Source organism: Microtus oregoni, unplaced genomic scaffold, assembly GCF_018167655.1.
Source record: "Microtus oregoni isolate MIOR12 unplaced genomic scaffold, Mior012 000002F_ref0000024, whole genome shotgun sequence".
In the NCBI taxonomy this organism is placed as follows: Eukaryota; Metazoa; Chordata; class Mammalia; order Rodentia; family Cricetidae; genus Microtus; species Microtus oregoni.
Genome location: NW_024543061.1, coordinates 64,073,452 through 64,138,459, shown reverse-complemented (window position 1 = coordinate 64,138,459; position 65,008 = coordinate 64,073,452). Strand labels below are relative to the sequence as shown.

Here is a 65,008-nt window from a genome sequence, read left to right as displayed (position 1 = left end):
TTCACACGGAACTGGTAGGATAGCAGATTGTGGGTTTGTCCACAATCTTTGGGGCCACTGGTTCTCTCTGTCCCTGCTGCTGCAGACACTGCTGTCCCCACCGCTGCGGACACTGTCCCTCCTGTACTGTCCCCGCTGCTGCAGACATTGTCCCTCCTGTACTGTCCCCGCTCCTGCAGACACCGTCCCTCCTGCACTGTCCCCACTGCTGCGGACACTGTCCCTCCTGCACTGTCCCCGCTGCTGCAGACACTGTCCCTCCTGTACTATCCCCCCCCTGCACTGTCCCCGCTGCTGCGGACACTGTCCCTCCTGTACTGTCCCCGCTCCTGCAGACACCGTCCCTCCTGTACTATTCCTGCCCTAGGCAATATTAGGGAACCACACTGTCGTTCCTTTCTGAAGAGCCTGAGAGCGATCTAGAGCATTATCCTTTCCCTAGTTCTACATGGTCCTTTGTAGCATCATGGGGTAGAGCTAGAATTTTCTCACCTACTGATGCTTCATTCTCCGTTCCGCTTCTACCAGGTGCCCTGGGCCTAGCTCACAATACCAGCCCTCAGCTATATGTGGATGACTCCATGTGTATGTCTCTCACCCAGGCCCTTTTCCTCTCTTGTGTTCCCATCTATCTATTGGTATGAATGCCTGGCATCTTCTGCCTCAAACTTGGCCTTTGCCCAAACTGCAGTCATGGTTACCTCTCCCTAGCCTTCCCTGGCAGTGTCCTGATCCAGAAAGCTGGCACACAGTCTAGATTCCTTTTTCTCACCCATCCCCGTGTCCACAGAGTGACACAACCTGTCGTTGCTTCTTCATGCTGCTGCTATTGCCATGCTGACTGGTGCTCTTCACCTCTGACCTGGTCGGTCCCAAGAGCCTCCTTCCTGCCCCACCCCTCTGTCTTGCTCCACTACAGTCCACCTTTAATGCTGGGCCTTAGCGGCCTTTCTAGCACACAGTTCTGCCTGTGTCATTCCCTTCTTTGGAATCTTCCTTTCTGTCACGGGTTGAGTCAACCCCAGATGCCCTGGCAGCCTCTTCGCCCCTCTCCCTCTCTGGCTTCTTTGCCACCACCACCCCTGCACTCCTGAATGCTGGGCACACACAGCACTGGCACTTCCTAGAGCTACACTGCTCTTTCTTGCCTCTGTGTTCTTGCATGAATTGCTCCTTCTGCCTAGCATGTCTTTCTCCCTTTCCTGCCTGACAGCCCTGCTCATTATCAAAGAGTCCATTCAAATGTTGCCTCCTCTAAGACTCTTCTGTGTTCGGATACGCTGTGGTCACAACTCCATGACAGCATGTCCTCTGAGGCTGTTGCACGTGTATTCCCTGTATCCTCTACAGCTCGGGTAGGGCCAGGTGCACACCAGGGGCTCGGAAAATGATGCACAAAATGGTGGGTGGTCCTCAGACTCAGAGAAGGCTCACTGGGGTGATGGGGGAGAACTGCTCTTGTGACCCATTGGCCTGGGAAGCCAGGGGCTGGAAGGTGGACCAGAAGGTGCCCTGAAGTGTTGTTAGGACCTGTGACAGCACCATGGGAAACAGACTTCCAGCTGCTCCTGCCACCCATCAGAAGGCCAAGGTGAAGGCCAGAGGCTGGAGAGAACTGAAAGCTCTAAACTCTCCAAAGAGTACAGGAGTCTGAGTCCATGGTCCCGACTTAGTGCACCCAACTTCCTGCTCGTCAACCTCCTGGTCCTCACTCACCCTGGATTTTAGAGACTGAGGCTTCCCATGCAGAAGGGCAGAAGCCAGGCCTTACCATTATTTTTATTTGCTTTGGAGTCCCTCATGCTGTGACTTGGGCCTTGGAACTGTTATTTTCAGTCATTCTTTGTAAATTCTGTACCATTACATATCCTGATTCTTGTTCCTGATCTCTTGATTGTCTTCTTACCTAACTTCTCTAGGGCTCCCCACCCCCTCTCTCTTTCGTGTGCTCCCTCCCTTCTCGTGTGTGTGTGTGTGTGTGTGTGTGTGTGTGTGTGTGTGTGTGTGAGAGAGAGAGAGAGAGAGAGAGAGAGAGAGAGAGAGAGAGAGAGAGAATAGAATTAGACAAGATGCCAGCTTCATGATCCAGGGAAAAAGGGAAAAGGCATCAGGCAAGAGTCCAAGTGGGTCTTTATTTCTTGCTCAAGCTCTCCTGGAACATTCCCTAACCTCCCTAACCTCCCTTAAAGAATCTGGCAAAGCCCCAGGATTTCAGGTTTGGCTGGGCAAGTTTACCTAGTTCCAATTTAATTAGAAACAGCAAGCACATTTTCCTTGGCTGCACTCAAATTTTCCTCTTGCAGTGGGAGGCTCTTTCCTTCCTAAGTTCACTCATGACTGTGAAAATTAATTAGCTTACTCCATGATGAAGCTCCGAGTTCTTGGGAAGTCGCACTGTAGAGGCAGGTGCGTTAACCACTAGTTCAAGAGCAAACTGTGTCTTTCTTCGCGTTACCAAACCAGAGCCCTGGAAACTTGCCTTGGTGTCTTCAGGGCGTGAGGATGCAAGTTCAGTGGAGGCGTGCCTTTGATTCACACTGCACTTTGGGGCTTATCGGAACCCTTGAGCTTCTCAGCCAATCAGCCCTCACCTGGGGGGCTTTGTTGGGAAGGGTTAAGAATAAGTTGGCTCCTCCTCTTCAAGGAGCTGTGGAAGATCTCAGATTCCTTCCAGATTTCAGTTTTTCAGGGACTCTGAAGTAGGTTTATTAAAACTTCCAAACCAGTCAAAATATGGATTTCCTCTGAGCTGTGTGAGGATCCCTTAGATCTCTCTCTCTCTCTCTCTCTCTCTCTCTCTCTCTCTCTCTCTCTCTCTCCAGCTGCCTACTAAGAGGGAGGAAGGCATGGGGAAGGGAGGGTAGGTGTGAGGGTGATGGGTAAGCCCTTGGCAGGCGGCAAGGAGGAGCTGTTTTATCTGCCTCCATGGTGCTAGAGTTATCGCCTCTCTTGCGACATCATCCAGAGAGTGCTTAAAATACCCTCATGCTACAAGAAGAGGACCGACAAAGCTCTAAATTTAGAGACAGTGGGTAGAAGGAGGGGGATGGAGACTCTGGAGTATACCGGAGCTGGCTCTGTCAAAGAAATAGGAAGAAGCCTGTGTCTGCAGGCTGTGCTTTCTAGTCCACAAGGATGAGGGAACCTCTCTTTCAATTTTCAGGCTCTAAGACATGACCCCCATTCCTCCAGCTCCTCCTATTTCCTTCATCAGTTGGTATTTTCCTTCCTTTTCCGTGGTAGGTTGCAATGTGGCTGGCTTGGAGGAGAGGCTGTTAACAGGTCTGATAGCCAATCGGAGAATACCTCGATTTGTTGCTAGGCCACGGCGAAGCATCTCCTCTCCTTCCACTGCACTCTGGAGAGGGAAAGTCAGTCCAAAAGAAGGCACGGCAGCGACAGCTTTTAGACAACAGTGCGACTGTACTTCCAGAGTGCCAAGCCCAAGGTGGACCTGAGCTGTTCACGCCACCTGTCCCTGTGGAGCTGGCTCTGCCTAAATTACTGGCCCAATGGTCCTTACCGACTAAGCTTCCTTGGTCCCACCCTTTCTCCTTCAAGAGATTATCTCAGGCATTTGCTAAGGTCTGTTGATAAGTCAATAGAGTCTGGTGTGGATGAGCAAAATGCTAAGGGCATGCAAGCCTATTATGGGAGGGAAGTCTGCTGAGTTCTGCAGAGTGTGGTGTCAGCCCCCCTCCCAAGACCAGAGAAAGCAAAAGATGCCCAGCTGGCATGAGTCGTGAAATACTCATCCAGAGGACAGCAGTGACAATTCCTCCAGAAGAAAGTTCTAAGAAGTCACCAATAAGAATGCCCCATCAGTGTGTAGCCCTGAGCTTTGCTATGCAGATGCCCAGTCTGACAAGTGGGTTTTCTAGCACCGAGCTGGAGCTAGGATGTTGAATGTCTCTACGGCCTCTGGATAGAAGCTTTGCCTCCAGAGTGAGAAGTCATGGGAGTTTAAGGAGCTGGAGCCTGATTAGTGAGAGACTAGGTGGGAGGTTCGTAGGTCTCTAGGGTCTTACGGTCATGGGGGATTGTGGGTCTGGTCCATTTCCTTTTCCTGTTTGTTTCCTGGCCGTGAGGTGGGCAGTTTGCTTTGCCTTGTGCTCCCTGTCATTGCCATGTGAGGTGGGCAGTTTGCTTTGCCTTGTGCTCCCTGTCATTGCCCCCTAGCCTACAAACTATGGTTCTGTCATGTCATGTTTTGGAAGCAAAGACTCTTTTATTTACTTATTTATTTTTTCATTTTATATTCCAACCCCAGTTTCCCCTCCCTTCCTTTCTCCTGCGCCCCCACCACCTCGCCCCTTCCCACCCAAGGTTAGGCCTCTCTTGGAGAGTCAACAAAGTCTGGTAAACCAAGTTGAGGCAGGACCTGGCTTCCTGTATTAAAACTGAGCAAGGTATCCCACCATAGGGAATGGGCTCCAAAAAGCCAGTTCATGCACCCCGGATAAGTCCTGGTCCCACTGCCAGGCTTCCAACTCCACAACGTGTCAAGCCTCATAACTGTCACACAGAGGATCTAATTCAGTCCTATGCAGGTTCCCCAGCTGTCAGTCCAGAGCCCCTAAGCTTCCACTAGCTCGGGTCAGCAGTCTCTGTGGTTTTTCTTATGATGATCTTGATCCCTGCCCCTCTTTTCGCTCATGCGATCCCGCCTCCCTCCGTTCAGCTGAACTCCAGGAGCTCAGCCCAGGGCTTGGCTGTAGGTCGCTGCCCCTGGAAGCAAAAGTCCTTTATAATTACCTCAGGTATTCTAAGTCAACAGAAAGCAGACACTTGGGCTGGGCTGTTACAACAGAGTACCACGGACTGAAAGACTTATAAAGTAAGCATTTATTGGTCACAGTTTGGAAGGCTAGGTTGTCTAAGATCCAGCACCGGTAGATCCAGTGTCTGGTGAGGGCTCTCTTCCTGGTTTATAGCTAGTTCATTCCTTTGTTCTCACATGCAAAGGAGCAGCAAGAGTCAGGGCAAGCAGCCGTATCATTTCCCAGAGGTGTATAGCTTCAGTTCCTTTCCCTTATGGCTGTGGGGAAATGCCCTGACAAAGGCGACTGAGAGAGAAATTGTTTACTTGGCTCTCGATTTTCGGTTACATCCCATCACGGCAGGTTAGTTACAGCAGCGGGAACTTGTGGGGCTAGACTTCTTGTTCTCACAGGCAGGAGCAAAGGGCAGTAAACCAACGCCCAAGTGCTGATCCTCCGCTGCATTGCTCCATTTACGCAATCCAGAAAACCCTAGCCAAACGGTCTTGTCCACACCGAGATGGGTCTTCCCACATCAGTTGTAATAAAGACGATTCTCCACAGATGAGCCTAGAGGCCTCCCCCCCCACGTGATTCTAGGGTTTTCTACACTGACAATGAACTCTGACCATCATTGGCATTGATCCCATTCATGAAGTCGCAATACCATGATCTAATCACTTCTCCAAGACTCCAGTTACTTATATATATTATCTGACTGGATTTTCAGTGTATGAATGCATAGACAGTGTTTCTATCTGTGGTGTTAGAGAGAAAACCCAGAGCCTGTGTGTGCTGGGTGAGTACTCTGCCACTGAGCTCCAGGCCTTCCAGTTTCCTCCCCTGCTAACGTTTATTTTCTTATATATTTATTTTTTTAATGAACAGTAATTTTAGGCTGGAAATAAGCATCTGACCATTATATAGCTATGTAAAACCATATATTATACATATATAACATATACATAGCCACACTGGTATGAACACGCACGAGGGCTTTGAGGAGTTGTCCCTTTTTCTGCTCCTGCCAGTTGAACAAGGTCGTTCTTGGGCTTGCCTGACTAGAACATTCTTTTCTCATTCTTATTTCTCACAGTTTGCCGCCACGCCTCCATTATTTTTCTATTTCTCTCCAAGGGTTTGGCACCTGTCTCCCTCCTACTTCTTAAAAGTCATTCTTGTCATTATTCAGGGTTTGTCAGGCTCTCATCAAGGCCGCGTCTCGCTCTTCACTACCGTCCTGCTCCACAGTGATCTTCAGGTCGCTCCACCGAGCTGCTGACTTGTACAACTCACATGATTCTTCGTCTATAATAGTTCTTTATTTGCACCTTCAGCTCCAGAATCTCAGCCTGGGATCTATCAATTCTTTTGTTTACCACACCTAGCCCTTAGCCAGAAGCAAATATCTGAATATTACTTGGTTTTCAGTGTCTATAGTATCAAAGAAAATTCCAGACCTGACTAGTGTCCTGTAACTCTCCAGCCCGAGCTGTCCTTTCTCATGTGGATTGATATGATTTTGGAACGCTGGGAAGATGGAGAAGCCAGAGGATTGTAAAGTAGCAGGGCCTAGGGACTGTTACTAAATCATTGTGTTTCTGGACCCATTGCATTGTGAGAAAAAGAAAGATTCTTGCTGTTTAAGCCACTTTCGGGAGGAGGACGTTCTGGCAGGTAGAGTTTGTCATGAGACTCCAACCTTCCCCTCTGTCTGAAAGCCTCTTGACTCATGGCAAGGGTGTCTGTGGTATGTTTTCCAAGCACAAATCTATGTATTGAAGTGGTCTCACCTTAGAATCTTGCCACATTATCCTTATAGGGTATTTCCATCTTCTTTAGTAAGATAAATATAATGGTTCCCTTAAAAAGGTGTTTTTCTTTAATTTATAGAACTATATTTGTTATTAAAGCTTAAATGAGGCAATTACCTGTTGGAACAGAAGACCACAGACTGAGGATAAACAATAGAATTTTACTGTACTCACAGTTCTGGAGGCTGGGAAGTCCAAGAACATGGTACTAGCACCTAGAGAAAGCCATTGTGCTGAATCATAATGTAAATTAATTATTTATATTGAAGACAAATGATTAAAAAATTAAGCCCGTTGACCTATATTTATGGCTGACCTGATAAGCAAAGGTCAAAGGTCAACAACAGCTTAGTCACTTCCCTGCTAACTTCTAAACTGAATGGTAGATTTCTAGCTTTTGAGCATTCCCCATACTCCTTTCCACAGTGGCTGCACCGGTTTGCCATTCTGCCAACAGGACTTAGGGTTCCTTTTCCCCACACCTCCCCCAGCACTTGTCTGCCAGTTGCTTTGATGACCTTAGCCATTCCGACTGGGGTGAGACGAAATCTCAAGGTTGTTTCAATTTGCTGAAGATTGTGAATATTTTTGAAGTATTTTTAGCTATGTTTTTCTTCTTTTGAGAACTCTGTCCAGATCGACAGCCCGTTTTCAGTTGGGCTATTTGTTTCTGGATTATTTGTATTGAGTTCTTCATATATTTTGCATTTTCATTCTCTCTCAGATGTAGAGCTAACTGTAAAAACCCATGGTCCTGTAGCGCCTGCCCCACAGGACCAGTTAGGCGAGCCGGGAACTGGCCTGGAGACTTAAAATCACATGCACACACAGACAGAGACACGAGGACACAGGTCATCCCTGATACACGAATGCCAAGTTTATTATGCTCAGGGGCAGCTTATACAGGGCTCTGGCCACGCCCCAGCTCTCGGGATCTTTCAGCTGCAGATCCATAGCCTGTCAGTCAAGGTCTCGTGCTCAGAGCAGCTGCAGGCTGCTCAGAGCGGAGAAAAACAAGTTGTTTTGCTCAGAGCAGCTGCAAGCATAGGAAAAACAAGCCACTCACAGGGAATTCAGGTTCGGGGGTCCAGAGCCCCCAATAGCTCCCAACAGCTGACAATGATCCTCTTCCACCCTGTGGGTTTCTCCTCACTCAACTCACTGCCTTCTTAGCTGTACAGAGCTTTTTAGTTTTATGAGGCCCCACCTGACAATTTTGGGCCTTAATTCCTGAGCAAATGGAGTCCTGCTCAGAGAGGCATTTCCTACACTCATGTGTTCTTCTAGTAGTTTTAGCGTTTCTTGTTTCGCTATGAGGCCTTTGATCCACTTATGGTTAATTTGTGTGTGTGTGTATGCAAGAAATTGACACAGGTGTAGTTTTATTCTTCTGTGTGTGGACATCCAGTTTTTCAAGAACCGTTTGTTCACTCTTGGGAATATACCCAAGAGAGGCCCTATCATACAACAAAAGTATATGCTCAACTATGTTCATAGCAGCATTGTTTGTAATAGCCAGAACCTGGAAACAACCTAGATGCCCTTCAATGGAAGAATGGATGAAGAAAGTATGGAATATATACATATTAGAGTACTACTCACCAGTAAAAAACAAGGACTTCTGGAATTTTGCATACAAATGAATGGAAATAGAAAGCACTATCCTGAGTGAGGTAAGCCAGACCCAAAAAGAGGAACATGGGATGTACTCATATTTGGTTTCTAGCCATAAATAAAGGACATTGAGCCTATAATTCGTGATCCTAGAGAAGCTAAATAAGGTTAACCCATAGAAAAACATATAGGCATCCTCCTGAATATTAACCTTCATCAGGCGATGAAAGGAGACAGAGACAGAGACCCACATTGGAGCACCGAACTGAAATCTCAAGGTTCAAATCAGGAGCAGAAGGAGAGGGAGCACGAGCAAGGAACTCAGGACCGCGAGGGATGCACCCACACACTGAGACAATGGGGATGTTCTATCGGGAACTCACCAAGGCCAGCTGGCCTGGGTCTGAAAAAGCATGGGATAAAACTGGACTTGCTGAACATAGTGGACAATGAGGACTACTGAGAACTCAAGAACAATGGCAATGGGTTTTTGATCCTACTGCACGTACTGGCTTTGGGGGAGCCTAGGCAGTTTGGATGCTCACCTTACTAAACCTGGATGGAGGTGGGTGGTCCTTGGACTTCCCACAGGTCAGGGAACCCTGATTGCTCTTCAGGCTGATGAGGGAGGGGGACTTGATCAGGGGAGGGGGAGGGAAATGGGAGGCGGTGGCGGGGAGGAAAGAACCGTTTGTTGTAGCTGCTGTCTTTTCTTCAGCATGCTTTTGCTTCTTTGCCAACTATCAGGTGGCTGTTGTTATGTGTGCCCACGTTTGGGCCTGTTGTTTCGTCTCATTGTTACAAATGTCTTTTCTTGTGCCAGTGTTATGGTTCTATTTCTCAAGCTCTATAATATATTTTGAAATATGGAATGGTAATCCATCCATTGTTCCTTTTGCTCAGGGTTACTTTGACCATCTGGGATTTTTTTTTATAGTTTCATCTGAACTTAGGGTGTTTTAAAAATTATTTCAGTAGGGAGTATTATCGGTATTTTAATTAGGGTTTTATTGAATCTGAAAATTGCTCCTTTTTTGATGATGGGGAAGCTCAACCAATCACATCTGGTTAGGGTGTGGCCGCCTGGAGCCCAGGTAGGAAAAGCTGGGGTAGGTAGGTGTGCGCTCTCTACATGGTGCCCGCCGGACCATTTTGAATTTCAGACCTCCCACTCTTGTAGCGTGAGTTCCCTCCCTTTTCAATTATTAAATTATATCTGTTGTTCTTGAGCTGGTCTGGTTATTTATCATATCGACCAAATACATCAACACTTGGTGCCCACAGAAAGCTTGAGAAAGCTTGGGAAAGAATAGAGTAAAGCATGTTTTTTTGGTAGCAACAATTTCTTGGGTCTTCTCTGCTTGCTAGAGGCAAGCAAGTGCTTTTATCTAAGAGAGGCTTCCTGACTCAACTTTAGCTGCAAAACCTTGCAGCTCTTTTAAGAGGTCCTGCCAACAAACACTTAAATAGTGTTGATAAAAAGCTGACTACATGCTTTTCAGTTTTCAGCCATAGCAGGAAAAAAGCTGCGCCATTTTAAAATGCCGGCTTTCTGGGCTGTCCTGCCAGGGCAAACTCTGACTCTTTCAGGCAGGCAATCTAATTACGGAGCATTTGAATGTGATCTGTGAGCAGAATGTGGCAGCTTGCTTGCTGGCAGGGACCTTGGAATGCCATTGAATTGTGGCTACAGCTGGTACCTCCACAGTGAGGCTAGAATCACAGAAAGCTAAGGAATAGGCTGGATCTATCTGTCAAAGCCATGGCTTTAATCCTACCTATATTGCTTGGTAAATTAAAGACTCACATGGTCACAAAAAAGAGAGATACACAGTAAAAGAAAGATTCAAAGTCAAAGAAAACCTCTAAATGGTTTACAGTGTGTTAACAATATATACAGACTAAAGGTTAAAGATCTTAAAGTAAAAAAGAGAGAGTAGTTGAGTGTGGTGGCACACACCTTTAATCCCAACACTTGGGAGGCAGAGGTAGATTGACCTCTGTGACTTCAAGGGCCAGAAGTAGATTAACCTCTGTGACTTCCAGGTGTGGTAACACACACCTTTAATCCCAATGCCTGAGAGGCAGAGACAGAAAGATCTCTGTGAGTTCAAGGCGTGGTAGCACACACCTTTAATCCCAGCACTGGGGAGGCAGAGACAGGCAGATCTCTATGAGTTCAAGGGCAGCCTGGTCTACAGAGTTACTCCAGGACGAAGATATACAGAGAACTTGTCTCAAAAAATAAAAGTAAAAATAAAAGAAATAGAAGATAAAGGAAAGCCACATAAATATGGAAAATATACAGAGAATTTTGGTACTGTATGTTATTATGCTCTCTTTGAATTGTTTTAGTGCTTAGGAAGGAGCAACAACTGCTAAAAGATACTTGCTTATAAATGTTGCTGAATTAATCCAAGATAGGTATTTTGAAAATATCTTGACTTCAAAATTGAAGTCAAAAGGTATGTTACTTTGGAGAAGAGATTTTGCTTTTGTTTCCACAGGAAACAAGAAGCTGTGGATTGATTCTGAGTTAAGAAAAATCAGGTTTGGCCGGGCGATGGTGGCGCACGCCTTTAATCCCAGCACTCGGGAGGCAGAGGCAGGCGGATCTCTGTGAGTTCGAGACCAGCCTGGTCTACAGAGTGAGTTCCAGGATAGGCTCCAAAGCCACAGAGAAACCCTGTCTTGAAAAACAAAACAAACAAAAAAAAAAAAACAAAACAAAAAAAAAAGAAAGAAAGAAAGAAAGAAAGATCAGGTTTGGTCAAGGAAGACCACCTGAGAAATTTCTGGTAGGAACAGATGGCCCAGATGTCTGAATGCTATATCCAGAACAGACTCAAAATGCTGCCTGAGATGATCAAGACTCACAGAATACTCCAGTCAGGACTTGATCATAATTCTAAATTTTCTTTAGGTCCTCATAAGATTATCAGTGCCCCCAACCATCCAGAAGTAGCCTGGAATACTATGCCCACATTCCCAAAAAATGGACTATGGGTATTTTCCTTTGTTTAAAAAAAAAGAGGGGGAAGTGGTGTGGGAGAATTGTCTGTATTTTGTCAATCATGTTTTGAATAAACGCTGATTGGTCAGACAGGAAGTATAGGCTGGTCAACCAGACAGGAAGTAGAGGTGGGCGATGAGAACAGAATTCTGGGAAGGGGGAAGCCCATTCCCCCCATTCCTGCCCAAACCACTGAAGAAGCAGGATGTGAGCTTCCCACTGAGAAAGGTACCCAAGCCATGTGGCTAACATAGACTAGAATAATGTGCTATATAGGTTATAAGAGCTAATACGAAGCCTGAGCTAAGGGCCAATCAGTTTATAACCTATGTAGACCTGTGTGTGATTTTCTTTGGGACTTGCCAGCTGTGGGATACTGGGCGGGACAGAAACCCTAACAAGCAGGCCCCTCATGTTACATTTTGAGACAAGTTCTCACCATGTTACTGTAGTTGGTTTTGAACTCACAGATATCCACCTGCCTCTGCCTCTGTTTGAGTCCTGGGATCCCAAGCATGCACCATTGTGCCTGACTGAGTTCTGTATTTTTAACTGGAAATATGTTTTAGCTTTAGGTTAATTTTTAGCTGAAAGCAATTTGGTGCTGTCCAAGGTACTAAATAGTATTCTAGCTATTTGAATGAGAACGGCCCCCACAGGCTCATATTTTTGAGTTTTTAGTCCCAAGTTGGTGGAGATGTGGCCTTGTTGAAAGAAGTGTGTCACAGGGGGTGGTTTTGAGGTTTCAAAAGACTTATGTACCATCCATACTACTATGTGTACTATGGTACTACGCCTGTAGTGTGGAGCCTGCACTACAGAGCCATTCTCAAGCCGGGCAAGGGCCTGGAGATTTAAACACACAAAGACACGCAGACAGAGACACAGGCCATCCTTGAAACAAGAATGCCCACTTTATTGTGTACCAGAGCTGCTTATATATGGTTCCTTAACTGATAGCCACTCCCCAGCCAAACCCACCAGAAACCACTCCCCTGCCATCAGGAACTCCTGAGGGTCTCATGCTCAGAGTAGCTGCAAACACAGGAAAACAAGTTGTTTTTCTCAGAGCAGCTGCAAGCATGACAAATTGTTTACAGGAAATTCAGGGTCTGAGTCCACAGCCCTCAACAGACTGACACCATTCCCAGTGCGCGTACCTCCTGCTTATGGGTCAGGATGTGAGTTCTCAGCTGTTGCTGCTGCCATCATGGATCCTAACCCTCTGCAACTGGAAGCCAAACCGTAACTTTCCTTGACTATGTTTTGTTACAGCAAATAGAAAAGTAACAAAGACTAATGACATTTAATGAAATAAAAAAACCTTTAAACGTTTTCTACATTTTTTTCTATTTATGTTGTGTGCATGCATACATGTGTGCACGTGTGTGTGTGTGTGTGTGTGTGTACATGCACGACAACTGATGTGTGAGTAGAGGCCAGTGAACAGTTTACAGGACTTGATTCTTTCTGTCCAACTTGTGGGTCCTGTGGCTGAACTTAGATTGTCAGCTGTGGCAGCAAGCATCACACTCGTGAATATGGTCTAAAGCAGTTATGGAAGTTTTGCCCAGCTTGTAAGTGGGAATGCCATGATTTACACACAAACTCTCACCAGCTGGTGGTGCTGTTTTGGGACCTTTAAGGGTGGAGTTAAGGATTATAGGCTGTCTCTGCTCAGGTCTGGGCCCTCTGCTCCCCAACATGCTTGGATGTGATAAACTGCACTGCAAACTCCGGCCACCAAAGACGAAGTCCCGGCAGCATCCCCTGCCCGCATGAACTCTGTCATGTTTTCTCCACCATTTCAGCTGTCCCCTTCAAAACCATGAGCCCAAATAAATCCTTTTCCCTTAGTGCCCCTGTCAGTGTTGTCATGGCAATGAGAGAGGTAATAAACACGAGGTTCGTGGGTAAAGGGATCACACCTGTTCAAAGTGAACTAAACCGCAACCAAAGAATGTAGCATCCGTGCTACTACATGTACTAGAGTACTACGCCTGTAGCATACTGCCTGCACTACTGGATGGTTCACGAGCTGGGCAAGGGGCTGGAGATTGAAGCGTGCAAGCATGCACACGCACACACAGGGACACGGGTCATTCTTGAAACAAGACCGCCAAGAATGTCCCCTTGAATCAAGAATGTCAACTTTATTTGTGTTCCAGGGCAGCTTTCATAGGGTCTCCTTGACCAAGGGCCACGCCCCAACTCTTAGCTGCAAGCCCACCAGAAACCACTCCCTTGTCTCACGCTCAGAGGAGCTGTAAGCATAGGAAAACAAGTTGTTTTGCTCAGAGCAGCTGCAAGCATAGAAAAACAAGCTGTTTACAGGAAATTCAGGGTCTGGGGGTCCACAGTCCCCAACAAAAGAAGAAGCAGAAGGGATTTGAAAGCATGATATTTAGTACAATTATACAGAGAATAGCAAGGTTGAATTTAGAGGCTTAAGTGAAATCAGATTATCTACTTACAATTTCAGTAAGTTAATTATTCATTTAAAATCTAGTTAACCAGAAATAAGTCTTTTCCACACATAATGCACATTAACATATTCATAATTATGTGTGTGTGTGTGTGTGTGTGTGTAAAAGCATGTGTCAGCTATTGCATGAGAAAATGTAAGGGATCCAAGAAAATCTCAGAGTCGGAGAAGAGCTGATTCAGAGATACATCTGAAGTCCAGCACATCATTTTGAGACGGTCCCTCAGAGGTGCTGTAGAGTCCATGGCAGAGCAAGTGTATGTCTGTGTCCTCTGACCAGGACATGACCATTGCCATTATGAAGCCAAGGGCTGTGGTGACCAACAGGTGACCTTGTCAATGACATAAAGTTAAACACAAATAGCCAGGTCTACGATAATGCATTTTTTTCTTGAGAGTTTCTCATGTAGTATTGGCTTTAATTCACTGTGTATAGGGAATGACCTTGAACCCTTGGTCCTCTTGCTTCCACCTCCTGAACTCTGGGACTGCAGGCACACATCATGTTTCTAACTGATGGAGGTGTTAAGGTTCTGAATTGGAAAGGAGAATCAGCAGATTCTCCCATAAGAGTCCTGTCATCACTACCAGCCGGAATAATCTAAATTATGTAAAATGTTCAAGACTGACTGGAGGGGTCTCCTCCCAGGGCAGCTGCCATGTTCCTCACGCTCCTGTGGCCTCTTCACACTCATTATTCACCAAGCAGGGCTGGGTGGAATCTTTCTTTTTTCTTTTTCTTTTTCTTTTTTTTTTTTTTTTTGGTTTTTTCGAGGCAGGGTTTCTCTGTAGCTTTGGAGCCTGTCCTGGAACTAGCTCTTGTAGACCAGGCTGGCCTCGAACTCACAAAGATCCACCTGCCTCTGCTTCCCGAGTGCTGGGGATTAAAGGCGTGCGCCACCACCGCCCGGCCCTGGAATCTTTCTTTGATCCGTTTGCTTTCTCCCTCTTGGAAGTGAATAGGCATTTATTATGTCTCCCCAGACACAGCAACTGGAAAGTGGAAGACTAAAAGCCACACTGAGATCTTGGCGGGATAATCCTTTCATTGGAGTTCAGTTCTATGGTCACTGTCTATTGTGTGGGGAGACATAAACAAATGTCCAGTCACCCCAATAGAGCACCGGCCACAGACAGAAGAAACAACTTTGCTGATGTCTCCAGCGGTGGGTGATCCGGCGAGTCTACTGGCTTTCTTCCAGGAGTGAGTTTGTTAGAAGTTCCTTTACGATGACTCAAGGCAGCTGCAGGCCCCAAAAAGCCCACACCAGCAGGATGAGGCTCATAAAGGCTGTGTTCCTGGAGCTCCCCGCACAACCTATCAGCCTTTCAAACAGCAAGGGTCTGTCTCCAGCGGTTGTACTCCTCATCTAACCTGGGGCCCGGCCTGTGAATTAACGTCTGAGCTTCCAGATCCTGGTGAGACATGTGGGCTCCTTTCCTCTCCTCCTGTCAGAAGGGAATGTTTCCACTCAGAGGGAATGGCTGCAGCACTGGGGGGCCTGATCCTAGGAACCAGAAGGGCAGACTGTTGGAGAGACTGCCAGTGATGTTAGCACAGAACTGAGCTACGTCTCCTCACCCCGCTGCCATTCATAAACGGGTGGGCTTGTGAACACCCAGCCACACCAACCTCTGAGAATTCTCCTGGTCGAGTTTAGTCTCAAAGTCGCCAGCACGTCCCAACACCCTGTCAAGATTTTCCTCCGTTCTCCCAGCTTGGTTGTGGGCTTTGACTCTATATACTACATGAGGCCTTTTACTTGCAACTTGGAAGTCCACAGAGCTCTGGAAACCAAAGTCAGATATGTTTCAAGCAAACACTTATTAAACATGTTGTCGATTTTGATGCCAAAATTTATGTGTGTTAACGTCTTCCCTGAACCGCTCTTGAGGCCGTTTGTCATGGTGAGACCAACCTCAGAGTAATGATCACACATGTTGCTGAAGAAACATTAGCATGTTTGGTTTTAGGGCGCTGCTCCAAACCTCCCTGGGGATGATACATGACTAATATACACTCAGATAACACATACACTGTATTACCTTATTGAAGTTCCCTGATTCCTGAATACTAAATTACACTTGGTCCAAGAGTTTCAGATAAGGGACTTTAGACATGAGAAAATGTGGTTTAGGTTGTGGCAAGCCTCTGGGGACACCACTGTGTTTGGGGTGATCGATTTTGAATTAAAGAGCCCATTGTTGCTCTTAATCCGAGGCTTCCAAAGGTTGCTGTACAAGAACGGTTGCGTCAAATTGGGAAGGACTAGAGTTGGAGGATGGATGGCACTTGGGAGGATTACAAAAGGAAGGCCTGGGAGAGCATTTACCATTCTTCTTATGGCTCACTAGCTAATACTAATACTATGGGCATTTTAACAGTAGGGCTGGGAAACGTAGTTCTGTCTCTTGACTATAGTGAGGAATGGGGGGGGGGGGGATGTTGAGCAATCAGCCGGCTGTTTCGCTAACAGTCGATCCCTTTAGTCAGCAAATACCGCTTCTGGTCTGCTTGCTGTAGAGACAGACAGACAGTACCTCTTCAGGACTGACACCCAGCTCAACCTTCCTAGTTTCTGCTTGCAGTGTTCTACATGTGGCCCCTGTGGTGACCTATGGCCTGGAGACAGGTGATCTGAATGCTGTCCGTCCCCACAGCCTTTGCAGCTATTTCCGTCAGTGGAGCTTCTCTTCGTCCAACCTTCTCTTGTCTGCCTGGGAGATGTTTGTCCTGAAGCATTTGCTGATGACATCAGAGTGCTTTGCCCAGGCTCCTCTATCCTGGGCTACAGAGTTGAGCCGAGTATGACATCTCATATGTAAAAACAGAGGCTTTTTAAAAATTTTTCTGTGATAATTTTCTCTTTTTCATGCTATAACCCCTTTCTCTTGCCAGGTCTTTGTTGTTTGTTTGCTTTGTTTTTGAGACAGTCCTAACTGTCCTGGAACTCACTCTGTAGGTCAGACTGGCCTCGAACTCAAGAGATCTTCCTGCCTCTGCCTCTTTAGTTAGTGCTGGGATTAGTATGCTACCACTGCCCTGCATGACTAAGTTTTTTCTTAATGGTTTATTATTTTCTTCAATGATCATACTTTTGATATGCCTATTTATTTTCACTGTACACCAATTTCAAAGCCAAGTATACTTAATGTTGTTAGTTTGGTCTTTTTTTGTGTGTGTGTGGCAAGGTCTTACTTTGTAGTCCAATCTGGTTTGAGATTTAAAATCCTCCTATCTCAGCCTTCTGAGTTCTAGGGTTACAGACACACACTGTGAACCTTCTTTATTATTTTTTCCTCTGTAAATGAGGTTCTATTTTAACTATCTATCTATCTATCTATCTATCTATCTATCTATCTATCTATCTATCTTCTATTATTTATAGTATGTGTTGTATGCCTAGATGTTCAAGTTTATGTGTACGTTTGCATTTGGGTGCACACATATGTGTATGCACATGTGTGTATATGTGTGTGCATATGAGTGTAGAGGCAATCTCATCAGTTTGGCTCCTGGCTGACCAGCAAGCGCCAGGGTCTTCCTGTCTCTGCCTCCCCGATTCTGGGTCTGCAGGTGGACAGTCATGCCCAGCTTTCTGCACGGTGCTGGTGATCTAAAGTCAAGTACTCATGCTTGTGTGGCAAACACTTTATAAACTGATTACACATGAGTATTTATTTATTTAAAAAAATCTGGCTGGGGAGATAGCTCAGGACTTAGGAGCTCTTCTAGAGGACCCAGGTTTGATTCCTAATACCCACACGGTGCCTCACAACCACCTGTAACTGCAGTTCCAGGGGACCTCATGCTCTCCTCTAGTGTCTGTGGGCACAAGGCATGCACAGATATACATGTAGATGAATCACATATACTCATAAACCCAAATAAATAAAATATAAACTATAAAAAATTCACATATACTGAACAAATTCTGCCATAGTGCCTTCACTTCCATTGTCTGCTCCTCTCCTCTCCTGTTTGTCTCTAGACATTTTCACTTCTAATTTCTTTTTATATAAACACACAAACTCACAAAGACACACATGATTTTATTTGACTATATAAAATAAGACATCTGTGTCTTTGTTGTGAGACTGGCTTCATTTGCTTTAACGTGACTGTCTTGGCCACATCCATTTTCCTGCAAACAGCCTAGCTTCGTTCTAGTTCATGGCTGAGACAGTTTGATGGTGTCCTTTGTAGTGAGCCGGACAGGATCGCCATTACAAGATGGCGCCAACATCCTCTCTTGTTGGAAATAAACAACTCCATATTTGGCTATGCCTTTGAGAGCTGCGCATCCCTCGCTTCCCACATGCGCGGTGGATGAGGATCCTTGAGCCTATCCCGATGCGGTCTGGTGTCAGCTGTTGGTGGCAGCCAATCACAGGGCGACCCATGTGCCAATTCCCTATTTAAGCAGCTGCCTAAGAGCCCTTCATCCCTTCGCTTCATGCTGTCTCTCCCCTTAGCTCCCTGCCCTTTCGCTCCCTGCCCCTTCACTTCCTACCCTTCCCTTCCTGCCCCTAGTTTCCTGCCCTTTTTGTTTCATGCTCCCCATCAATCAAGGACACTCCAGTAAAGCGTGATATGAGTGGAATCCTGATGTGGTGGGTGTTCTTTCTCGCCGGTCGAGAGGTCCGCCACAGTCCTTGGCCACATTCTATCTATTCCTCTGCTGTTGGACACCTAGGCTGTTCTACAGCTTAGCCATTGTGAGGAGTAGTCCTAGCCCCATGCTACCTGCCCATCTCAGATTGTGATGGAAGCTGATCTCTAGAACTGTGCATGAGTTACATACAGCCCCTCCTTTGCTGTCTGGATGTTTATAAAGAGTATTGTCTTCACTGGGAGCTGTACATGTTAGAATTATGTAGTGCTTTTAGATCTGAATTTATTTTGATGTTCTTGTAATTCTTTCTTTTTGTTTGGTTGTTCTTTCTTTTATCTACTCCTATTATCTTAATCATTTCGGAATGAGTTTATTTTAAATGTGTATCTTGTACACAGCATGAAGAATCATTTTGCTTTCTGACCTAAGTTGCCCCTTTTAATTTGTGAGTGAAAAAAATAAAAGATGTGAGAGAAGGGGGACTATTGGAGGAGAGGAAGGGGATCAGAGGGAGGAGACAGTGGACAGGAGAGTCAAGTGGAATGATGTTGGAGGAGGTTGCTTGTTTGTCCTGGCTGCCCAGAACTGAAACAATCACACAGAAACCATATTAATTAAATCACTGCTTGGCCCATTAGCTCTAACTTCTTATTGGAAGACGCTTACATATTAATTTAACCCATTTCTATTCATCTCTGTATGGCCACGTGACTGTGCCTTACTGGCTAAAGTTCTGTCTGGCTCCAGCAGCACTACATGGCTCCTCCCTGACTTTGCCTCCTTTCTCCCAGCATTCTGTTTAGTTTTCCCCACCTAGCTCTGTTCCCCTATAGCTATGCTATAGGTCCAAAGCAGTTCCTTTATTTATTAATGGCAATCACAGCATACAGAGGGAAATCCCACATCAGAATGAATGATCAAAATATATTATGTACATGTATGGGGATGTAAGGTACATTGTCCACATGGAAAACAATGTAACTGTACATTGCTTTGTACAATTAATACACTAAATTAAAAACAGATGAGTGGCCCATATGATAGCTATAAAGCTGGATATCACCCGTGACATATTATTATACTTTTAAGCATTGTTGATTTTGTATGTGTACATGTGTATGTGCACTACACAGCACTCGCGTGGAGGTCAGAGGTCAGCTTCCAGGAGTTGGTTTTCTTCTTTTGTATGTGGGTTCCAGGGACTGAGCTGAGGTCATGAGGCTTGGTAGAAAGCGTTTTTAACTGCTGAGGCATCTCAATGGCTCCACACACTGTTTTAATACAAACATGAAAAAAACATGTTAAAAGCTATGTATAGTAAAAATTTGTTTATTTTATTCTCTCCCTCTGAAGTACGATTAATAAAAACTCAGAGAGAGAAATTGGGGTTCAACCTGAAGATCCACAAGCAAAGCAGTCAGCCACTGGCTCTTACCTCGACCTCAATCTGAAAATGGAGATCCTGCCTCCAGGAATCTCAGAATGAGACTGTGACTGAGAGCTGTCTCCTGTGTTTTATAATCCTCTCTCACACTGGGATCAAAGGCATGCACCGCCTGGTTTCTATGACAACTAGTGTGGCTACTGGGATTAAAGGTGTGTGTTATTCTTGCCTAGTCTGTAAACCTGGCCAGTGGGGCTGTTTTACTCTCTGATCTTCAGGCAAGCTTTATTTGTTAAAATACAAATAAAATGCTACTACATCCTTCTCCTCCCCCATGCCCCTGTTTCTCTCCAGGGTTTCATTCTGTAGGTCTGGCTGGCCTAGAACTTGTGCAATCCTCCTGCTTCAGTTTCCTAAATGCTGAGGTTACCCACGTGAGCCACCTTGCCCAGCCGCCCTTTTTATAATGACACCAAGATATTACTGAGGTGTTTCTATCACTTTATTCAATCTTTCTCTATGACTTCCTGTGAATTACAGTGGGTAATAAGGAATTAACTACGAACCAGAAGGTCCACTTTAGGCACAGAGTAACCTTGAAGTACTTGAACAAATCTGAAGTTTCCACCCAGTCTTGGACCTTCTGGGAGGAAAAGCTAAATTGTTCATCTTGCTCTAGGCCGATTCCTAAGGAGGAGCGGCTATCAGTGGGGAGTAGCATCATAGGGAACAGCTCTGTTTTTAGAGAAGTTGCCACACCCTTGGTTGACAACATGCTTTATGGATGCCCAAGATCAGCAGATAAAGGGAAACAGATAAGGACTGGTTGTTCTCCTTCCATCAGGAGGCTTGGTGCTACTGGCCCTTGCCTCCCACAGGAGGGCGAGCTGTCTGACATCTATCTGGTGAGCTGACATTCAGCAAGCCATGGTTTTCAAAGCAGGGGAAACTAATTTAGGAGAAGTATGAGAACTTCCTTTCCTTCCAACAGGTCTGAAGTTCTGGAAAACTGTGTTGGCTCCAGAGACCTCAGTGCTCCCTGGGGAGCTGTGCCAAGCTGGAATTGTATCAGCAAGCTTGTCCCACAAAATAAAACTACATCCTCTGACTTTGGTGTAACAACAATAAACTGAAATTTGAACTTGACCTCATTTCTTTTGTGCTTTCTTTCTCTGCACTTAGAACATAATTATCATTGCTCAAAACCCAACAGTAATAAAGTCATTCTTGTATTACTATTCTGCAAATATTTACTGACTATATTATCCGTGTGTGTGTGTGTGTGTGTGTGTGTGTGAGAGAGAGAGAGAGAGAGAGAGAGAGAGAGAGAGAGAGAGTCTTCCCACAGCTCTGACTTTTTTTTTTGTGAGACACAGTTTCTCTGTAGCTTTGGAGCCTATCCTGGAACTAGCTCTTGTAGACCAGGCTGGCCTTGAACTCACAGAGATCTGCCTGCCTCTGCCTCCCGAGTGCTGGGATTAAAGGCGTGCGCCACCGCCACCTGGCTAGCTCTGACTTTTATAGTTAGGCATGGTGACCCTGTGGTTTGGATCCTGGACAGGCTATTTAGGTATTGATAGTTAGAGCAATATTTAGGAAAAAAAAGAAGCACCTCGAGAATCTGGGGGATATTTTGAGATCAGGCATAACTTTCTTCACTTGAGGAAAAGGTGAAAACTAATTTGTTGCTTTGGGATGCTGGAGTGGCCTGTCCCACTGGGAGAAGGTGTGTTTGGGGTCCTTATCCTGCCCTTCAAGATAGCTTGTTGTCCGCCAACACGGAAAGAGTCCCACGCCACTCCCCAGAAACCCTCCTTGTTTGCACACATACTGAACCCTATTAAGATTAGTTGAAGGCGGGCGGTGCTGGTGTCGCCTTTAATCCCAGCTCTTGGGAGGCAGAGGCTTCACTCCTGTGCTGTAGATGAGAAAACACGATGAAAGCCAGAGCAGTTACTGCAGCTAATGCAACTGTAACTGGAGGGCAGCGAATCAAATTCTCCCCTAGAGCTCAGACCCAGGAAAACAGTGCTATGGTGTGCGGTACTCGATATGCCCTGGACTTTCTTCTTACTGCCACTTTGAGCAACTAAAGCAGACTGTGGTTCCCAGAGTGTGTTCAGGGGGCCCTGGCTTTGGGAACGGCTGCATCTTACCACACACACAGCTTTCTTCTGTTGCCTCATCGCCTCTGTCAGGGATGAGTAAGGCTGAAAGGAGTGATCGGCAGTTGTAACTGACAGATCCTTCCAAAGGTGCCTGTGTGAAGACCGGACCTTGGTTTTCCTGTGAGAATGATCATAATGCCCCTCCCCACCAGAACTAGACATAGCAGCTCATGCCCCGTGATCCTAGCACAAAGGGTGCTGAGGCAGGAGGACTGCAGTAAGTGTGAGGCTGGCCTGGGCTACATAGTGTGACCCCGCCACAAAAATGAAAACAAGCCAAACACAAAGGCAAGTGTATAGCCTAGTCTATAAGAATATGGATGCGGGTTGTGGTGCCATCAGGATTTAATAAAGGAGGCAGAGGCAGGAGGATCACAAGTTTGAGGCCAGCCTGGGATCACATTTAAAAGGGGCTGGAGAAATGGCTCGGTAGTTAAGATTACTGATTGTTCTTCCAGAGGATCCGGGTTCTATTCCCAGTACCCTTATGGCAGCTCACAACTGTCTGTAACTCTAGGATTGAACACCCTCACACAGACATACAAACAGGCAAAACACTAATTTAAAAAAAAGAAAAAGAAAAAAAAAGAATATGAACTCTGGAACTGAAATTTCTAGGTCAGAGGTCAGCAAAGCAGGGCCTGGCCTGTTCCTTGTTTTTGCAGAGTCTAAAAGCTAAGATTTTTTTTTTTTGACATTTTAAAACACTTTTACTTCAAAGTCAAAAAAATTGTATGCCACGAAAATGATACAAAACTGTGGCTTCAGAGCTCATAAGAACTTTGAATGGACTGGACCATGCTGGTCCCACGGCTCTATTGTGAAACAACAGCACAGCGGAGGAGCTGGGACAGACGACGTGGATCCGGATGTGCTCATTGTTTGGCTCTTTATAAACTTTGATGGCACTGGCTTAGGTTCAAACCCCAGCTCTTAAAACTCATATCACCACCCTGGGCAAGTCTCCAGGTTTCTGAGGCTCAGTTTCCTCATCTGTTAAATGGGGACAGCTTAATATTAATGGTTATTAAGTGGATTACATAAGTCAATACTTGAAAAGTGTTTAAAAGCACAGCTGTCATGTGGCCAATGTGTCTGAAAATTAGAGGACTTCAGCCTGTTGAACTTGCTAAATATTAAGGAATATTTACCTTTATTTTATAAAAGTTCTTTCTTTTATGGATACAAGTATGATTTTAAGGTTGAACTTAGAGAAGATTTGATTTAAAACCTCGATAAGCTAAATGTCAAAAGATTAGCACCCACATAACTTATCTCGTCTTCTCCCAGCACCTCTGGGGTTGTGGACCAGGCTCTGTGAGAAGTCTTTGGCTTATATCAATGCTTTAGGGTCTACAAGAAAGATCTCTCTCCAAGTCTGGGTGGCAGAATTGTATATGGGTCAGTGTCTGGAGTTATGTGCTCGTATTGATCAAAATATGGTGTGTGTATGTGTGTGTGTGTGTGTGTGTGTCTGTGTGTGTAGAGGTCAGAGGACAACTCTCAGAGGTAATCAGTTCTCTCTGCCACTTTGTGGGATCAGGGGATTAAACTTAGGTCATCAGGCCTGTGTGCAAATGCCTCTACTCGCTGAGCCATCTTGCCAGCTCTGCTTGAATGGATTCTGACTTCCTAGATGCTCTATTTCGGGCGAGTCTTATTTGTAAAACACGGTTAGTGATATCTTTTTCATCGGAGTATTATGAAGATTATGATGATTAAAAGTGCTAATGTTCACCAAGTGTTTAGTGTAACACTTGGGGTTTAACAGGCATTTCATAAAGCTTCAGTTATTACAACCATTCTCCCAGAGGCTTGGCATAGTGAATTACTGCTAATCAGTTACTAAACGTCCTAGCAGAGCAGAAGGTTATATGTGTTGTGTGCTTTGAGTGCTATCGGGAGATGCTTTCTTGTTTCCCTGATGTTCTGAAATTCAAACATCACATACTTTCCTTAAACACTGTTTTCTCCAGAAAGTCTCCGGTTTAAAGTGTTCATCTTCCATGAGGGTGTCCTTTTCTTGTTGGTGTGGTCAGTTTATTAGATGCTAGGTTTATTTATTTATTTTTCTCGTTACAATGGTAGCTTGGGAACAGTGGGGACAGCCAAGGGCTGGGATTTGTCGTCAATAGGAGAATGGAGTTAGGGCCTCTGAAAGATACCGACAATGTCTTAAAGACAGAAACATTGCACAATATTCTGCCTTGTTCAACACTTTATAAGGGCAATTTCTAGCTTCCTAGGGATGAATTTATACAGCCGTATTCCCCAAAGAAGGCTACCTTTGCCGCAAAGATCAAGCCTGCCCCAGGGCGCCACCTGCTGACTATCTCGGCTCCCGCATTCCGGATTGGGACAGGCTGGCCTTTCTAGCCCTAATCTTAACCTAGCCCACCTAAAGGCACTCTGAATCTCCCCTTCCCTAAAACGTCAGGGAGTCCCTTGGTCTGGGACCTAGGTGAGGTCGCAAGGTTTGTTTCCCAGTGACCTTGAGGTTTGGCACCCAAGCCAGGCTTTCTGGCAGATGGTGGAGCCTGAGGCTTAAGTTCATATTCCCTCCTCAAAGGTATTTTTTGCCACGTTCTCCCAGCTTGTAGGAATCAGGCCATCATGACCTTGACCAGTAGAGACGCTGGAAGGAGAGGAGTGACTCACTGCACCGTCCCAGCCATAACCGGTTTGAGGTCTTAGAATGCGTAGGACCCTATTTTAGTCACCAGAATTTGTCATCATCCGGCGCTATTTTCCTCATTACACAGGCATGGGAGAAGAAACTGGGGGCAAGTCTCTCTCTCCAAGGAGGTTGTGACGCTGTCCAGGAGCACAGCGGTAGGGGGTCAGATCTACAAGGCCGACGCCGGTCACAGGTTCTGTTTGGGCGATTTAGAGAAAGAGAAGACCCAGGAAAGAGAGCTGAGCCTTGGACTCTGCAACCTTGGTTTTCCGCTAAAGCCCTAGAAGCCTCTCCTGGCTCCATTCCTCCGCATTTTCCACAAAATAAATCCTGGCGTTCTAAGGACTGCTCGAGCCCTACCCGTGCCAACTGCCCAGGACTTCCCCTTTAAGGCTCTTGGCTCCGCCTCTCACGCCGCGCCGCTGAAGGCCCCGCCCCCTCACCCGCTTCCGTTGAGCCGGGCCGCAGCGCGCCGGTCCGGGTCCCTTTAAGGCAGAGCCCCGCCCCCTGGCTCCCGCCCCCTCCCCTCCCCCAGCCCACCCCGGGTGGCCCGGTGCGTCCTACGGTGCGGCCCGTGGCGGTGAGCCTCGGAGCCTAGGGGGCGCGGGGTCGGGGCCCGCGAGTCTCCGCTGCTGCGGTGGCCTTGCGGGGCGGGGGCGGGGCCAGCGGGACAGGGGGGCGCGGGACGCTGGGCCCGGACGGGCACGGCGGGGGAGGGGCTCAGGTGACGCGGACCGGGATCGGGTCCCGCCGCGCACCCCAGACTTGGTCCAGGTGTCCGGTCGGCGGCGTTCCCGCTCTCCCTTGTCCGGTCAGAGTCCCCGTCTAGCCGGGTTGGTGACGCCTTTACCCGTGCTCCCCAGGGGTCCGGGCCCATTTGTCGGGCTGCAGTGGGCGGGTGGTGTCTGAGATGCAGTCGTGACAGCTGCGGGAGGACCCCAAGCCGAAAGCCGTGGCTTGGAGTGGGGAGGCGGGAAGAATCAGACTCCCCTTGGGCTCCGGACATAGCTAAGGGGTGGCCAGCCGCAGGTCGCCTGGCCCCGGAGGCCTGGCCCCGGAGGCCTGGCCCCTCGTGGGACCGTCGTGGGCCCCCTTGCTTTTAGATGGTGCTGGGGCGTGCGTTGGTAAAGTCTGGCCTTGGGACCATAGTTCTAATCTTCTGTCCATCAGGGAGCTGGTGGTCACCATGGCAATGCGGGAGCTGGTGGAGGGCGAATGTGGGGGTGCCAACCCGCTCATGAAGCTGGCCACCCACTTCACCCAGGACAAGGCCCTTCGGCAGGAGGGACTGAGGCCTGGCCCCTGGCCCCCAGGAGCCTCTGCAGCGGAGACGGTGAGTGTTTTAGAGCAGGGGAGCCCATTTGTCAGCCCAATAGCTGCTTTCTCTGTTGTCACAGACACTGGAGTGAGCAGTGTGTATCTTTACACAGATGAGGACAGCTATTTGTGTGTGTATGTGTGTTTTGTTTTTTGAGACAGGGTTTCTCTGTGTTGCTTTGGAGCCTGTCCTGGAACTAGCTTTTTCTTTTCTTTTCTTTCCTTTTCCTTTCTTTCTTTCTTTTCTTTTTTTGAGAAGTAGCTTTGTAGCTTTGAAGCCTATCCTGGAACTCACTGTAGACCAGGCTAGCCTGCCTCCCGAGTGCTGGGATTAAAGGCGTGCACTATCACCGTCCGTCTTGGAACTAGCTCCTGTAGACCAGGTGGCCTCGAACTCACAGAGATCCGCCTGCCTCTGCCTCCTGAGTGCTGGGATTAAAGGTGTGCTCCACGGCCCGAGGACAAGTATTTTCTAGACCGAGAAGCCGAGGCTCTGTGAAGGCTCTTGGCTTGCCTCAGGACTTAGAGTTGGGCTGTACAGTAAGTCTGTGGCCTCCATCAGTGTGTATATTGCCTCTTTTCTTCCTTTCGTAGGTTTCCAAGCCTTTGGGAGTAGGTTCTGAAGATGAGGTAAATAAAACAAGTTTCTTTTCTGCCTCTCTCCATTTTTTCTTGTTTGGTCCATGGTTTTTTTTTTTTTTTTTTTTTTTTTTGGTTTTTCGAGACAGGGTTTCTCTGTGGTTTTGGAGCCTGTCCTGGAACTAGCTCTTGTAGACCAGGCTGGTCTCGAACTCACAGAGATCCGCCTGCCTCTGCCTCCCGAGTGCTGGGATTAAAGGCGTGCGCCACCACCGCCCGGCTGTTTTTTTTTTTTTAAACCTTTAACAGTCCACTCGTACTTCACTTTGAACTCTCTTCACCAAATGAGATTTGTGTGCCAATGTTTTTTTCTACTCTTTTTGGTTTCCAAATTTACATATAGATTTTTTTCTTTATTGTTTCCAGTTTCTGTTTTTCTTTCTATCTGACATCAGTAGCCCCATCCAGTTGGCCCTACCCCTTTGCTGAGGCCCCCCAATCCTAACGGCTCATCTTACCATCTCTTTACAATAGTTGGTGGCAGAATTCCTGCAGGACCAGAATGCACCCCTTGTATCCCGTGCCCCTCAGACCTTCAAGATGGATGACCTCCTGGCAGAGATGCAGGAGATTGAACAGTCAAGCTTTCGCCAGGCTCCTCAGAGAGGTGGGGTGTGAGGGCTTGGTGCGAAGGCCAGTGTTTTCTGTGCATGGAGGCCAGAAAGCTCCATCCTTTGATTTTGCTGGTATCAGCAGACTAAGGAGACAAAGGAGGTGGCATCCAGGAGTGACGGGTACTTGTTTCCGTTTTTTTTTAGTCGTCTCTTGTCTCTCTGCAGCCCCCGGTGTAGCAGACTTGGCCTTGTCTGAGAACTGGGCCCAGGAGTTTCTTGCTGCTGGAGATGCTGTGGATGTAGCTCAGGACTATAATGAGACTGACTGGTCTCAAGAGTTCATTGCCGAAGTTACAGGTGAGACTTGAGGGGAATCGGTACTAGTGACGGAGTGTTGGAAGGTTCTGATCTGAAGTCCTGACTCCTCTTAGGGTCTGAGTTGATTTGGGCTGTAATGACTTTTCTAACTTGATTCGTTTCTGTGGGGTGTTAGATGTGACTTCTTGTAGTGGTTGTAGGGAATGAAAACATTAAAGAGAAAACCGCGTTTGAATGAAGAAAAAAGGAGGGGGAGGAGAGAGAGCGTGAGAGAGAGGAGAATGAGAATATGAACGAGCGCTTAGGTCTGCCTCTTCCTCAGACACTTGTCGGCTTTATTCTAGTGGAGAGGAGCTGGAGATCGGATGAATGGTCCTGGAAGAGAGAAATTGTCACCGTAGCATCTGGGAGTCTGGCATCCAGCCATCTTGAGTAGAATTGGGGTCTGGGAAAGTAGGATTGTGGGGTTCAGAAACTTAAAGTATAGCTAGGCCATCTGTGTAGCTGAAGGTTTCTCATCTGTAGATTGAACAAATTGTGGATGGAAAATGTTTGGAAGCGTATACATACCTCTTGAGTCTTTAGACTGGGCTGTTGTAGACCAGGCTGTCCTCCAAATCCCTACATAACTGAGATCTTCCTAGGATAGCCTCTCAGCACAGGTATGAACCACTGTGCCTGGCCATTAGTGTGTATGTGTGTGTGTTTATTTCCTAATCCATGTAATTACTGTATACATAGCATTTCTATTACATTGGGTATTATAAGTCATCTAGAGATGTTACGGTAGTGGAAGGTTGTGTGTGGGTTCTATGCGAATAGATCATTTCCTAAGAGACCTGAATCTTCAGCATTTTGTGTCTGTATGAGTTCCAGGAATCATTCTTTCATGGATATTGAAGAATGACTAGGCTTTGAGGGAAAGACCATGTCTGATGATAAGGACAGTATTAGCTTCTGTGTACTTACTGGGTTCTGCGCTCTGGGTTAAGTGCAACGAATATGTTGCTTATTTAAGCTCCATGAGAACCTAAGTTCTAACTATTTTTAGAACCACTTTACAGATAAGAATATTGAGTTTTTGAGGTAAAGTAACTTGCTTACGATAGCACTGTATTGTAAGTGATTTAGTTTTTTGTTTTTAATAGAATAGCCTTTATTTATTCTTAGGCATTTTCATACATGTAAACAGTTTATCTTGGTTGTATGTAACCTCAACTCTCTGGAAGAACTCCTGACTCCTCCCTCTACTCCGTCTAGATAACCTCAACATGCCCTGCTTCCCTTTCGTGTCCTTTCCTCTCTTTTCCTTTCCTTTCTCTCTCTCTTTTCTTTGTTTCTCCTTTTTTGTTGATAACCCACTGAGTCTGTTAATGCTGCCTGTCAAGGGTCACCTGATCTCGTTGACTTGCTCTCGCGCAGGTGAGTACAGCTGAAATGAGTCCGTGGATGCAGTGGGCATATTATGTCCTGAAGACAGTATGTCACAGCACCCCAATCCATCCTCTGGTTTCTACATTCTCTCCACCCCCTCTTCTGAGATTTCCCGTGGGCAGGGGATTAGGATAGATGTCCCATTGAGGGCTGAGTGATTGATACTTTTTCTCAGCACTTTGACCAGTTCCAAGTCTCCGTCTTCCCTGCTGACCACTGCAGAGATTCACTTCCCTGGCCAAGGTTGAGGGCAGCACTGATCATGGCCTGAGCATAGGTATTCAGGAGGTGTCTGACAGCACATTGTTTAGCTTTCTCCCTGGGGTGTAGTGGGGTGTAGTTTGACTGTGACCCAAGCTGTCAGTGTGTCTTGCCAGGCCTGTACTTTATGTTCTTTCTCTCTTGGCTACACACTTAGTCTTAGCCCTGTATGGTCTTTGGGGCATCTTCCGCTCACTGCCTCCCTGCGAATTGACTTTTCTCCCCCATACCTATCAGATTAGGGCAAAGGGGAAGGGCAGTCTTCAGCCTTCCTCCTCCTGAGAGAAGCACTGTTTGTTTCTTTTGCTTTGAGAAATCCAAGGATGAGAAGAGATACCAATGGAGAAAGTTACAAAGATTCTAGCCTTTCAGGCAGTCATGGGGTCCTGAATAGTTGAAGGCTTTTGAGCTAATGGGAGTTGGTTGGCTTCTCCTCTGACCATTTCTTGTCTCCTGAAGGCAGGACTTCTCTGCGCACAGGAGAAATGCTCAACCACTAGTGTAAGCCACTCCAGACACCCTTTCCTTAAGTAAGGTGCAGACAGTGCTCTAGGGAGCGCTTTAGTTTTATGCACTCTCTGCTAGGTGGAGGTTTGGAACCCTTTTACAAAGTGTCAGTAGGAGATGTGATACCCAGGTGCCATACTTTTTGAACTATTATTCCAAAATCTCAATTTTAGATTACTCTCAAGTCTTCCGTGTGGAATTGCAAGTCAAGATTTGAGCTATACAAAGACCCTCTGCTGGACAGGGCCTTTCAGGTGTCCACACAAACCTTAACCTTAAGTGATACATCTTAGTACATACTTCTGTTGGAATGGGTGGGCATCAGTCATTTCCATAATTTAAAGCTAGCAGACAAAAATACCAAAACAAAAACCAAACCGTTTGTGCAGCTAAGCACAATGTGAGCCTGAGTTTATTGTAAGTAATTGCTTCCTGCCTGTGGAATCCTCCCTAGCTCACAGCTGAGAGCAGCCTTAGGAAAACATGTCGGACCTGCCTCACCTGTTTGCTGTCTTTGGAGAGCCCGTCTGTTTTGCACATTCATTGGCAACTGTGCCCACTTCCCAGAGGCTCGGATGTGGGCACCTGAGATTGCTGTGTGAAATTGGGTTCTATAAAATTATCCTATTGTATGTAGTAGGCCTCAGATAGTGAATGTATGGATGGATGGAGATTTAGGAGCAAAAGCTAAAAGAAATTGATATTCTAGGAACTTATATTTTATTTATTTAAAAGATTTATTGATATTTTATGTGTATGGGTCTTCTGCCTGCATGGTTGTCTGTGCGCCACATATATGCATTACCTGCAGAAGTCAGAAAAGGGTGCCAAATCCCCTAGCATTGGAGTTGGAGACTGTTGTTAGCTGCCAAATGGGGCCTGGAAATTGAACCAGGTCACCTGGAAGAACCCTTTAATAAGCCAGTGCGCTAACCACGGAGCCATCTCTGCAGCCCCAGGATTCCTGCTTTAAAATGGCTTTCCCGTGTTTGTAGCTGATATGTTAACTGTTGTTTTATGGATAAATAGATTTGAGACAAATTATTTTATACTTTTTAAGGTCTTATTAATTAGTTACTTTTTTGGTATTTGTGAGACAGTAATCTCACTTGGATACAGACTGGCTTGAGTTTGCGGCTGTCTCTGCTGACTATTAGGGTTACTGGCATGTATCCTTAAGGATACCTGGCTTATTTTGTTTTGTTTTGTTTGTTTTTGTTTTTGAGAAAAGGTATTACTGTGTGGTTTGAGCTGGCTTTGAATTCACATCTGCCTCTGTGTCCCAAGTGCTGGGATTATAGGCACGTTTTGTAGGTTCTTATCTTTTGTATGTTTAATATTCTAGAATTATTCAAAAGGGAACATTGAAGTTCATCTTTTTATTTTAGTTGTTTTTATATGGAAAATTTTATAGTCTTGCTGGTAATGGTGAAAAAATAAATAAGTAAAAAGAAAGCATAGAGGAAAGTTTTGTGTTTCTACCTCAGAGTCTCCCAGTGGTGGTCAGGAGATCTGCTTTGGTACAGTCCCCAGAGCTCATTGGTTTTCTTCAGTTTTACGTGCCATTATCTGTGCGTGAACAGTATTATGCAACTTCATCAGATGTGTAGATTTGCATAAGTACCATCCTAGTCAAGAGGTAGACCATCACCACACAAGACTCTCCCTCCCCCCTCCGCTTTCGGTCTGTCACACAGATGGAAGCATCTGTCGTGTTTTCTGGCCAGTCTGCATCTTGTGCTGACTCAGATCTGGAGATGAATACAGCCCATAGGTATTCTGAATTTAGACAGACTCACTTTTCATACTATGTGTATTAATCAGGGTTCTCTAGAGGAACAGAAACTTATAGAATATGCATGCGCGCAAACACAGAGACACACAGACACACTCATAGCTGGGCAGCCGGAACGAACAAGCGGGCCCCTCCCTCTACAATAGGGGTTTATTAGAGTGGCTTACAAGCTGCGGCCCGTCTAGTCCAACAATATCTACCAGGAGGCCTAAGAATCCAGTAGTTGTTTAGTTCATGAAGCTAGATGTCTCATCTGGTCTTCTGGTCTTCAGTGTATGCCACGATCCCAGTGACTAGGTTTTAATGCCAGAAAAGGAATGGGCTCGCCAGTGATGAGAGCAGAGAGCAAGCTTCCTTCTTCTGTGTCCTTTATATAGGCTGCCAGCGGAAGGTGTGGCCCAGATTAAAGGTGGATTGTCTCATCTCAAAAGATCCAGATTAAAAGTAGGTCTTCCCACTTCAAATGATTTAATTAAGAAAAACTCCCTCACAGGTGTACCCAGCTTATTGGGTTTTTGTTAATTCCAGATGTAGTCAAGTGGACAACCAAGAGCAGCTATGTGTGTGAGGTTCATAGGGCAGCTATGAAATACCATCTTGTACTGTATAGTCCAGGCGCTTTAGATGTTTCTTTGTGTCAGGTTGTTGTTGTTATTACTGTTATGTGTGGTCCTGAGACAAGCTGTGTCAGGTTGTTGTCGCTATTACTATTACGTATGCCTCAGAGGCAAACTGTGTTAGGTGGTTGTTACTACTGTTTTGAGCTGTTGGGGATTGAACTCGCCCCTTTCGAATGCTAGGCAGGAATTTAACACTGATGTGCAAGCCTAGCCCTGGATTACCGCAGTTTAAGGTGAGGCTTCTCACCTGTGTTTCTTTCCCCCTGAAGTGTGGTGTGCATGTGATAAGTCCAGGCACTTTAGATTTTTCTTTGTTTTGTTTTTGGCAAGAACATTCTACAGAAATGGCTTGTGACTTTGTGGTCCTGACCACTCGCAGCCCGAGTGAGAGTAGGAGGGAATGGAGAGTGAGCAGTAAAGAGTTCTTTTCAACAGACCAGGACTGAAGAGCCGGGAGGTGTTACTGAAATCCGTCTCCATATTAAACTTTTGATTTTCAGTCTTCACACGTGAGCCACAGTCTAGTTACAGTAAGGGAAGAAGAAAAATGTTACCTGCAGGATCCGAGGACAGACCTGCAGTTGTTGAGGGTTCTTGAAATAAAACACAGGATCTGTAAACCTAAACAGTTGTCAACCATACAGTTTTTGTTTCTTGAGACAGGGTTTCTCTATGTAGCCCTGGCTGTCCTGTAACCAGCTCTTGTAGACCAGGCTGGCCTCGAACTCACAGAGATCTGCCTGTCTCTGCCTCCCGAGTGCTGGGATTGAAGGTGTGCGCCACCACTGCCCGGCTCAACCATGCTTTTTTATTACATCAATTATGCATGGCTTCCTCCCATTAGGTGTGTGATCTGAGAGCCTTGATTCTTTTTTTTTCTTTAAGATTTTGACATTATTTTCTCAGATTTTGAGATTGCTTTGTTGAAATTATTCAGACTGAGTCTTAGGTAAAGTGGGATACAGTCAATACTAAGGGCATAAGGCGCCTTCTCAGTGTTAAAGCCAACAGTCAGATCTTCGGGGACGGAAAGATGGGGACACAGTAGGAGGCCCAACTGGGCTTGTGCCTTCTCTGCTACCTTGGCAACACAGTGAACAATCTGTTCACTGCTTGGTAGGACAAAGTTCAAGGAGTTGAGAAACAGTTCAGTGCCCTTATTCAGTGTTTGTTCCCATGCTCACAGTGCCCTTTGTCACTAGAGTTTCTAAGATAACTTTAGAATTTGACTGAAAATCATGGCCTCTTGAAATGAATCAAACGGCTCATGCCTATAAACCCCAGCTGTGACGGAAGATCTTGAGTTCAAGACCATCTTGGGTTATACAGTGAGTCACTATCTTAAACACCAATCAAAGTTGGGTGATGGTGGCGTGTGCCTTTAATTCCATTACTCGGGAGGCAGAGGCAGGTGGATCTCTGTGAGTTCGAGGCCAGTCTGGTCTATACGAGCTAGTTCCTGGACAGACTCCAAAGAGAAACCTTGTCTCAAACAAACAAACAAACAATCAAAAAACAAAAACAGTGACGCCACAGTGATGAGAGCCAGAACAGTGTTAATCTGTGGGTGTAGGGCCTGCGGCCGATAAGGATACGCACCCCTGACATTCCCAGGTGGGGTTGTGAGTGCTGTGGTGTGTCCAGCTTTGGCACATACTTTGTGTATAGTTCCTGTAAGGAAGTCCTGATGCTCCCTGCTTCCTACTGAGGACTGTAGACTTCAAGGAAAAGGATTTGGAAGGATGGGGAAGGGGAAGAAAGGAAAAAGAGGGAAGTTTGGTAGTAAAGGGTGTGTGTGTGTCTGTGTGGTTGGGCATGGTGGCTCCTGTCTTTTACCCCAGCCATAGGCAGGTAGATCTCTGAATTTGAGGCCAGCTTGGTCTATGTAGTGAGCTCCAGGACAACGAGAACTTCATAGAGAGGTCCCCCAACACCTTCATTCCCCAAAAGAAAGGGAGTAAATGTGATCAAAACTCTTTGTTTGGATATGTGGGAATGGTATATGGAGGCCCTAACTTTGTGTAGCTGATATATACACTAATAAAGGCTTTAAAAGTTTTATTTTATGTGTATTTTTTTCCTACATGTGTCTGTGCCCTACTTGTGTGCTTGGTTTCTTTAAGGTCAGAAGAGGACATTGGGTCTCCTGGAACTAAAATTACTGTCTGTAAACTACCATATGGGTTCTGGGAATTGAACCCAGGTCCTCTGGAAGAGCAGCCAGTGCTCTTACCGACTTTAAGCCCTCTCCACCGTACCCTCCTTTACAGATAGGCTCTTTCTATAGCCTGCAGCTTTTGAGCCTCTGGTTTAGCCTTGGGATTGCTCCGTTCTTTCTTGATCGCCCTTAGTAGGTCTCCTGTTCCCAACTCTCCATAAACTTCCATTCAGCCCCCTTGGGAATGGCTCAGCCACCCAAGAGGCTGTTGAGGTTTATTAGACTTCTTGTTCTCAGAACTCTACAGGGTTCTGTTTGCGTTGGTTTGGTTAAGAGGGTCAGTGAGTCTGTATTACTTCCTCTTTCTCTGTCGTTACCCTGGAGCCTTGATGGGTCCCACAACTGCTCTTGCAGATCCCTTGTCTGTGTCCCCTGCTCGATGGGCTGAGGAGTATCTGGAGCAGTCTGAGGAAAAGCTGTGGTTGGGAGAGCCGGAAGGAACATCCACCACTGATCGATGGTGAGTCCAGTGTCTTCCTGGATGCTATGAGAAGAGAATAGTTTCGGGCAGTTTTCCCAGCCTCGTCCCTCCACATTCTCTACCCACATCCAGCTTGCAGTTTTTTCTTTTCTACTTCATTTATTAACATTGCCGCTAGAGTTCTTGGTATTTCAGTTAGGTAGTGATCCTAACTGTTCCATAGGGATTTGTCAGTGGCTCTATGCACCATGTTGCCCTGAGTGTCTGCTCTCTTCTCCCTCTCTGCAGAGCTGTGTTCTGCAAAGGAGATGGTAAAAAGACTTTTCAGCTTCCACTGAGATATCTCTTTATAAGGAGCTTGTAGCTCCTTATGGTAGTAGTATAGGATTATTGTTCTCCCCCCAAGAGTTCTGTTTGCCGTGAGCTGGGATTGGGGAAGAGCATGGGCAGTGGGGTGGGTGACTTGGTCTTTCTTCCTCACCCAGGTACGATGAATACCATCCCGAGGAGGATCTGCAGCACACAGCCAGTGACTTTGTGTCCAAGGTGGATGACCCCAAATTGGCTAACTCTGAGGTGAGTCGTCTCCTGCTCTGCTCAGTGGAGCTGGGACTGAAGGCAGAAGCCTTCTTCCCCCACCGTACTGTGCTGTAAGGGTGATGAGATTCTAGAACTATCCCCCCTCCGGAGAATGGAGACTTGGGATCTGGCTGCATCACCCACTTCTCCCTCATGCCCTTATCTCTAACCTTTGTCTTTTCTGTGCCTTCTCAACTCTAGAGGCAGAAATCCCATCTTTGATCTCTGCTTCCCCCTCCCCCCCCCAGGGCCTTTAGCATTATCTTGATGCAGCTAGAGATGGTCATAGGGAGGGTCAAGTGCAGGGTCTCCTTGGGCATAGTTGAGAGTGTGCACCCAGAAGTCCTGTCCCAAGGTGCCTATGTGTGTCTCTGTGCCCCAGTTCCTGAAATTCGTGCGGCAGATTGGCGAGGGGCAGGTGTCCCTGGAGTCCGCTGCAGGGTCGGGCCGAGCTCAGGCAGAGCAGTGGGCAGCAGAGTTTATGCAGCAGCAGGTAGGACACTGTCACTCCCCAGCCCGCCTCAGGCTGCTGCCCAGGGCAGGGTCAGTGCTCAGTGGGAAGGGATCTAGAGTGTGAGCGGGTGGGGAAGAGTCTGAGAGCATCCAGGCTGGTGGTGTTCAGTGGTTTTCAGCCACTCTGTGTTACTGGAAAGCTGATGGAGGTGGTACTGATCAGCCTTTGTCACAGGGCACCTCAGAGGCCTGGGTTGATCAGTTCACAAGATCAGGAAACAACACGTCTGCCCTTGATGTGGAATTTGAACGAGCCAAGTCAGCTATAGAGGTGAGAACAGCTGGTGTGGATACAAGTGCCCCAGGGCCGTGCTTTCCCATGAAGAGTATGGCCTTGTTAGTGTCCGAGGCGATAGACATTGGTTCATAGTATGCTGGATCATTGGGGTCAGAATCGCGTAGGTGTGGGCCAAGTGCTTTTTACAACATGCAAATTCTTGGACATCATTCCAGATTTCTGCATCAGAATCTGGGGGTAGGATTGGAGAATTTGCATTTTATAAAAGCTTTGCTGATGATTGCTGAATACATTGAAGTTTAAGACCTGTTGCCCTAGGGACACATCCCAGTAGAGTGGACGAGGGAGGGTTGGGTGGTCATGAAGTCTCTCCTTTCTCTACCTGCCTTCCCTTCCTTACAGTCTGATGTCGATTTCTGGGACAAGTTGCAGGCAGAATTGGAGGAAATGGCAAAACGGGATGCTGAGGCGCACCCCTGGCTTTCTGACTATGATGACCTCATGTCCACTTCCTATGACAAGGTAGGAGCCCCTGGCTTTCCGGGTTCTAGAATTTGAAGCCTTTCCACACTGTTACTGTTTTTGAGCCTACATCTATGAAAAGAAGTTTGGCTCCTGCTGTCCAGTGACTGAATGTACTATGTTCTCTAGAGTAAGGGTTCGCAAGAACACCTTTGCAAATCCTACAGTGACGTAATGCCCGTGAGGGAGGCGCACACAGGATGTGCTAACAACAGATGAGTAGGCCTCTTGGAGAGCTGCACTGGGACAATTTATCTGTTGCTGACCCCTCTGCTGGACAGTGGTAGTTGATGGATCGTTCCTGTCTGTCCATGCTGTGACATACTTTTTTTTTTTTTTTTTTTTTTTTTTTTTAGCTCATGAGTTCAAGCCACCTGGGGATCAACCCAGGGGTGGTGTGTGCTAGGAAGGACTAAGTATCCTACTGAACTATGCCCTCAGGTCTCATTTAAATTCTGATCTCTTCTTGTAGGAACTTGTCCCAGTTCAGGGGTTCAAAGAATCACATTAAATACTTTAAGCAATAGGAAGATCTCTCAGAAGTCTGTGGTGAAGATGTTTGGATCTTGTATGTAATGTGTGCTTTTAGCGTAGATGTCTGTGACTCTTCGCTTGTCTCTCTGTGAATCCATCTGCTTGTGAGTTGCAGGACCACTGGGGATATGGCTGATAATTGAGCCTCTGAGTTGAAGAATGAGAGGGAAGGAAAAGAATTGCTTGGTTTTCAGGAAGACAGAATAGGAACAGAACAATACCTCTTTCTCAGCTCAGCTGTGGAGGAGAAAGAACCTGATCTTGAGATGTGATGCGGGGCAGTGGCGGTGGATGTTGACACAGGGAGCTGTGCAAAGACAGGAGAAGTCCAGGGACTGTCAGAAGGCTAGAGCTTGAGAGCCCCAGAGAAACTGCCCCAAGGGAAAAAGGCAATGTTTTGTCTCCATCCTTTCTGGGCTCGACCAAGATGGTCCTGTGGTGCATTGAGGGACCGCTTACTTCTAGGAACCTTTCCTTGTATTTGGCCACAGTATAAATTCTTATAGGACAACACTTTCATTGTCCTGCATTAACAATTTGATATGCTGTTAACTTATAATTGGCATTTTCATACATTTGACAAATTGAGATATAAGTACTACTTTTATTTGGGTAATATTTCCTCTGAGTGTTGATTACTCTGGCATTTATGACCTACACAGAATAACTTTTTAAGTTAAAGCTTCATTTAGCACTTACTCCTCCCGTATCTGTGACATGCTGGGCCAAGTACACCTTTAAAATTAAAAGCTTGAAAATCTAACGAGGGATCTAGGCATAGCGATGCGCACCTGTAGTCCTAGTACTCGGGAGGCTGAGGCTGGCTGACTATAAAAAGACTGGTGTAGGTTAGTGAGATTGTGTTTCAAAACAAACAAAAACTATAATTAAGTTATTAGATCCATGAATCCTATTAAATGTCAGTGATACCTTGAAATATTGCAAAACTAGGCTTAGAAACAGTTGCATGGATGCTTCATAAGAATGCTCCATGTTATTAATCACTAATAGTGAAAAGTTAAGATCTCCCTGTCCATAAGCTAAGTTGTACTGAATTATATGGGGTACTTTAAAAGTGTGGATATGAGATCATTGTCAAATATATTAATGGGTCATTTTGTACATTTTACTTGTTTATTATTTTGCTTGTGTCTGTGGTGTGCACATGTGTGCTGACCAGATATTAACATGGGGTGTTTTCCTTAGTTGCTTTCCACTTTCTTGTCTGGGGCAGAGTCTCTCACTGAACCCAGAGCTCACTGACACAGCTCTAGTCTCGCTGACCAGCTTGCCTTGCAGATCTCCTATCCGACTGGATCGCCACACCTGCCTGCTTTTTATCACAGGAGTTGGGGTCCGAACTCTGGTCCTCCTGCTTGCCTGCAAGTGCTTTATCCACGGAGCTATCTCCTCATCCCTCTTTATCCTTTTTTAAAATTAAACATTTTTTTTTATTGATAACCTTTAGATTTTTCAGAGTCTACATATACTTGTGACTTAAAAAGATGTGTACAGTGTTGCTGAAAGAGTTTCTGTGGTGTGGAGGCTCTGAAGCACTGCTCTGTCTGCAGTGGGATCCTGTGTGGTTTTGGACCAGCCCAAGGCAGGGGGTCAGACAAGATGACTAGCTGACTTAGAGCTTTCAGGATGTGAAGCGACACTCTCTGCACTCCGTAGGCTGTGAAGGGTTCCTGCAGAGTATTCTTTTTCCATCTGTGCAAATATTTTATTTTTGCACAAGGGAATAATAGTTAATTCCTCTTTGAGCAGTAATTGATGAGACCTTAGAAGTGATAGGTAACGGGGTCTAGAGGTGACTCGTGTCTGAACGACGGTGGCATTCATTTGTCACATTGTCTGCTGGAGACACGTGAGAACGTTCATCTCTGCTGACTGCTACACACACAGCCACTGAACCCTAAGAAAGTAGCTCCAACCACCATTAGTGAACAGTGCTTAAGGCTTTTTATAAGGCTCTCAGTAGCTTTGAGGCATAAATTATATTCATTAGGAAATTACATTATATGTGATGTGATAACATTCTCTGTTTCCCATAGAGTGGCTTAAAGGGTGGATTGATGCTGGACAGCAGTTAAGGTTGAATGTAAAATATTTATTCTGTTGAATTCAGATGATCTAGAGCATTGATCGCCTGTGGAATAAATGAATTTGCTACTCATTTGTAAACGGTTTAGTGACTGAGAATGGTTTTAGAATTTTTAAATGGCTGGAAGAAATCAAAAGGGTAATACAATTTGTAATACCTGGAAATTAAAATCTAAATTTCAGTGTCCATGAGTAAAATTTGATGATGATACAGCCGTGCTTATTGCTTACATACTGCCCTGACGGCTTGGCCCTCCTGTGGTGGAGTTGGGGCATTGCAGTAGGACCCGCAAGGTGTGCCGTCTTTATTGTCTGGCTGTTTACTGAGAAGGCAATGCTGTCCCTTGCAGTAGGGTCATTTCTGAGTTTTTAATGTTTCCTAGCTATCCACGTGACATGTTCCCCTCAAATCCATTTCCAGCAGTGAGTCTCATGATTTGGATCTCTGCTGCAGTTGTTGACTGTCTGCTGCAGCTGATGACTGTCCTCTGCAGCTGTTGACTGTCCTCTGCAGCTGTTGACTGTCCTCTGCAGCTGTTGACTGTCCGCTGCAGCTGATGACTATCCGCTGCAGCTGATGACTGTCCGCTGCAGCTGTTGACTGTCCTCTGCAGCTGTTGACTGTCCTCTGCAGCTGTTGACTGTCCTCTGCAGCTGATGACTGTCCGCTGCAGCTGATGACTGTCCGCTGCAGCTGTTGACTGTCCTCTGCAGCTGTTGACTGTCCTCTGCAGCTGTTGACTGTCCTCTGCAGCTGTTGACTGTTTGCTGCAGCTGATGACTGTCTGCTGCAGCTGATGACTGTCCTGCAGCTGATGACTGTTCTCTGCAGCTGTTGATTGTCCTCTGCAGCTGTTGACTGTCCTCTGCAGCTGTTGACTGTCCTCTGCAGCTGATGACTTGTGGTTTAGGATGTAGAGGTTCTGGTTCTTTGTTTCACAGTGATGAGCAAACAGGACAGCTTGTCTGTATTCTGTCCAGTTTACTGCTGAGTTCTCCGTGTCTGCACTGTATTTGAAACTGTGGTCACCAAACTGTCTGGTGACTACATATGGTTTTAGTTCTTTTTTTGTGGTAGTAACTGTTTACGTCCCCCGAAGGAATATTTTATTTGTCTAGAGCCTTGTGACTTAGCAGTGGTTTTTGACCTTGCCATATTATCTTCTACATCACATCAAATGTCAGTTGGCAAAACTTTTTAGGGGCATCCTGACTTTCTCATTTGAGACCCTCCCCCCCCAGCTGGAAGAGAGCAGTGTCTTGTAGAAGCCTTCTCTGCTAGCCATATTTTGGGGTCCACATTGTATTTAAAATCTATAAGCCCAATATGGCGGCTTATGTCTGTAATGTCACTACTTGGGAAGCTGAGGCAAGAAGATAGTTGTGAGTTTGAGGCCAGGTAGGCAACATAGCAAGACCCTACCTAAAAGTCAAACAAATGGACAAAAAGAGAAATTTAGTAATGGGGATTAGATTGAGCACTTCTGATATACCCAATCAGCTGGGAAAACCTGGCCTTGAAGGCAGGGCCTCTGACTCCTGTTGCACCCCCCATCTGCCATCACACCAGGAGTTGGGCACCGAGAAGAGCTTTCACTGTGATCAGCAGGTGCTGTTGAGAGGTGTGCTCCGTCCGGTGGAGAGAAATTGAAGATACAGAAATGCAGGCGTGGGAAGGCTTCCTAAAATAAGTTTATAATCTCAGCATAGGTACTTAGAGCGTCAGGCAGCTTCTCAGCCACTCTAAATAGGAGATGGCAGCTGAGCTGGTACTCACCTTTGCTTCGTCATGGTTTCTATAATCCGGAGACTTTGATACGCCTGTGTGGCTCCTGTTTTCCTAGCCGTGCTGCCCCGACTGGATTCTCTCTCAGAAGTCCCCTCCCCCATCGCTTCCCTTCCTTCTAGGGGTACCAGTTTGAGGAGGAGAATCCCCTGCGTGACCACCCTCAGGCTTTTGAAGAAGGGCTGCGTCGACTTGAGGAGGGCGATCTGCCCAATGCTGTGCTGCTTTTTGAGGCTGCTGTGCAGCAGGATCCTAAGCACATGGAAGTGAGTGGGGTTTTGTCCAGGGCCCAAAGAGGCGTGCAGATGGGGTGCATGGAGAGTTGGGGAAGCCAGTGGAGGAGAGGATGCAAAGTCAGTGACGGAACTGTCAACTTCTCTCTAGGCTTGGCAGTATCTGGGTACCACCCAGGCTGAGAATGAGCAGGAGCTCCTGGCTATCAGTGCCCTGCGGAGGTGAGTGTGCCGCTGTGAAAGATGTAGGTCTGCAAGTAGCCGTTAGCCTAATGGACACCAGAACCAGGTCCTTGTCTTTCCTGACTGTTGTTGGCACAAAGGAACCGTCAGATGGTTCAGGAATGGCTAGAGGAGTGAGAGGAAGGCTTGGTTCTCATCATTCATCAGTTTTGACTGTATTTTTGGGATCCTGGTTGGTCTTCGATTGCTAAAACTTTGCCTTCTCAGGTTGGGATATTGACTTGAAGTCCAGAGGATTCTTCTCTCGGTTAAGCTGAGAGGGTAGAAGTCAGGCGTCCATGAATGTATTTCAAAGCTCGGCTGTGGACCCCTAGTGCTGAGGGCTGCTGGTGTCATTTGCAGGTTTGGTGTCAGTCTTCTCATCTTTGTCCCATCAGGTGTCTGGAGCTAAAGCCAGATAACCGGACAGCACTGATGGCGCTGGCTGTAAGCTTTACCAATGAGTCCCTGCAGCGACAGGCCTGTGAGACCCTGCGAGACTGGCTGCGCTACTCACCAGCCTATGCCCATCTGGTGGCTCCTGGTGAAGAAGGGGCTAGTGGGACAGGACTGGGTCCCAGCAAGCGTGTCTTGGGATCTCTGTTGTCTGAGTGAGTGCATGGGATTCCTGGGATGAGGAGGGTAGTGTGAGTCCTAGTAAGAGCGTGACCTTGCTTAGGGAGCTTTCAGTATGCTGAGATCTAAGGGTCTGAGAGTAATGGTTTACCCACGGTCAGCTTGAAGGTCAGTGTTCTACATGCAGTGCTCTAAAGAGAGCAGGCTGCAAAGTGGGATTTGGGTAAAGAGATAACTGATTGACAAACCCTGGGAATGTGGTTGCCTTTTTAAGGGGCTGTTTGGAGGCTAGGAATACAGATAGACCCATCTACCTACCGCTCTGCTTTTCTTCTCCTTACCTAGCTCCCTGTTTCTTGAAGTGAAAGAGCTCTTCCTGGCAGCTGTGCGTTTGGACCCTACATCCATTGACCCTGATGTACAGTGTGGCTTGGGAGTCCTCTTCAACCTGAGTGGGGAGTACGACAAGGCTGTGGACTGCTTTACAGCTGCCCTCAGTGTTCGTCCCAATGTGAGCCTCGGGAGGAGGGTCGAGGAGTCATTTGTGCTTGGGAGATTTCATGAAAGCCCTGGGAAGACTGGGAAATGACATGGGGGTGGGGAATCAGTGGAAAACAGGAGCGTATGGACGTGGGGTGAGGGTCTGCCTAGGATGACCCCGTGACCACAGTGGGAGCTGCTGAGGGCAAGAGCATGAGTTAGTAACCTACACTAACCAAACAGTGGGGAAGCAGGTGGCGGGATGGCAGAAGTTGATTCACGCCTAGCTCGTATTTCCAGACCTCTCTCTCTGTCCCAGGACTATTTGTTGTGGAACAAACTTGGGGCCACCTTGGCCAATGGGAACCAGAGTGAAGAAGCTGTGGCTGCCTACCGCAGAGCCCTTGAACTACAGCCTGGGTACATCCGGTCTCGCTATAACCTAGGCATCAGCTGCATCAACCTTGGGGCTCACCGGTGAGTGTGGACTCCTTTGTGAGCAGATATACCTTGTCTTCTTGGCTTTGGTTCCTAGCGTTCTGATCCTTCCTCGCCATGCCCCATGCCTCACCCACTGTTGATTTGCTTACCTGCTCCCATTCTTCTTCCCTACAGGGAGGCCGTGGAACACTTTTTGGAGGCGCTGAACATGCAGAGGAAGAGCCGGGGCCCTCGGGGTGAGGGGGGCGCCATGTCAGAGAACATCTGGAGTACCCTGCGATTGGCGTTATCTATGTTAGGTCAGAGCGATGCCTATGGGGCGGCTGATGCTCGGGACTTGTCTGCCCTCCTAGCTATGTTTGGCCTGCCCCAGTGACAGTGGGATGGGCTGCCCTGTGAGTGTCTGCCTGGAGGGCTTCTTGCTCTGGGTGTGACTCCCTCTCCTCCAGTGGGCCTACCAAGGGGTTGGGCTGATGACCACGAGCGGTACGACCTCTCAGGAGCTGCCTCGATGTAGGGGTGCATAGTCTGTGTCCTAGGTCCTACATAATTGTAGGGAATGAGCTGTCTCTGTCCCTTGGTAATTCAAGGGCTGTCTATCCAGCTACAGATCTCTTTCTGCTCATCATTGCCCTTTCTTGGTGCTGCTTTTTGGGTAGGACTCAATGACATAGGGAAATTGTTGTCATCAGCTGCCATTTATGATAGGGTCTACCACATTTGTAAGTCTCTCCTTACCCTACTCTTACTGGGAATTGGCAATAGTCCAGCTTCCTTGGGCAGTGGTGTGTAAGAGTCCTCACAGCTGTGTGATGCTGTGTGGGATGGATGTTAGCAGTTGCCTGTTAACTGAAACGCTGACGTGTCTCCACAGATCCAAGCTTGGGACAGGTGCTCATAGTTCTGTCACTCGTGGGAGTGAGCTGGGATGCTCTGTGGTTGGACCCTGAAGTAGTAGATGCTCATGTGGCTACTGTAGTGTCCTCAGGGCCTGGGCTCATCACTGCAGGGAGCATGGACTATGAGGAGCAATGAGCCTAGAGTCTGAGGTGGGACAGTAGGGGTGTGGTCAGTACTGCAGTCCCCTCTGCTCCTTGAGAGACCTGTAAGCCGGAACTGAGCAAACTTGTAGCAAACTGGTTCAGAAGTTGTGTTCTTGCCAAATTCCCAGCAAAAGGAGGGTTCAGTGTTACCATAAGCCTTCTTGAAACATTTGTAGGGGATAGCATTGAACACCCTCCCCCCCCCCCCCATATTACCTCCACAAGGTGAAGATCAAGGGATGCTGAAGGAGCAGCTGGGTTCTTCTCCACTGTCCTCTGTGTGGGGAGATACACAAGCCCCCACAAATGACTGCTAAGCCTCTTGCCTTGTCTTCAGGAGCTAATGATCAGAGATTTTTTTTTTGGTCCCAAGGTTCCATCCTGAAATTTATTTTTCTTTGTATGCATATGTGTAAATGATTTAAAAATAAAACTGTAAGATATTTGTATGAAGAATAAATTGAGCTGATATGGGTAGGATTCTGCTGCTGGCTGAAGTTGGGTTGATGGGAGGCTGGTCAGTGTTTGGCAGATGGGTGTTCAGTTTTCCCTTCTCTGTCTTCTAAGTTCTCACTGGCGTACTGATTACCTATCCATCCCTTCAGAAGTATTGAGTGCCAGCAACCTGCCATGGTTCAGAAGTGTTTTAACAACCACTTCCTTTCTCTTCCCTTCTTCCTTCCATCCCTCCCTCCCTCTTCCTCTTTTTCTTCTTACTTTTTTCTTTGAAACATTTGTGTTACTATTACAAAGGGAATTGTGTGGTACTGTGAAATCTTGGGTCTTTTTTTGTCATCAGTAGTGTGGATTTACTTTTGCTCTTAACCTAACTGGAGTTTAATCAGATGCTGAACCACCCTTGGTTGTTCAGGTACACATGGTTCTGGGGTGGGGGTGCCATGAGCATGGCCCATGGGAATGGTGGACTGCAGTGTGCATTGTGAAATCTATATGGCTATGGCCAGTGGATCTGCACGGGTGGCCACTTTTTCTTCCAGGACTCTGCTTGCCTCTCCTTTATGTGTCCCTCTACCTGCCTGCCCATTGGTTGTTGATGATCCATCATTTTGAGGAGCCCTTACCTGCACCTGTGGGTATGACTACTGTATAGTGCTGGTGACTGTCCAGCCGGGACCTCCGCCCAGATCTCAGGCTCTTTATATGCTCTTTTTGTCCCCGCATGAAGCTCTTTCCAGGTGCCTTGGACTCATTAAGTTCAAATTAGAGTTTCCTTCCAAAAATCTTTTGCGTTCTTGGAAATCTTAGGAGAAAACAGTAGATATGCCCCTCTCTTACTCCACAAGAGCAGCAGATTTGTCCCTCCCTTGTTACTGCATGAGAGCCTTTAGCCCCAGTTCTGCAGGACCCACCTACTCCATGGCTCATGGAGGTCTTCTGGGATTTAGACCTTTAATTTTTTTTTCTTTATTTGGGTCTCATCATCGTTTTCATATTCTCATGAAAGCTTACTCTTTCATCTCTTAGGGGCTGATGCCCCACAGCGGCACAGTCCGGTGTCTGACTACTGACTTTGCACAATTGTAGTCACACACAGAAGCTTGGGCCATGCCTGCTGAGTGAACAGTGTACCCTGGAAATGTGTTAAAGAATCAAGAAATATTGAATCATGGAGGTGATGATCCCATTCTCTGTTTAGGGAAGATGATTGAGCTCCCTGGTCTCTGGACCTTGTTTCCCCGAGGGAATATGCTTAAGAGTGTACCCTTAAGGGCTTATTTTCCCTCAGAACAAAGCTTCCGTGTGAGCCATACTCCCTCTCAGAGCACAAGGGAGAACTCGGTCCTGGAGAGGGATTTCCACAGCAGGTGAGGTACATATATCCATATATACACAAGTGAGGTACATATATACATATATATACAGGGCAGCCTCAGCTCTGGGAGCACAGCAGGTGAGGTACATATATATATACAGGGCAGCCTCAGCTCTGGGAGCACAGCAGGTGAGGTACACACACACACACACACACACACACACACACACACACACACATATATATATATATATATATATATATATACAGGGCAGCCTCAGCTCTGGGAGCACAGCAGGTGAGGTACATATATATATATATACAGGGCAGCCTCAGCTCTGGGAGCACAGCAGGTGAGGTACCTGGCAAGAGCTCTGTGCAAGGAAGCAGTGGCTTTGGAGACCAAGGCTGCAGCTGGCCCCAGAGCTTATGTGCAGGTAGTGAGGGGAGCTGATGCTGGGTGCCAGAAGACAGCAGTGCGGGAGGCTGACAGGAAGGATGTGTTTGGAGTGAGTGATCAGGGAGTGTCCTGCCCTCTGCTGACTTTACAGAGGCCACAGGCACCCAGTGGGCTGCTTTCTAATCCTAGTTATCACTGGAAAGTTCTTCCCTAAACAATAACATGCTTAATTTTTAATGTATTTTTGAGAGTTTTATGCCACATATTTTGATCATATTCTTCTCCATGCCCAACTTTTTTCAAATTTGCCCTACCCACTTACCTGCCAACTATTCAGAAAACGTCACCAGAGGGTCCCAAGTGAGAGGGTGCACTAGAAGCTGCCTCTCCGTGACCCCATAAGGAGAAGAGTCAGAATAACAAAAGACAATTTTAAAGAAATGAGCTTTGGAATTCACAAAGGCATCATCATTAAGACACCTGATAAGGAGACAAGGATGGGCAGGGCACAGAAAGGAAGTAACTCAAGGCTAGCTAATGGCTCAGTGGGAAAGGTGTGTGTCACGTACACCAAATGATCTGAGTTGACCCCTGGAGCCCACATGAAGAAGTGAACTGATTCCTTAAATCCTCTGCCCTCAACATAAAAGCACTTGGGACCCTGCCACTCACTCTTTGAAGTCACCAGTACCCTGATACCAAGACCTGATAAAGGTACAACAGAAAAGAAAAATTCTACATAAGTTTCCTTGAACATTGATACAAGATCTTTTAATAAAAACTTGCAAACTCAATTGAACAACAGATGAAGAAGTTGGTTTTATTCCAAGGGTGGAGGTGTTCTGATTAATTTTTTTTTTTAAATCAGAGGGACGTAAGCTATAGTTATCTGGAAAGAGTAATAGCAATTGAGAAAATGCCTCCATGAGATTGCCTGCTGGAGGACCCATCTCACTGAGGGCAGTGCCATCTTTGGGCAGCTAGGAAGGAAGCAGTGGTCTTTCCTGGTCTCTGCTTCAGTTTCTGCCTCCAGGCTCCCGCCTTCAGCTCCACCCTTGACTTCTTTTTCAAGTTGTTTTTCACAGCTATAGAAAACTAATTAGAACAGGAGCTATCCAGCATATGCAAATCAGCATGAAAATAGAGTCAAGGACAGAAATCACATGGTCATCTCACAGATGCAAAATAAATGCAGATGAAGTTGAGCATTCTTTCATGGTAAAGCTTAGTAGACAATAGGAACAGAAGGAGCTACTTCAAGAGGGTAGACTTGACAACCGTGTAATGACGTAAGGAATGGGGAAATCTGAAAATACTTCCTCAAAATTCAGGAATGAGACAATCATGCCTACTCTGTTCTTCCTCAGTGCTTGAATCATAGCTAAAGCAATAAAACAAGAGATACAAATAGGAAAGGAAAAGCCAAATTATCCCTATTTGTATATGATGTGATCCCGTACGTTAAATACTCCACCAGAAAACTCTTACACCTGAAAAACACTTCCACTAAGTAACAAGGTAAAAGTAAACATAAGAACCCCATTCACAATAACTTAAAAAACAAAGCCGAGGAATAAACCCACCAGGGAGGTGAAAGACCTTTACAGCAAAAATTTAAGGAAGAAAAGTTCTGTGGTGGTCTGAACAAAACGAGCCCCAAAGGGAGTGGCACTATTAGGAGGTGTGTCCTTGTTGGAGTAGGTGTGGTCTTGTTGGGGGAAGTGTGTCATTGTGGAGGCGGGCTTTGAAGTCTCATATATACTTGAGATACCGCCCAGTGTTGGTTCACTTCCTGTTGCTTGCAAGATGTAGATCTCTCAGCTCCTTCTCCAGCTCTGCCTGCCTGCTGCTGCTGAAAGACACCCCCCCCTCGTGTGGGGAGACTCTCACTCAAGTCTCGGGGTAACACGACCCCCCCCCCCCCAGTAACTCATGAGAGACTGTCCTTGCTGCAATCACACGAGGCTTTAATCGATTAGACAGGAACTGGGGCCGAGACTCATAACCCATGCAGGGAAGAATTCAACCCGGAGAAGGGGTTTTTATAGGAAGAAACCACAGTCCAGGAATCCGAAAGGGGCAGGGAGGGTGTCACAAGGGGCCAACTCCCTGCCTCTCAAGATCACTCAAGGTCATAATCAGCTAGTTCCTGAAACACAGTATTCCGAAAAATACCTAATGATAATCACAAGGGGGAAACTCCCTGTTTCTCAAGATTGTTCTCAAGATTACAATCTAACTTTATCTTCAGCTAGTTCCTGAAACACAGTCACTGAACTGTCTAATCCTAGATTTCTCTCTTCCTGCTTAGATTTTTGGCTCTTCCTGCTTGGTGTGTGTGTGGAAAACCTGGATTTATCCAGGGTTTTCTTTGGGGATACCTGGATTTATCCAGGTCTTTCACTGCTATGTCCCACTATGATGATAATGGATGAAACCTCTGAACTATGAGTCATCACAGTTAAATGTTTTCCATTATAAGAGGTTGCTGCGGTTGTGGTGTCTTCATAGCAACAGACACCATAACTAAGACAAGTCCCAATGATATTCTTCAGATAATTAGGGGGGAAATTCTGTAATCTACGTGGAAGCATAACCAACTGAACAACCAAAGCCACAGAGCCAAATGAGCAACATTGGAGGCATAGGGACAAAAACAGGACTGTATTAGAAATGGATGTAGATCAATGGAAGTGAATGAGAACCCAGACATGTCATACAGCTATGGCCACTTAAGTTTTGACAAAGATGTCAAAAACAAACATTGAGAAAATGTCTCTTCAACAAGTGGTTCTAGGAAAACTGAATTTCCACGAGTGGAACAATAAGACCAGATCTTTATCTTTTACAACGATGAATTAAAAATGGACCAATGACCTTCATATGAGGCCTGACGCTCTGAAGCTGTGGGAAGAAAGCATATATAAGACACTTCAAAATTTAAAATGATGTGTAGAGCACAGGAAGTAATTCTAAGCGTTGACAAATGGAATTGCATGTAATTAATAAAACTTCGGCCCAACAAAGGAGGTAACCACCTGAAGAGACGGCCGAGAGAAAAGGAGACAACTATGTCAACTATGCGTCAGACAGGCTTAATATCTAGGATATATGAAACATCTAATGGAAGTCCAGCACTAGGCATGAGAAACCTGTTTTTGAGTTGTTGATCTGGGAAGTTCAAGAGAGCTCCAAAACAATAGAGGCTATTGCTGCTACCCTTGGTTGCTTCCCAGAGGTTGTAGTTCAGACACAGGACTTGGAAGATTCAAGCTGGTCCTGACCTGAATGCCTCTTCTGTAAGGACCAGCTTTTGTAGTACCAGAAGGTGCTATGCAAGGCACCAAGGGAAAGAAGCAGAGAACAGCCCTACCCAGGCATGATACTTATGAAACACACACACACACACACACACACACACACACACACACACACCCCAACATGGCAGGATATCTCAAAAGGTGCAGTAGTGGCACTCAAGTCTTGGCGATAACCAACAGTTGTCTGATTGGATGGAAACTTACCCAGCTTTCAAGGGCTAATGAGGTCGTTGATTTTACAATGGAACCTTCTACCACCAGGTACTGAGGTTTTCTCTCTCCTGCCAGCCAGCTCCCAAATAGTGACATGGAGACTTATTAATTATGAAAGCTTTGGCTGGTTTCCAACTAGCTCTCATAACTTTAACGAACCCATTTCTGTTCATCTCCGTGACTCAGGGTTTTTACCTCTCCTCCTGCATGTCCTGCTTCCTCTTGATCCAGCTGGCTATTCCAACTTCTTCCCTGAGTTCTCTTTCTGCCCTGAAGTCCTGCTTATACCTCCTGCCTAGCTACTGGAAGTTTAGCTTTTTATTAAACCAGTCACAATGATATATCTTTACACAGTGAAATAAAATAGCTCAAGACACCGCCATTTTATCAAAACCTGCATAATTCCTATCTGCACTTTAAATGCTTATCCTTATACCCACAGATAATATGTAGCTTTCACCCTCCATCAAGAAGCTTCTCTTTATAGCAGATAGAGACCATCACAGAAAATCACAACTGGTCAATACAGAAAACAGCTGGTTATGGGGTGCTCAGCCCTGATGGATGAGTCTAAAACATAACTCTGGCACTTAAGGCTCAGGAAACATGGAGGAAGAAGATGTGGGAAAGATTGTTTGATCCAGAGGACCAGGAAGTCTGCTGTACGATGGTGTATTCTAGTGAGACACCTAGCACAACACCATGGCTAGCTAACACAAGGCTCAAACGATGGCAAGACCAGTGTACATGCTAACATGGAAGAAGGACATTTCAAGAGGCCCCCACTCCTAGACAAAGAACTATAGTTTACTAGACTGGAGAGAGGGAAAATTTGTCTACACTTGGGTTGAGGGCCTAATTGGTTATGCAAACTAAAGTGATCAGCCCTGAAATCCTGTACGTTAATGCAATGCTGAACAGACCCAACAGGTTGTATTTTTGTATTTATGCATACACACACACACACACACACACACACCCCAATAAAAGAGGCCATGGATTTGAGAGGGAGTGGGGGGATATAAGAGCGATTGAAGGGAGGAAAAGGAAGGGGGAAATGATGTAATTATATTTTAACTAAAATAAAAATAAAAAGTATATAAAGAACTACAGTAATTAAACTCACCCAATAATGAATATATTAAAGAACTGAACAGACAAATCTCAAAAGAAGTATGATGGCCAATAAGTATTGAAAAGTGTTTGACATTCTTAACTGTGACAAAAATGGAAATTAAACTGCTTTGAGATTATTTTGGATTTTCTACAGTCACAGAAGCCATGCCCCACAGAAACAAAAGCACTTACGTTGTGTCCTGTTGAATCCTGCATCCACCACTCTCTTCCGACCACAGTGTGCTATTTGGATTCCAGCATGAAGCTGAGCACCAGAGTCTGTTCTCGCTTCTATATAACAGCACTTCTAATTCCTTACGAGTATGAATGGCCTTTGCTGTTTTGTTTTGTTTTTTATAAAAACCTTTTTATCAGCATATAGAAGTGTCTATTTTTCTTATTTTACAAGAATTTTACTTTAAAAAAATTGTGGCTGTTACATTAAAAACCTTGAGTAGGTGTGGATTTTATTCTCTTTACAATCTTCAAATAAATTGTGACAATTAACTAATTATTTCAATATTAAATCTAAAGTCATTTTGAGGTTTTAGATGTAACATTGAATTGAGTTCCAATAAGCAGCAAATATTGCTAATAATAATCCAGGTTTATCAGAGACATGGAGTCTTAAGGTTTTACTCAAATTGTGTAGGTAGATAAATTAGTGGTTTATATTTTTTCCTTTTTTAATTGATATTTATTGAGCTCTACATTTTTCTCTGCTCCCCTCCCTACCTCTCCCCTATCCCCTTCAATCCTCCCCAAGGTCCCCATGCTCCCAATTTACTCAGGAGATCTTGTCTTTTTCTACTTTCTACTTCCCATATAGATTAGATCTATGTCTTTCTTAGTGTCCGCATTGTTGTCTAAGTTCTTTGGGACTGTGGTTTGTAGGCTGGCTTTCTTTGCTTTATGTTTAAAAACCACCTATGAGTGAGTACATGTGATAATTGTCTTTCTGTGTCTGGGTTACCTCACTCAAAATAATGTTTTCTAGCTCCATCCATTTTCCTGCAAAATTCAAGCTGTCGTTATTTTTTTCTGCTGTGTAGTACTCCATTGTGTAAATGTACCACATTTTCCTTATCCATTCTTCGATCAAGGGACATTTAGGTTGTTTCCAGGTTCTGGCTATGACAAACAAAGCTTCTGTGAACATAGTTGAGCACATGTCCTTGTGGCACAATTGAGCATCCTTTGGATATATACCCAAAAGTGGTATTACTGGGTCTTGAGGAAGGTTGTTTCCTAATTTTCTGAGAAATCGCCATACTGACATCCAGAGAGGTTGTACCAGCTTGCATTCCCACCAGCAATGCAAGAGTGTTCCCTTTTCCCCACAACCTCTCCAGCATAAGTTGCCATCAGTGTTTTTGATCTTGGCCATTCTTACAGGTATAAGATGGAATCTCAGTGTTGTTTTTGATTTACATTTCTCTGATGACTAAGGATGTTGAACATTTCCTTAAGTGTCTTTCAGCCATTTTGGAATCCTCTGTTAAGAGTTCTCTATTTAGGTCTGTACTCCATTTTTTTATTGTATTGTGTGTTCTTTTGGTGTCCAATTTCTTGAGTTTTTTGTTTATTTTGGAGATCAGACCTCTGTCTGATGTGGGGTTAGTGAAGATCTTTTCCCATTCTGTAGGCTGTTGTTTTTTCTTGTTGACTGTGTCCTTTGCTTTATGGAAGCTTTTCAGTTTCAGGAGGTCCCATTTATTAATTGTTTCTCTCAGTGCCTGTGCTGCTGGGGTTCTATTTAGGAAGTGGTTCCCTGTGCCAATGTGTTCAAGTGTACTTCCCACTTTCTCTTCTATGGGGTTCAGTATGGCTGGCTTTATGTTGAGGTCTTTGATCCATTTGGACTTGAGTTTTGTGCATGGTGATAGATATGGGTCGATTTTCATTCTTCTACATTTGATATCCAGTTATGCTAGCATCACTTGTTAAATATGCTTTCTTTTTTCCATTTGAAATTTTTTTGCTTCTTTATCAAAGATCAGGTGTTCGAAGATGTGTGGATTGATATCCGGGTCTTCTATTCGGTTCCATTTGTCTTCCTGTCTGTTCTTATGCCAATGCCAGGCTGTTTTCAGTACTGTAGCTCTGTAGTAGAGTTTGAAGTCAGGGATTGTGATGCCTCTGGAAGATCTTCTATTGTACAGGATTGTTTTGGCTATCCTGGATTTTTTGCTTTTCCTTATGAAGTTGAGTACCGTTCTTTCGAGGTTTATGAAGAATTTTGCTGGGATTTTGATGGGCATTGCGTTGAATCTGTAGATTGCTTTTGGTAAGAGTGGTTTATATTTGTATCGATGATTAAAGTTAAGGAAACATGTTAGGATGACATTATTTGAATTTTAAATTTCAATTATTTAGATATATATGTACATCCATATGTTGTTGGCACATACACACATGTATGGCAAAATTAATACCTTAGATCTAAAATTTAGTTACTCTATTTTATCATTATAACTTCTATTTTTGATTTTAAGGTCTGAGGACAAAGGTTTTAGGATAAACTCTTTGTAGCAATGTATTTGAAAGGGATTTAGATCTAGAACCTTATGTATTTATTATTTCTCTTCATATTTTTCATGATTAATAACCATTAGGTAAATGGATGCTTTTTCTGTCCTGCCTGGTTTCAAGGCTCTTTTAAAATAATCACTTAGAGGCTAAATATTAATTATAAACTATTTGGTCTATTAGCTCAGGCTTATTATTAACTAGCTCCTACAACTAAATTAATCCATGTCTATTAGTCTATATTTTACAATGAGGCCCATGGCTTATTATCTCACATGTTGCTTCCCTGGTGGCTGCTGGCATCTCCCCGACTCTGTCATTCTTTCTATATCTTTGCTTGGATTTACTGCCTGGCTCTATTCTGCCTGGCTATTGGCCACATCAACTTCTTTATTAACAAATGGTAATAAAACATATTCACAGCATAGAGAAGGACATCCCATATCACTAGCCTGCTGTGCATTTGTATTTATTATCTTTTTTCTTAATGGTACAGAAGAGCCCCTGAGATCATGAAAGACACCAAAGCAAAATTTCCTTAATTCTTGCCTAAAATCCATTTTAAAGCAGATGAAGTGTTTTTTTGTTTTGTTTTGATTTGTTTTGTTTTTTGAGACAGGGTTTGAATGAGCTTTTGTAGACCAGGTTGGCCTCGAACTCACAGGGATTCACTTGCTTCTGCCTCCCGAGTGCTGGGATTAAAGGCGTGCACCATCACCGTCCGGCCGATGAAGTGTTTTATAATATATAAGGATGTTTAGTTTAAAAATGCATGTATCTGTGGTATGTATGTATGTATGTATGTTGTGTGTGGTGTGTGTATGCGTGTGTGCTTGTGTGAACCTTGGGGGTGTTGGTCATTGTCCTTCTGCCTTGTCTGAGGCAAGTTTCTGCTGCTGGTCATGTGAGTTTTTTTGGAGATGCTTCCATTTCTTCACAGACTCCAGGACATGCTGGGATTACCATCCCTTTAATACTGAGTTAGGCTTTATTTGGAGTCTGGGGACCTGGTCTCAGGTTATCGGATGTGTGCAGTAAGTACTTTTACACACCAAACCATCTCCTTTCCCCAAAGATGTTTGCATTTAAAAATATTGACTCATATATACTCATTTGTGTGTATTTTTTCTTGTCAGTGTAGTATTTGCTTTAAAACCAAAGAATATATACTTCAAAGTAATCCAATGTTTCAACTGAAATTTTCTCTTCTTATCAGAAAAGAATAATTTTAAGATTTAGTGTTAAGAGGATGTTAGAGTTAGTTTATTTGGGAAAATTGGGGTGGTGACAATTAAGGTGGCACTTTCTATCCTAGAGACTGTATGACCCAGGGACCCAAGATAGAATCAAACAGGACTGGGGGAAAAATGTCAATGTAATGATGCCTAACAATATTCTGCTATATTCATAGATTGGTGCCTAGTCCAGTTCTCATCAGAGAGGTTTCATCCAGCAACTGGTGCAAACAGATGCAGAGACCCACATTCAAACATTAGGCCGGGCTCAGAGAGTCCTGCAGAAGAGGGGGGGAGAAGGAGGGTCAAGGACATCACAAGGAAACCCACAGAATCAACTAATCTGGCCTCATAGGAGCTCACAGAGACTGAAACAACAACCAGGGAGCCTGCATAGGATTGACTTGGGCCCTCTGTATATATGTGACAAGTTTATAGCTTGGTCTTCTTGTAGAACTCCTAACAATGGGAGCAGGGGCTGCCTCTGACTCTTTTGCGGGCTTTTGGGACCCTATTCCTCATACTGGGTTGCCTTGTCCATCCTTAATACATGAGGAGAGGCTTAGTCTTACTGCAACTTGATATGACATTCTTGGTGATACTCATGGGAGGCCTGCCCTTTTCTGAAGAGAAACAGAGGAGGAGTGGATGGGAGGAGTCAGAGGGGCTTGTGGGGGCAGGCAGGGACTGGGAAGAGAGGAGGGAGGGGAAACTGATAGGGATGTTAGAAAAGAAAAAGATGGCACTTTCATTTTCCAAACTAGGAACATTTGTTCTTGAAGGACTAGGACACTCAGAGTTTGATTTGAAATTTAAATTTCCTTGAGAACATATTAATTTTTTCTCTCCACATAAAATACCCCAATACTTAGTGGCTTAAACCATGTCTGATTGACACCTATGCTAATGATTTTGTGTGTTGGCAATCTAGATGGTTCTTCTATTGCTCTTACCTGGGAACAATCATGTGGTTGCCTGTAGGTGCTGTAAGATGGTCTCGGTAGCATGTCTGGCTACCAGCCAGGTTGCCTCGGCTCTCTTCCAGGTGGCTCACATTTTATGGCATCTTGATCTCAGATTGCAAAGACAGGAAGGAGTCGGACTGTGAAACTTCTTGAGACTCAATCTCTGAATCTCCCAGCATTACTTCTGCCATCATTGATTTAACAAAGCAAAATTTTATTTTATTTTATTCTTTAAAAATTTATTCTAGGTGCTGTGGGACAATGGCCTGTCTGTACCTTGTCAATTATATTTTAAATAAACACTGATTGGCCAGTAGCCAGGCAGGAAGTATAGGTGGGGTGACCAGGCAGGAAGTAGAGGCAGGGAAATGAGAACAGGAGAATTCTGGGAAGAGGACGCAGTCTACAGTCATGATCCAGCCACAGAAGAAGCAAGATATGACTGCCTTGCCGAAAAATGTGCCAAGCCACATGGCCAACATAGACAAGAATTATGGGCTAATATAAATTATAAGAATTAGTTAATGAGAGGAGCCTGAGATACTGGGCCAATCAGTTTATAATTGATGTAGACCTCTGTGTGAGTCTTTGGGACTGACTGGCTGCAGCATACGTCCATGTTCCCAAATATTGTCTATAAATGTTTCTTTACATTTAAAGGGGGATGTGCTATAGAGATTTTCATTGGTATGGATCTTGGTTTATTGATACAAATTTAAGGTCAATTTTGTTATGTGTATATTTCTGCTCTTTATTAAGGCATTGTGTTTGTGCAGTTCATTTTAAAATATAATGCACAATCAAGAAATATAGATTAATAGATAATAATCTATAATAGTCAAGCTTGTAGTTCTGTTAGTTAGATTTTCTAGATGCATAAAAATATATTTCAGTTAGATAGGTATTCTTCAAATCTTTCAGAGCCCTTCAGAATATGGTTTAAATGTTTAAAAACTTAAGACTTTTCATGACAAAGAGACACATCTGCTCCTGGCAGCACCAATTACTTCGAGAGGAAGGTGGTCATCGAAGAGGCTCTTTAGCCATTTGGGCAAGAAACTGCTCTTACCTGAACTGCTGAACTGGATATGCAGGACCAACAGAGAAATGACTGCTGCATTTTCCTAAAGGTGAGATGATTCTTTGGGGTTCCTGCTTCATGAAAGAGTCTGCTAGACATTCTGCAGGATACAGAAGAAAGTGACTGTCAAATTGCCAGTATAAGCAGACCTATCTTTGAAATTTCCTGCTTCATGGAAAAGTCTGCTGAATATTATGGGCCTGTGGGCTGAAGATGGATGCCCCAATGGTACAGAACTTTGGATGACTGTCAGGCAGTGAGATGTCTCTGTCAATTCTAGAGTTTTGGAAGTTGCTTACAGTGTACTTTTCTGTTTACTTAGATAATATATCCTTCTGGAGTCTTTGATGGAGTTGAAGAATTTAGTTATAGTTTTCCTTAGTTATGATAAAAGATAAAGTAGATATAAATATTGTAACTGTAATTCTTGTTTGATATCTGTTTTGTTATATATAATTTTACTATGTTAAAGTTAAAACCTTCCTTTTTATTTAAACAGAAAAGGGGAGGTGATGTGGAAGTCCCCTCTGTGTGCTGTGATTACCATTAATGAATAAAGAAGCTTCTTTGGACCTATAGCAAGGCAGAATTTAGGTAGGCAGGAAAAGCTAGGCTGTATGTTGGGGAGGAAGAAGGGCGGAGTTGGAGAGATGCCATGGAGCTGCCAGAGTCAGATATATCAAATCTTTGCTGGTAAGCCACTGCCATGTGGCAATATACAGATTAATAGATATGGGTTAAACTAATATGAGTTAGCCAATAAGAAGCTAGAGCTAATGGGCCAAGCAGTATTTTAAATAATATAGTTTCTGTGTGATTATTTCGGTTCTAGGACACCGGGAACAAAATAAACACCCTCCTTCAACATCTAGGGGCTGGAGAGATGGTTCAGAGGTTGAATGTTTACTGGGCTGGACATGGTGCTGCACACCTTTAATCCCAGCACCCAGGAGGCAAAGGCAGGTGCATTTTTGTGAGTTCAAGGTAAGACTGGTCTACATAGTGAGTTCCAAGCCAGCCAAGGTAACATAATGAGACCTTGTTTCAAAAAACAAACAAATAAACAAACAAACAAAATGTCCTGGCGTGATTCCATCCTGTGTGTCTGTTCTGAGGAGAAAGAAGTAGCAGTTCCCTCTGTCCAACTTCTGTCACACTGAAGACTCAATAGATGTGGACATAAACCCTCTTACGCCTCAGAACTACCTTTTCGGTTGTGCACTAAAAGCTGACAAGGATTCCCATTTTACGGTGGCTAATGATGAGAATGAGCACCAGTTGTCACTAAGAATGGTTAGTTTAGGGATGGGAGCAAAACGCAAATTACTCATGGTAGACGCAGAACAATGAACTATGAAGGTAGTCCAATTAAAGTAACACTGGCAACTTTGAAAATGTCTGTACAATTTCTCTTGGGAACTTTGAAATGACACCAGCTGTGTCTTAAGGTTGAAGTGTGGTTCAGGGCCTGTGCACATTAGTGGACTGCACACGGTAGCTGTAGAGGAAGATGCAGAGTCAGAAGATAAAAATGAGGAGGATGTAAAAGTCTTAAGGATGTCTGGAAAGTGATCTGCTTCTGGAGATGGTAACAGGGTTCCACAGAAACAATTAAAACTTGATGAAGATGATGATGAAGATGATAAAGATGATAACGAGGAAGATGATGATGATTTTGATGAGGAGGAAAATGAAGAAAAAGTTCCAGTGAAGAAATCTGTATGAGATATTCTGGCCAAAAATGCACACACACAAAAAATCAAATCAAAATGGAAAAGACTTAAAACCATCAACACTAAGATCAAAGGGTCAATAGTCTTTCAAAAAAAAAAAACAGAGAAAAACTTCTAAAACACCAAAAGGACCTAGTCCTGTAGAAGACATTAGGGCAAAAATTCAAACAACCATAGAAAAAGTGCATTAAATAGTCCAGGGCACTACTGGTAAATTAAGCCCAAAGATGGGAAAAAGCAAAAGGAGAAACAAATCTAGTCCATACTGAGTACCATCAGCAGTCCAGACCACAGTCCTCTAGTTTCAGCTCAGTCCCCTTTGCTGATTGGCTGTCCTCTCCCCTCCTCCACTGCCCCTTGCAGGCTGGAAGCAATCTCTTGTTTTCCTAAAGCATTTTTCTTTCACTCCTGTGATGCAGAGAATTCTACTGCTTTCTACACTGGTGCATATGCCTCATCTCTGACTGTGTTTTAATCCCTTTGTATCCTTAGCTATTCAATAAAGTTTTGAATGAACAACAACAACAACAAAAAAATCAACCAACCAAACAAAACAGTGTAAAAAAAAAGAGTGCTAACTGCTCTAGCAGAATACCCAGATTTAGTTCTGAGCACCCACAGAGTTCCAGAGGGTCTGATGCCCTCTTCTGACCTCCACAGGCACCAGGCATGAGCATGGTATACATGCATATATTCAGGCAAAAGTAATTTAATATAAGTAAATATTAAACAAATGAGTTTAAGATTATCCCATTCATTATTATTTGTGTGTGTGAGAAAGAGGGAGGGAGGGAGAGAGAGAGAGAAAGCAAGCATTAAGTCCAACTCTGAACCAAATGTCTGAGGAAATAGTCTCACCCCGCTTCTCTCCGGCTCCATCTGTCGGTAAGAGAAGAAATGACACATGGCAGAGGGGTGTGGGAAGTGGGATGATTTAGCTAGGACGGTATTATTGTAAAGAGTCCTCCTGGTATTTTTGGAGGATGCCGACTAGTCTTTCTCATGCCAATGAGAACAGGAGTTCATGGCCATGTAGAAACTTCTGCCCTTTGAATTTAGGTGAAAAGTTAGGCAGACTATTCCAGGTCAGAGTTTCCATCACTTATTCATTTAACTAATTTCTTTCCTTTGGAGATAGTCACCCCTGAATCAAACAGCTAGAGCTCCGTTGAGATCCTGATAGCTTCTTAGAGTCTCCACTCGGCCCCGGGTATTCCCAGAGGAAAACAGTGTTCAAACAGTAGATACACATGATTAGGTCTTGGACAATTAGTCCCCTCCACTGGCAGTGCTGATGGTGACAGCAGGGTCTCGTTTCCACTTCCACCTGTCTCTGGGAAGGTAGCATTGGTCAAGGGGTAGACATTAATTGTAATGACTGCTCCTGCCTCAGAGGTGAACGGCTGTGGACAGAAATAGATGTAATTTCTTCCTGACAGTGTTTTAGCCACCTGAGTGTTGCAGGAATGCGGATGAAATGGAAACAAGTAACGAATCAATATGATCAATTTTTTCCACCAAGTTTTAGTCTGATAGAGAGAATCCATTTTTGTTGACCTAATGAAGCAGCCAAACAAGACATGATTCTTCAAGATAAACTTGAAGATTATACTATAGTACACAAAGCCAGAGGTGTAGGGTTAAGCCAGCCCCTTTAGGGGACGGGTTTGCCTCGGGCGAATGCGTACCGATAAATGGGCATGCGGGAGGCGGCTCCTCCCTTTCTTTCCTACCTCCTGTGCTATGCAGGAACCTCGGTTCTGTAAGTTTTATTTAATCATTAAATTTGTATATATTCTTTAATATTTGCCTGCGTTTATTCATGCCGATACATTTGGCACCCGCCCCGTGGGGCTTTGCGGAGACCTGCCCCAAATCGGAGTCTCTTGGGGCCACCGCTCCAAGCGGCGGTCTCTCCTGGGCGTGCAGACTGTACCCTTTCAGCCGTCCGACTACGGCTGGGGACACAGCTGAGATTCTGAGCAACTCGATCTTTCCTGGTGCCTGCTAAAAAGTCAAACAGGACGGGAGTATTAGCACTCCCCGGCCCCGCCCTGCCTGACAGTGGCACAAGCGCCTCTGTAACAGCGTGATCAGTCTCTGTTCCCCTCCCACCTCCGCCAGCGCTCGGGTCACATGACGGCGGCCCTGCGAGCCGGCTCAAACACGCCGGTCCCTTTGATTTGTTCACTTTGGCGGCTTTCTCTCTGTTCCCTTTCTGGCCCAATTGCTATTTATCAGTCTGGTGTCTGTTTCAATTTTGTTTTTGAGTCATTTATTTCAGACTTAGGCCACGTGGACTCAAGTGGACTCTTTCACCACCACTGGCAGGAACCGGTCATTGCAGGTAAAAGAATTTTTTCTTTTATAAATAAAATGTCTGAGAACATGACAGTTTCAGATTTCAACAGCTTTTTTGAGTGTACCATTTGGGAGATTTTACAAGAGGTGTCTATCACCCCACATCTATGGATATTTCTGGGACTCTTAATTTTCCTTAGCACTATTTGGTTTGCTAATAGGAAAATGATCAAATCTCTTAAGGCAGAGGTTGAATGTTTAAAAACTATTGAGAATGACAACAATCTTCTCAAGAATCAGTTTGAAGTTCTCCAGGAAGAAAACAGATCTTTGTTTAACATGACTCGGTTAACTGAGCAAAATCTAGAAAAGGTACAGGCTGATGTTAAGGAGAAATTCATTACTATGGAAGAAGGAACAGCTGAATTAGATCGTAAGTTCCAGCAGTCCCTTTCTGTAGGAACTGAAACATTAACTGAGAGAATCAAAACTGCTGAATGTGACAATCGAATTTTGTCTAAAGCTTATGACAGATTGGCGGAAAGATTATCAATACAAGAAGGCACGGTTTATGCCATAAAAATTATGTCCAAAGATGACAAGTTATCTCTAATGGACAAATTTCATACTTTAGAATCCTCAATGAAGGCTTTGGAACATAATTCTGGACAGGAGATTCAGACATTACAAAAAGCAATGGTGAATAAAATTGAAAAGATTGAGGAATTTCTAAATTCTGATGAAGAAGAGCAAAGGGTAGAAAGGCAAATTTTAACTACATCTGTGGATAAATCCCTCCGGGACAATTTCCACAAAGCTCTACCTACAGCTCTACATGCCTTTCCAGTAATAACAACAGAAAAGGTGATTGGTTCCAGAAACCCTAGGGTCATCAAGGAAGATACATGGGAGCCTGTCCGTATGAATGATCTCAAAGAAATTAAACAGGCTGTCATGACTTTTGGGATGCATGCCTCTTTTGTTAAAGAGATGCTAAAATCTTGGGCCACAACAAGCAGAGCAACCCCCTCGGACTGGCTCCAGCTGAGCTCCGCGGTCCTTGAGAGTGGACCGCAATTGAAATGGAAATGCTTATTCAGGCAAGAGGCTAGACTTTCAGAACAACAGGAAAAGGCGAAGGGAATTGACATTTCCCTAGATAAAATTCTAGGTGAAGGGCTCTTTTCTGACCCTCAAGAACAAGCTAATTTGGATGAAAACACACTCTCCATCTGTACTACAGCAGCCTTAAGGGCTTGGGACAGGGTACAAGACCCAGGACAGAGAATGGAATCATTTGTCAGAGTTAAACAGGGTCAGAGAGAACCCTTTAGTGACTTTTTACAAAGACTAACTAAGGCTGTACAAATAGGGATATCTAACCCAGAAACAAGATGTATAATGATTGAGTCTTTGGCATACGAAAATACAAATGTGGAATGCAAAAAGATCTTGGGGCCTTTAAAGTTCAGATCAGCGCCCTTGGAAGAATGGGTCTTGCATACACTGAATGTTGACACATTTGACTATGGCACTGAAGCATGGGTAGAAAAAGCCATTTCCAATGATAAAAGGAGACACCAGAATACCAAATGTTTTAATTGTGACAAAATGGGTCATATGAAAAGGAATTGTAAACAACAGATTTTCAAAAATAATAATAATGCATCTTCTAAAAATAACAAAAATAGAAGGACTCAGCCTTCAGGTTTATGTAGAAGATGTGGAAAAGGCAGACACTGGACAAATGAACGCAGGTCTACAAGAGATAGACAAGGCAATCTGATACAGATGGGAAACGTGAGAGGGGGGCCTCACAGGCCCCCATGGCAAACATGGTTCAGTCATTTCCAGTTTCTGCAGAGAACATGCCTCGTCAGGACAATTAGGAAGCCACATGCCTACTGTTACAAGCAATAGTGATCAGAAAGATGAGTTACGTGTGTTTTGGCAAACTTCTATAAATGATCAAAGACCTAAGCTGAGAGTGTGTGTAAATGGCATTTTTATTACTGGCCTGCTGGACACAGGTGCTGATGTAAGTATCATTACCCCAGAATCTTGGCATCCGTATTGGCCTCTTCAGAATGTAAATGTTCAGCTCCTGGGAATTGGAACCCTATCTCGAGTAAGGCAGAGCACGAGATGGGTTGAATGTATAGGGCCAGAGGGACAAATAGGAAAATTAAAGCCATATGTAGCCAATATTGCAATGAATTTATGGGGTCATGACCTATTACAACAATGGAATACCGAAATTAACATTCCTGCTACTTCTAGAGCCTATATTTCTGAGAATAATATTAAAAGATATTACAAACGGAGAAAACCAGCCATTAGGGCTGTGCAAGAACAAGCAATTGATGTCCCTTCAGAGATACCAACAGCCTTGCCTCTAAAATGGTTGACTGAGAAATCAATATGGACAAAGCAATGGCCTTTAGCTGAGGAAAAGTTACAGGCTTTAGAACAGCTGGTACAAGAACAACTAGATGCTGGACATATAGAAGAATCTACCAGCCCTTGGAATTCTCCTGTATTTGTGGTTAAGAAAAAATCAGGTAAATGGAGAATGGTGACAGATCTCAGGGCCATCAACAAGGTTATTCAACCTATGGGCCCTCTGCAATCTGGAATTCCTTTGCCCTCTTTATTACCAAAAGGATGGCCTCTCATAGTTATTGATTTAAAGGATTGTTTTTTCACTATACCTTTGCAAAAAGAAGATAGAGAAAAATTTGCCTTCATGGTGCCTACTTATAACAATTCTCAACCTTCAAGGAGGTACCATTGGGCCGTCCTCCCCCAGGGTATGTTAAATAGCCCCTCCCTGTGCCAATATTTTGTGAACCAACCATTGCAAATAATACGCAAGAAATTTCCCAAATCTATAGTATACCATTACATGGACGACATTTTGTTATCCGATTCAAACATAGATACCTTGAACAGACTGTTTGAAGAAATACAGATACTCTTACCCAAATGGGGATTGCAAATTGCTCCTAAAAAGATTCAGAAGGGAGATTCTGTTAATTATTTAGGTTATAGAATAGGTTTGCAAAACATTAAGACACAAAAGGCACAAATTAGGAGAGATCGCCTACGGACTCTTAATGACTTTCAAAGACTGTTAGGAGACATTTCTAGTCTACGACCAGCTATTGGGATAATACCTGATCTAATAATTCATTTGAACAAAACCTTGGATGGTGATAAAGATTTAAACAGTCCCAGAGAATTAACAGCTGAAGCAGAAAAGGAACTGACAATGATTGAGGAGAAATTACAACAGGCACATGTGGACAGAATGAATCCAGAGCTCGATTGTATTCTCGTCATATTACCATCAAAAATTTCTCCCACAGAAATTTTAATGCAAAGAGATGATATTATCTTGGAATGGATCTTTTTACCACATAAACCAAGTAAGAAACTGAGAACTTATGTGGAAAAAGTCTCTGAGTTAATTAAAAAAGGCAAGCTGAGACTTCGTCAACTAGCAGGCATAGACCCAGCAGAGGCTTAGAGACAGGACTTGTTTCAGAATGATGAGAGAGGACTCCTGAGTACAGAGAGGTTGATTCCAGACACAGGTACCCAATGTTTACTCAGAGACCCCCATCGGGAACTGTTGGACCTACTCAAGATCATGCAGGAGGTTCACAGACAGATCAACGGCCTCAGTGTCCCCAGCTCACATCAGCAAGCCGAGCCCTGACTGTCAGGGGACTGTCGGTTTACCAGGGACCAACCCCGAGCCTTAGTCCAGCAGAAATACCACGGTGGTTCCTGCTGCACAGAATCTGCTGTTCCCACGTGTTCTGCTCAGTGCCTGCCATCAACAAACACACCAGAGGAGAAAGGGAAAGTCATCAGAGGAGAAAGAGAAAGCTGTCCAGGGGAGAAAGAGAATGCCGTCCAAGGGAAGAAAGAGAAAGCCGTCCAGGGGAGAAAGAGAAAGCCATCCAGAGGAGAAAGAGAAAGCTGTCCAGGGGGGAGCCGAGACGATGCGCAGGAGAGTGGCCTGAGCATGAGAGAGAAAACAGGTTCGGCAAAATGGGTTTAACCAATATAGCAGTATTAATGGATTTAACCAATACAGCAGTATCTGTGGGTTTAACCAATACAGCGGTATCTGTGGGTTTAAGCAATACAGCAGTATCCATGGGTTTAACCAATACAGCAGTATCCATGGGTTTAATCAATACAGGAGTATCCAAAGAAAAAAATGAAGGTTGAAGCAAACTATACAGGAAGGTAGTGAAAAGCTTAATAGTTAGAAAGAGAAAAACAAACAAACAAACAAGCACAAGCTGAGAAGTGTCCTGTAAGGAATAGGACCATCAGTGCAGAGAAGAGGAAAAGGAAGGAGGCAGAATAGGAGTAAAGGAGGGTGTGTCTGGGTCCAGCCTGGCTCTGGATTTGAAACACTTGAGCTGCGTCTCCAGAG

General features: G+C 45.0%; 1 protein-coding gene and 1 pseudogene across 9 annotated transcripts; both read left to right on the top strand.

Moving 5' to 3' along the window:
- The first annotated feature begins 24,673 nt into the window (after positions 1–24,673).
- Positions 24,674–44,368, top strand: Pex5 (peroxisomal biogenesis factor 5). Of its 9 annotated transcripts, none has more exons than XM_041634399.1 (16): positions 24,674–25,111; positions 25,702–25,864; positions 26,443–26,478; positions 26,962–27,094; positions 27,267–27,398; positions 34,549–34,654; positions 35,101–35,191; positions 35,577–35,687; positions 35,871–35,978; positions 36,372–36,467; positions 41,016–41,159; positions 41,278–41,348; positions 41,747–41,959; positions 42,270–42,435; positions 42,724–42,881; positions 43,020–44,368. In XM_041634399.1, the coding sequence occupies exons 2-16, from the start codon at positions 25,718–25,720 to the stop codon at positions 43,219–43,221; spliced, it is 1,914 nt and encodes a 637-aa protein (XP_041490333.1). In that variant the 5' UTR covers positions 24,674–25,111; positions 25,702–25,717; the 3' UTR covers positions 43,222–44,368. The 9 variants fall into 9 exon arrangements, with proteins under 9 accessions (XP_041490333.1, XP_041490344.1, XP_041490325.1 ...); XM_041634410.1 differs by having other exon boundaries at positions 24,675–25,111; positions 35,883–35,978; XM_041634391.1 differs by having other exon boundaries at positions 24,676–25,111; positions 35,883–35,978; positions 36,348–36,467.
- An 11,112-nt stretch (positions 44,369–55,480) lies between these two features.
- On the top strand, positions 55,481–58,445 carry LOC121436265 (annotated as a pseudogene).
- The last annotated feature ends 6,563 nt before the right edge of the window (positions 58,446–65,008 follow it).

What these genes read in the sequence shown, in the direction of transcription:
- Pex5 (XM_041634362.1), top strand. Translation starts at nt 25,718, where the DNA reads ATGGCAATGCGGGAGCTGGTGGAGGGCGAATGTGGGGGTGCCAACCCG. An exon ending in GAGCCTCTGCAGCGGAGACG is followed by an intron (nt 25,865 to 26,442) that starts GTGAGTGTTTTA and finishes TTCCTTTCGTAG; the next exon opens with GTTTCCAAGCCTTTGGGAGT. An exon ending in TCGCCAGGCTCCTCAGAGAG is followed by an intron (nt 27,095 to 27,266) that starts GTGGGGTGTGAG and finishes GTCTCTCTGCAG; the next exon opens with CCCCCGGTGTAGCAGACTTG.